The sequence below is a fragment of the Spinacia oleracea genome, chromosome 4 (assembly GCF_020520425.1).
Source record: "Spinacia oleracea cultivar Varoflay chromosome 4, BTI_SOV_V1, whole genome shotgun sequence".
Taxonomy (NCBI): Eukaryota; Viridiplantae; Streptophyta; class Magnoliopsida; order Caryophyllales; family Amaranthaceae; genus Spinacia; species Spinacia oleracea.
The window spans coordinates 63,919,469-63,991,557 of record NC_079490.1 but is presented as its reverse complement, the minus strand read 5'-3'; the positions used below and the strand labels follow the sequence as shown (position 1 = coordinate 63,991,557).

The 72,089-nt window shown below is 38.1% G+C and overlaps 2 protein-coding genes and 1 long non-coding RNA gene across 3 annotated transcripts; 1 reads left to right on the top strand and 2 right to left on the bottom strand.

The window, feature by feature from the left end:
- The first annotated feature begins 19,444 nt into the window (after positions 1 to 19,444).
- Positions 19,445 to 26,696, top strand: LOC130471584 (uncharacterized). The gene is made up of 9 exons (XM_056841796.1): positions 19,445 to 19,474; positions 23,043 to 23,429; positions 23,549 to 23,815; positions 23,913 to 24,265; positions 24,352 to 24,522; positions 24,611 to 24,724; positions 26,153 to 26,222; positions 26,320 to 26,427; positions 26,535 to 26,696. Exons 1-9 carry the CDS (start codon positions 19,445 to 19,447, stop codon positions 26,562 to 26,564), a joined length of 1,530 nt encoding a protein of 509 aa, XP_056697774.1. The 3' UTR covers positions 26,565 to 26,696.
- A 15,959-nt stretch (positions 26,697 to 42,655) lies between these two features.
- On the bottom strand, positions 42,656 to 44,170 carry LOC130459567 (uncharacterized). Its single transcript, XR_008919063.1, has 2 exons — positions 43,572 to 44,170; positions 42,656 to 42,853 (listed from the first exon to the last, which is right to left on the bottom strand). It is a non-coding gene; the product is annotated as an uncharacterized lncRNA (long non-coding RNA).
- Positions 44,171 to 45,500: 1,330 nt separating this feature from the next.
- On the bottom strand, positions 45,501 to 71,226 carry LOC110797186 (tetraspanin-19). Its single transcript, XM_056843674.1, is given in 6 exon segments — positions 45,501 to 45,873; positions 48,131 to 48,369; positions 67,651 to 67,755; positions 67,847 to 67,927; positions 70,265 to 70,364; positions 70,842 to 71,226. Coding segments are annotated over 5 exon segments (669 nt in total). The 5' UTR covers positions 71,057 to 71,226; the 3' UTR covers positions 45,501 to 45,873; positions 48,131 to 48,201.
- Between the last annotated feature and the right edge of the window lie 863 nt (positions 71,227 to 72,089).

Genomic DNA, 72,089 nt, shown 5'->3' with positions numbered 1-72,089 from the left:
TACATTTTATATATACCTCAACACCTAGATCTAAAAGTTTTTTAAGGTAATTACCAACAATATAGATGGGCATTACTCCCTCCGTCCCAGATTAGTTGTTACACTTTCCTTATTCGTCTGTCCCAGATTAGTTGTTACACTTCTAAATATAGAATGACTCCACAATTATTATATTGTCTCTCTCTTCCCACTAACTATTTTTTTGTCCCCACCCCCTCTCTCATTCAATTAAAAAAATACCCCACTAACTCCTATCATATCCACTTTTTCAATAAAATAACAATTGATAACCAAACAACCACTTATCACCTAAAACTTTGTGCAAAGATAAGTGTAACGACTATTCTGGGATGGAGGGAGTACATCACAAAACCCAATAACAATATCCATTTATTTTGTATTTTTGTAATATCCATCTACATTGTGGGTAGTTACCTCAAGCAATATATATATAGACATAAGCATTCTTATTCCTTTTATTTTACATATATAGTTTGAGTTGACATTCAAATATGTGATTTGGATTCCTAACACGTACTTTACAAAAAGGTAAACCCAGTGAGAGAATCGAGAAAATTGAAAGCAAAATAATAAAACTCGAGTTAATCATAGGAAGTTAAATCAAGAAAAATAAAACAATTCAACTATGAGGATATAATAAAGGTCAATATTCAAAACAAAATTTTCTAGCACGTATTTTACGAAAGATAAATGTTGTGGGATCTTTTACGGTGATGATGTGTCACGCGTTCCTTGGAGGTATCAAGTATGACCTGGCACGAACTTCTGGCAACCTGCAAAACGAGAATATTCCCGTAGGAATATTCCCTCCGATGCTTAAGTAAGTATAAGCTAGAGAGAGAAGTAATTTTTAGAGAGAAGGCAGAGCAAAGATAGTTTTTTGGTTGGTGGGAATGAATTGATTGTCCCGTTTACCTAGGGATCTGCACTATTTATAGTGCTATGGTTTCTTGGGAACTGGTCCTGCATTGATTGGATGTTTTCTTAAGCTTAAATATTGGGGGATTGATTTAAGCATGGTGGGCTATTTAAGCGTTTGGGCTTCTTTAAAGCAACAGAAATGGGTTCCTTCTAAGTAGGAGGGTCTCAAGACCTTCTGGTGGGCCTTTTAGGCCTTCTTTTTCGGCCTTTTTTGGTTCAGCTTAGGTGGCGTTTATTTTAGGCCACATCATTTGCCCCTCAAGGAGAATGCCCTTCGCCCATGTGGGGTAGGCTGCTTGACCTGAGAACGTGCCACGTGTGATGGCTTTTTAGAACTTAGTTTCTCCTTTAAAACCTTCAGAAATTCTCTCATTTTCCTTTTGTTACCTCAGAGCAATTTTCCTAGAGAGAGAAAGCGAATTCGGTTTGCCAAAGATCTGCTTGTGCTTGCGTTTGAGTGTTCTTGGATTCTTGTTCAGTGTTCTTGAATTCTTGTTCAGTGTTCTTGAGGCTTTAGACGATTTTCCTAGACTTCTCATCAGTTTGATCATTTTTTGGTAAGTTCTCTATCAAAACTCTTGTTTTCTGCGTGCTTATGGGTCTTCTTCTTTTATCGTTATAGTGTCTTGGGGAGGCGTCCTGTTGGTTACGACGCCCTTTTCTTTCTTTTTGCTAAAGTCAGACGTCTTGTTCCTTATGCAGGACGGCATGGCTCGAATTAGGCAAACAGCCAATGTGGGTGCATGGGCAGCACCGCGAGAGAGGGACGACAGGGTTCCTTTTTTGAACCCGTCTCAAGGAGATAGGAGTGGAGTCAGCTCCTCTCGTTATTCAGGAGACGGGGCCGTAAGAGCGGCACATTCTTCTAGGAGAAGGAAAAGCGTGTCTTGACGTCCTCGCGTTCCGCGCGAGGATTTTGAAGATGACTCCTCTAGTTCTTCTGACGAGGAGTTTGCAAAAAACCTTCCTCCTATGGTCCGGGGGAGAGAAGATGTCGATTTGTTTCCTTCTGACATCTTTCCCAGCATGAAATGGCTGAGGTATCTGAGGGAGCAGGGACGTGACTTTGAGCGTTTTCTGCTTCTGCCCCCAGGCTTTAGTCTTAAGAGCCCTCGACCCCATAATTCTGTGGACCAACTCTCTCAGGGTGAGGTTGATGTCTATACTGCTGCTTTTAGATTGGGTCTTAGGTTTCCTTTGCATCCCTTTGTGATGGACGTCCTGGAGGGGTATGATATTGGCCTTGCTCAGCTGACACCTAACTCTTGGGCAAACATTTTTGGATTTATTGCCAAGTGTGCTTTGAGCGGCATCACTCCTTCTTTTCCTGCTTTCCTCCGACTTGTAGTTATTGCCCCTTCCTCTCGCTCTCCCCAGGGATGGTTCACCTTTACAGCCATCGGGGATATAAGACGGTAGTGGGTAAGACCTCTAGCTGGGTTTGGTGGAGGAAGAAGTGGTATGTTGTTCGAATGGAGGACATCTCCCTTTCAAGGCGTCTTTCTAGGTGGAACCATCGGCCCCGTTATTTGTCTAGGGATGACGCCTTCCCCCGCCTTTCGTCAAGGGATTGGGGGCTCATAAAGCCCTTGTTTCAGGCCGAGATGTATCGGTTGTCTTCAAAGAGCCATGCATGGGTGCCTAATGCTTGGCTTCCCCATGTAGGCCAGTTTACCAACATAGTTTTCCTTTCGGCCGTCGGTCTTTGTCCCTATTTAAGTAGAGGTAGTTTTCCATAGACTTTCATTCAACACCTTTGTTCTTTTTCTTCTACTAACTTCCTTGGTTCTGTAGATTCTTCCATGGATCGTTTATCCTCCGAGGACAAAGGCGTGGTGGACGTACCCAGTTGGCTGTCCGAGGTGTATACTGGGGACATTCTCAAGGCCGTGGAGGCGAAGAAGAAGGACTCCTCCAAGAAGTCCGGCGAGGGTGCCTCTGGCGATATTGCCAAGGTATGTTTTTTACCTTTAATATGCCTCTGTATTCCTTTCAGATTTTGACTTGGTCGTTTACTTGTTATATTTTTCAGGAGCCCACTTGGTCAGCTACGAAGAAGCGTCCTGCGTCTTCGACGGTGGCTCTTAAGCCAAAGAGGCCCTTCTTTAAGAAGATGAGTACTGCCGACGCTGCAACAAAGTCGTCGCTGGCAAAACCATCTGCTCCTCTGGCTGGGGGAGAGGTTCCCCCTTCCCAGGCGTCTATCCCTCCGCCTGAGCACAAGGAAGTCTCTCCCCAGGTGGGCACCGAAGGAGATTCCGCTGCCAGGGCGGCTGCTGACGAGGTAGCGGTCGACCAGGCTGATGCTGCTGGGGCCACCACCTCGTCCAAGGAGGACAATGGTAAGGGCAAGGCGGCTGACGCTCCTTCTGCCGATGACGCCTCCATGCCTCCTCCGGCTCCGTCGATTGGTTAGTGTTTCTACACTTTTAATCTGTCACGACAACTCGGTATTTGCATGGTGTTCGATATCTTGACATTGATTTAGTTGATATGTTCAAACGGATGCGGCGTGCTGAGGTGGCGAACATCCCCCCATCTGACGGTTTTAGCTCAGAGGCGAAGGATAAGATCCTTTCGGACGTTTATGCGGCAATTCCTGAGGAGTATGTGAGGTCGCTTCCCGGGATTGACTTGGGGTTCTTTGGGTCCATTCAGTCCCTCGTACTTGATGTGAGACACTTATTCATGGTCTTCTTTTTTCTCTCTTTTTTTTTATTTTTTAACTCTATTTTGGTTTCGGCAGCTCTTCATCCACTGTGCCGAGAGTAGGCACTACCGCTTCGATATGCATGGAGAGATGCTCAAGCATAAGGACCAGATTGAGAATCATGTGAAGTATGCTGAGAGGACAGCCAGATTGATCAACGAGGACGCGGATAAGAAGATTAAGTCCGAGACGGACGCTCTGAAGAAGGCTGAGGAGGACGCCCAGAATTATGAAAAGAAATTGCTGGAGCATGAGGAGAGGCTGGCCGTGCTGAGAAAGGAGTATTCTTCCGTCTCGGAGCGGGTGACCAATTTCTCGTCCAAAGTGAACGCCTTGGAGGGTCAGCTTAAGGCTATGCAGGGTGAGATTGAAGCTGTGCGCAGAGAGGCAGCGAGTTCTTTTAAATTAGGCGAAGAGTCCATTTTGGAGAATGCTCGAAGGGCGTGGGATCAGTCTATGGATGGGAAGGACTTTTCCTGGTTTAAACGTCGTATCTCCTACCGGATGGCCGTCTCGATGGCTAGACGCCTAGGCCTAGATCCCCCTGAGTTCGTTAGCGACCAGGAAGATGAGGACATGGAGGAGGAAGAAGTGAACTCCCCTAAAGGCCAAGATTTCCAGGACGGGAGTTCCACCGCCCCCCATCCTTAAGCAGCCTTTTGTGTAATTGGTTCGAATGGCGCCGTGGGCGTTTGTAATAACTTTGATGCCTTTTGGCATTTATTTGTGTTGGTTTGTTTGCGCCATGAGCGCATGTATAAACTTTTTGTGCCTTCGTGCACTTGTTTTATTTTAATTCCATTTCAGTTTGTTACTGATTTCTTAGGAATTCTTTATGGGTCCATTTGATGGACGGGAACCTCAGTGTTTTAGGTGATCAGCCTAATTTGAGGCGCTAATCTAGGCCACTTCTCAGGCTGTCAATCGATTAGTCTTTTTTCAGACGCCTTCCAAGGAGGAGGCGTCATGTTGAATATCTGCTCTTGTTGAGTCTTTTTTCGGACGCCTTCCAAGGAGGAGGCGTCATGTTGAATGTCTGCTCTTGTTGAGTCTTTACTTTGTGTTTTTGTTAGTACAGGGTATTTTTAGGGTCATCGTTTATTTAGTAAATATTGACGCCAGAGTTTGTTTTCTTGTGGGGTTCTCCACCCCTTAGTGTTTTTAAAGGGTTTTACTGAGACTTGTATTTGTCAGATAAGAAAACATTTATTTTACTAAGTTGCAAACTAAATTCACCGCGTCATATAAGGGCATTTACAGGCAGTTTTGTAGGCTCTAGCACAATAGTTAGGCCGTTTTGTAGGCTCTTGGTACAATAGTTAACCTAATGACATTCTATTTTCAGCCACTTTCCTCAATCTTGGTCGTTTCTGTTTTGGCTGGTTTATTCTCCTTGGCGGCTAGCAGTTCATCTTCATGCTTTATTTTGCCTCTGGCTTTGGCAGAATCTTGCTTCCATGCTGACGGGTTGAGGGTCGTAAGGTAACAGTCCCTAGCCTGTTGTTGGTCTCCATGTATGGTGCCTATCGCCCCATCATTGCACACAAACTTCAAAAGCATCAGATGGGTGACGATTACAGCTTTAATCTTGTTCAAGGTGGGTCGTCCCAAGATGACATTATATGCTGTTAAGTCCTTAACAATCAGGAAGTCCACCTCCATCTTCCGTCCATTTTTCCTATCCCCAATTCGAACCGGCTGAGTGATGACGCCCACAGGGTGTATAATGCTCCCTCCGAAACCAATGATGGGATAGTGAATACTTTCCATGGTTTTGGAATCATGTGCTAGGCGATTGCGGCATTCCAGGCTCATTATGTCGGACGAGCTTCCCGTGTCTATTAGAATGCGTTTTACCCTCATGTTGGATATCTTGAATTCGACCACAAGAGGATCATCATGCGGAGTGGCTATTCGTCCACCATCCAACTCACATATCTCTATCCGTGGGAATGGATCCAAAGGTGACTTTGCTGACAGCATTACTTGCCCCAGGCGGCGAGCATAATCTTTTTGTCCCCTCATGGTGGGTCCTCCGGCGGCTGGTCCTCCAGATATGACGGCTACAAACCCCCCCTTCGATGTGATGTCCCTCCGCAGGTGAGGCAGGTGACTTGTTCTTTTTGTATTGGTTTTTTCCAAAGCCATTCTTCTGTAAGTAGTTCTTGAGGTGTCCTTTGGAGGCTAGGCCGTCTAGAGCCCTTGTCAAGCTTCTACAGTTCTTAGTTTCATGTCCTATCTCTTCATGGAACTGACAATATAACTTGGGATCTCGACTCTCAGCAGGAGATTTCATGGGGAAAGGTCGTTCAAGGTCAAACCTGGTTCCGACGTCTTTCAGCATTGTGAGGAGGTCTGTTTTATACTCAAAATATTCCCTTTCCTGTGGACGTTCTCTCTTGTGCCCAGGAGAGTTCGTATCATGCTCTTTTGAGAGGGCCCATGTGCCATTTACTCGTGGGGCTTTTAGGTCCATTTTATCTTTCTTTCCTGAGGAGTCTGTTGTTTCTCCAATCCTTCCCTCCTTTGACGCGCAGCATATTTCTGTTGCATGGATAAAGGCTTCGGCCTCGTCCAAGACTTCGGCCATAGTCCTCGCGCTTTTCTTGACCAGGTCAAACTTAAAGGATCCCTTCTTCAATCCTCTGATAAAATTATCAAAAGAGATGCCATCGGGCAAGTCTGGGATCTGTCCAGCCTCTAGGTTGAAACGCTTCACATAGCTTCTTAGTGGCCCAGCCCATAAGGGCCATGTGGACTTGACGTCATCCCCACCTTCCTCCAGTATATCACTGGCAGTCCCTCGTCCGGCGACATGATTTAGATTCGCACTCGGAGACATAGTCTTCTAAGTTTCAATTTCTCTTAGGTCCACTCCAAAAGCTTCGGTCAATTAAGGAGAAAATGTTGGAACCTTTCATCTTTTCCCTGTTGAATCCGTCCCAAATGCATGCTTGTTTTCCTTTCTTCCTTGTGTGCCATGAACCTTGTGGAGAACAGAGTTTGTAGTTCGTTGAAAGAGGCGATTGACGCTGGGGGCAGTCGTTCAAACCACTTAGACGCCACTCCTTTGAGAGTGGCCGGGAAATATTTGAACCAAGTTGCTTCGTTGGTTCCTTGAACATACATGTGATGACGGTATGCGACTAAGTGCATATCAGGATCGGTGGTCCCGTCATAGGCTTCAATGGTAGGAGTTTTTACCTTGGGTTCTTTCGGGGCGTTCATGATCTCCTCGGAGAAGGGGGGTACTCATGTGCCTAAGCGTCAGATTATTAAACCCTTGCTGAATGTGGTAAGTTGGTTCACTGCGGTTGGATAACAGGCGGGGGCGCAAGCTTACCCTGTCGGGCGTCATCTGAGTATGTCCTCGAGTAGAGGTGTAAAATGGAGGATCTTCCATCACAGGGGTGGACCCAGTGTCCGATAGTTCAGATTCAGCTTCATAATGTTCTTGACGCCTTGAGGCGGGCCGGAAGACGGCTGGTGGGCTTCCCCTAGACGGTGGTCGTATGACCTGGTCCCTTCGAGGTAAGGAAGTTGGGGGGTCGCGGCCGATCCCCGAGCGCTCAGGCACAGGGCTGACTCCCCGGCTAGCTTGTAGACGAGAGCCCTCGCCAGCCCTCCATACATTGGATCTAAGTGGCATTCTGTTTATCTGATTGACGCCTAGGCTGAGGGGTCTTTGTGGAGTCGTCCTCTCGGTGCTGTAGATTAGCATATTTTTCCGAATTTCATCTTGCATTGTGGTGCTTATCTACTGTCGAAAGGTTTGATTCATTTGCTGTTGGAATCCTGCTAAGATCTCGCGTAACGAACCCACCGAGACCGGCAAGTCCAAATTCTCATCTAGCACGGCATCTCGGATGCTGGGGCTTAGATGGCCGCCTGGCGGAGACGCTTCTACCATTGGCTCTTCTTCTACGACCACCTCCGCTTCCTGCACCCGACGTGGTGTGCTTCCTGCATTTGCGATTCGATTGGCTTCTTCCATATGCCGTTGGCTCCTTTCGAGAGGCCGTCTCTCTTCTCCCTCACCAACATACTCTCTGTCAGAGTGCGGTTCGGCCATGATACTATACCTCCCCACAGACGGCGCCAAATGTTGTGGGATCTTTTACGGTGATGATGTGTCACGCGTTCCTCGGAGGTATCAAGTATGACCTGGCACGAACTTCTGGCAACCTGCAAAACGAGAATATTCCCGTAGGAATATTCCCTCCGATGCTTAAGTAAGTATAAGCTAGAGAGAGATGTAATTTTTAGAGAGAAGTCAGAGCAAAGATAGTTTTTTGGTTGGTGGGAATGAATTGATTGTCCCGTTTACCTAGGGATTTGCACTATTTATAGTGCTAGGGTTTCTTGGGAACTGGTCCTGCATTGATTGGATGTTTTCTTAAGATCAGGACACGTGTCCTGCTTAAATATTGGGGGATTGATTTGAGCATGGTGGGCTATTTAAGCGTTTGGGCTTCTTGAAAGCAACAGAAATTGGTTCCTTCTGAGTATGAGGGTCTCAAGACCTTCTGGTGGGCCTTTTAAGCCTTCTTTTTGGGCCTTTTTGGTTCAGCTTAGATGGCGTTTATTTTAGGCCACATCAATAAACACAATGAGAGAATCGAGAAAATGGAAACAAAATAATAAAACACGAGTTAGTCAAAGGAAATTTAATTAAGATAAATAAAACAATTCAACTGTGAGGATATAATAAAGGTTCAAAAAAAACTATTTTATTAGGGCTCAAACCTTGTACCTCAATGTCAAAGAGAAGAATTATGACATGTTGGTTAACCACCAGGACATAATGTATTTCATGTACTTTGTTGCAGTTTTATATTAAATACTTCCTCCATTTCTTTTTACTTGCAGCACTTCTCTAAAACGGAAATATCAAAATACTTGCAACACTCTATAAATGATAAACTATTTATATGCAATGGCATCTATACCCTCACTTTATTCTCTTTACTAACTCCCAATTTTTCACCCAGCAAATAAAATAATGGAACTTTCCATTTATTCCCTCATAATTAAGAAGTTTGATTCCTTTTTCTTAAAATATGTGAAAAAGTGTATGTTGCAACTATATAGAAACGGAAGAAGTACTTTTTTATAAATAAGACTTAAAAAAATCTCTTTGGGCCAAGAATTGCCCGACCCGTTGCGAACGACCAGAACGCCGACGAATAAACACCGACACGTTCCTGCAACGACCACCAAGCTCCGGCGAACGACCAGCACCGACGAACAAGCACCACGAATCGCTGCTTTGACCAAGCTTCCACCGCCGCGGGACGGCAAAATCTTCCATTGTCGCGGGACGACCAATCTTCCACCGCTGCAGGACTTACTTACTCGAATAACCTTTTCAGGTTATGATGAAACCGCATTCATCTTTTGTTGTACATATTGATTGGAATGAACAATTTTCCTCTGAATCATCTAATTCAACCCCTGAGTACTTGTTGAGAATAGTGGCCTAAATGAGCCACAAATGAAGCCCAACCCAGCCTAGAGTAGTAGTTGTTAGCCATTCTGCTGCTTTCTCTTTATGCTGTCACATGTGGTGGTGTATCCACTATTTTGTCTTTTTTCTTAGTCACATGTCTAGGGATTAGTGAGGTGTTTTAGGGCACCAACTCCCATGCTGATACGCCGCCTATATAAGGCATGTAATGCTCCTTGTTTTGAGCAGTTTTATCACAAAATGAATGAATGAACAAGCTGGGTTAAATGGCTAAATATCTTTGTGCATTGCTGGAATTTCAGAACTTTGATTGTTCTCATGGTATCAGAGCTGCAGGTTCGTTTATTGCACAAATTATGTCATTCAAACACTTCATTCAATGCTGTTAGGCAAATTTTCTTCCTAAAGGTTGAAGCTTTATATTTAGTCTTTCATTCAAATCTGTAGTCAGTTAATGTTAGGGTCTGCTGTATGCTTGCTTTCCTTATATACCTAGAAGAAAATCTAGAAATAACAACAACACTATGACTACAATAGAAACAACAAGCCCCCTTTACCTTCACCCTTCAGATGGCAGTAGTTCCATAAACATAGAAAAACTTCAGGGATCCTCAAATTACAGGTCATGGAGGAGATCCTTAGAGATTTCTCTTGGTGCAAAGAGAAAACTTGGTTTTGTGACTAGTGCTGTCAAGCGAGATCCCAATGATTCAGTCAAGCAAGATCATTGGGATACTTGCAACAACATGGTCATCTCATGGATCATGAAAAGTCCATTATGTTTGTGACTGATAGTGCAACCATATGGAAACAGCTGGAACAAAGGTATACTGTGTCAAATGGGTCAAGGAAATACAAAATATGTAAAGATATTTATGAGACTAAGCAACAAGGCAAGCTTATCTCAAAATATTACACAGAAATGAGAGCTTTGTGGGAAGAACTTGAGGCCTTGAACATATATCCACCTATAACCACCATGACACCTGAAATCAATGCTTTCATTGGAGCTTTGAATCAGCAACAGGAAGAACAAAAGTTGTTCCAATTTCTGAATGGATTGGATGATGGCTATAGTGCTCAGAGAAGTCAGTTGCTGATGATGACACCACTTCCCACTGTGGACAGTGCCTGCAGCTGCTTGCAGCAAGAAGAATCCCAAAGAGATATACATAGGCCAATCAAAGAAGAATCTGATGTTGTGGCTATGTATAGTAAAAACAGTGACACAGTATGCACTCAATGTGCTAAACCTGGACATACAAAAGAAACATGTTGGTTTGTTGTTGGATACCCAAGTTGGCACCCCCTGGGAAAGAAAGAATCAAAGGGAAAAGGAAGAGACAATAGCAAGCACCAAGGAAGAGAGTACTCTAAATCTCCCTACAACAACTTTAAAGGTGCACAAAAGTGGAACAAAGGCAAGGGTGGAAATAAGAATAGAATGGCTGCAAATGCTCACACACACAATGATGCTGCATCCAGCTCCACTGGATCAACCTTCACCACCCAACAGCTTGAACAACTTCTGAAAATGCTTCCTGTCCCTTCTAAAACAACTCCTGGTTCAGATACTGAAGATGAAATGGATACAGGGTTTGCTGGTATAGTCAGCTGCTATTATGCAGATGCAATAGGTCAAGAGTGGATCATTGACACTGGAGCTTCTCACCATATGACTGGAAATCTGAATATGCTGCTTGACTCTGTCAAATGTGATGATTTCCCACAGATAAACTTGCCTACATGGCAAACTTTAGACATCTCTCACACTGGGATTGTGAAATTACACAATCACCTTCAACTCAACAATGTGCTATGTGTTCCAGCTTTCAAGCACAATCTCCTGTCAGTAAAGAAACTTGCTCAAGATGGAAAATGCAAGGTGGTGTTCCACTCTGAGTATTGTCTGATACAAGACAATCTGACATTCAAAGTTATTGCTCTTGGTAAGGTCATCAATGGGCTGTACTACTTGGTAAATGAACCTGTAAATCAGGCAATGAGACATATTACCAAGAATCTGAATCACAACACAGCTGCAGGATGCAAGAAAACAGCCATGACAGTCACAGGAGATCTTGTTGTTCCCACAACAGTGAAAGACACCAGTCCAATGAATGCAACTACACTGTGGCATCACAGACTTGGACATGCCCCAGTGGCAAAGCTCAACAACATTCAGGGTTTAAAAGGATTCAAAACTAAATGCACTGATGTGTGTATTACATGCCCACTAGCAAAGTTCACCAAACTTCCCTATCAACAAAGCAAGTCCAGAGCTGCAGAACCATTCAAACTAATCCATATTGATACATGGGGGCCCTATAAGGTGAGCACTAGAGGTGGTTACAGATACTTTCTGACTGTTGTGGATGATCACTCAAGGGAAACCTGGATTCATCTGTTGAAAGTAAAGTCAGATGCATATGAAGCACTCAGAGGTTTTGTCAAAATGGTTAAAACTCAGTTCCAAAAAGTTATGAAGAAAGTAAGATCTGATAATGCTCTTGAGTTTGATGACAAACTCTGCAGGCCATTCTTTTCTGAATTGGGCATCACTCATCAAACATCATGTGTAGGGAGACCTCAACAGAATGGGAGAGTGGAGAGAAAACACAGAAACATTCTTGAAATGGGAAGAGCTCTTAGGTTTCAAGCAGGCTTACCACTTCAATTCTGGGGAGATTGTGTACAAACTGCTGTTCATATCACCAACAAGCTTCCTATTCCTCTTTTGCACAACAAATCACCCCATGAGGTATTATACCAAACTACTCCCTCTTATGATCATTTGAAAGTATTTGGTTGTTTAGCTATGGCCTCTAATCCTAGTATTGTCAGTGATAAGTTTGCATTTAGAGGTGTTCCCTGTGTATTTCTAGGGTACCCTTTCTCTCAGAAAGGTTACAGACTTCTGAACTTGATTACAAACACAACCTTTGTTTCTAGGGATGTGACATTCCATGAGCACATCCTTCCCTATCAACTTTTCCATAACTCAAAATCCAAATCTTCAAATAACTCAGAACCTATCCATGTAAACCCCTGGATTGACACTGGCACCTTGCCTAACATACCTCTCCCCCATGAAACCACAAACAGCCAACCAAACAACACAGACAACCACACAGAACAGCCCACTGATGACAGTCCTACTCCTGTAAGCCCCCCTCAAATCAGAAGATCCACCAGATCTCTCAAAAAACCAGCTTGGATGGGAGATTACTCTCTTAACCTTGCTACCAACAGTCCTGCTATTCAAGCAAAATCTATTACCTACACAACACCCACACCTAAATTCTCCTGTTTCATGACTCATCTAACCAAAATGGCATCTAAAGCAAAAGCTGGTGAACCTGTTCAGTTCAAAAAATCTGTTCAAGATCCCAAATGGGTGAAAGCAATGAATGATGAACTTGATGCTTTAGAAGCAAACCATACCTGGGATATCACTGACTTGCCACCAGGAAAGAAAGCCATAGGAAACAAGTGGTTGTATAAGACTAAATTTGACAGGGATGGAAATCTTGATAGACATAAATCAAGACTTGTTGTGTTGGGTAACAGACAGAAATATGGAATAGATTATGACCAAACCTTTGCCCCTGTGGCAAAACTTGCCACAGTTAGATCAATTTTGGCTGTAGCTGCTATAGAAAACTGGTTTTTACATCAAATGGATGTTAAAAATGCATTTTTGCATGGTGATTTACAGGAGAATGTCTACATGAACATGCCATCAGGATACACTGGAATAGGGTCTAGACTGCATGTTTGCAAAGATGGTGAAACTCATCCTAAAGATCAGTCTGGCAAAGTTTGCAAACTAAGAAAATCTCTCTATGGCCTCAAACAAGCTCCTAGACAATGGTTTGCCAAGCTCAGCACTGCCTTGAAGACACACAACTTCAAACAATCCAAAGATGATTACTCTCTATTCACAAAACAAGAGGGTGACTCCTTTACTGCCATTCTGGTGTATGTTGATGACTTGGTGATCACTGGAAATAACATGGACTCCATCTGTGCAGCTAAAACATTTCTGTCATCCCAATTTCACATGAAAGACTTGGGTGAACTCAGGTACTTCTTGGGGTTAGAGGTTGATAGACCACAGGAGGGGATATTTTTGTCTCAAAAGAAGTACATCATGGACTTGCTCACTGAATATGGTCCCCTAAATTGCAAACCTCTAAAACTCCCTATGGACAGTCACCTAAAACTCACTCCAGATTCTGGTGATGTTCTTGAACACCCTGAGCAGTATCAGAAGTTGGTGGGAAAACTAATCTACCTAACCATCACTAGGACTGATATCTCCTTTACTGTCCATATTCTCAGCAAATCATGCACAAACCCACAACAGTTCATTTTCAAGCAGCAAAGAGGGTATTAAGGTACCTTGCTGGCTCTCCTGACCAAGGCATTTTGCTAGATAACACTTCTGCAGCTAAACTCACTGCCTACTGTGACAGTGATTGGGCTGGATGCCCTTCTACCAGAAGATCCACCTCTGGATTCTGCATCCTTCTTGGCCATTCCCCCATCTCTTGGAAATCAAAGAGACAATCTGTTGTTGCAAGATCATCTGCTGAAGCTGAATACAGGTCAATGGCCTTAACTGTGTGTGAGGTTATGTGGTTGAAACAGTTACTCAAAGACCTTAGGTTAAAACATCTCACCAACACTCCTATCATGTGTGATAATCAAGCTGCCCGGCTATTGCTGCAAATCCAGTGCACCATGAGAAAACCAAGCATGTGGAAATTGACTGCCATTTCATCAGAGACAAAGCTACTGATGGGGTCATCAAACCAACCTATGTGCACACCACTAACCAACTTGCTGATGTGTTCACTAAGCTGCTGTCAACAAAGCAACACAATCACCTTCTTTCCAAGCTGGGAGTGTGTTCTTCCTCCTCACTCTCAGCTTGAGGGGGAGTGTTGAGAATAGTGGCCTAAATGAGCCACAAATGAAGCCCAACCCAGCCTAGAGTAGTAGTTGTTAGCCATTCTGCTGCTTTCTCTTTATGCTGTCACATGTGGTGGTGTATCCACTATTTTGTCTTTTTCCTTAGTCACATGTCTAGGGATTAGTGAGGTGTTTTAGGGCACCAACTCCCATGCTGATACGCCGCCTATATAAGGCATGTAATGCTCCTTGTTTTGAGCAGTTTTTATCACAAAATGAATGAATGAACAAGCTGGGTTGAATGGCTAAATATCTTTGTGCATTGCTGGAATTTTAGAACTTTGATTGTTCTCATTACTTGGAAGCGAATTCCTAACACGTTTTCGGCGGCGTGCGCTTGGGAAGAAGAGAAAGGAATGAGGTTGGCGTAGACCTGATCAAATGACGGGCCGGGCCGGGTTCGGGCTGGGCTTGAGTGTAAAAAATCAGCCCGCTATGTCGGGTCGGGCCGGGGCGGGTCAAGATTCGGGCCAAATTTTTGTGCCCAAACCCGTTATTTTCGGGTCGGGCCTACCGGGCTTTTCGGGCCATTTTCGGGCCGGGCCAAATTTATAAAAGTGTATTTTTGTGTTTCCCAAACCCGCCCAAAAAAATAAAAATTTCCGGCCGGGCCCGAAAACCGTGCCGAAAAATTCTGCCCAAACCCGCAAAAAATTCGGGCGGGCCGGGCTCATCTTGATCAGGTCTAGGTTGGCGTAGTGGTCCGTTGAGTTGTTGAGAGGAGAGAGAAAATTAACAAAACCCAAATTTTAAATTAGCCCAATAATGTATTACTCCTCTGTATTTTATTAGGAGTCACATGTTGACTAGCACGCGTATTAAGAAAGGAATGTTGAATCTAATAAAAATAATAAAGCAAGTGGAGGGTGGAGTTATAAACAAATAGAAAAAAATTATGAAAAATTATTTTAATCAAAGTAGATATATAGAAGGTTTATTGTAGTGGTGGTCACTAGAGAAAATTAGATATATAAAATTTAGAAGGCGGGGTAAAAAAGTTACTTGAAAGTGTGATTCCTAATAAAACAAGGCCAAAAATGGTAAGTGTGACTGCAAAGAAACACAGAAGGAGTAACATATTTTTGGAAATTAGTTTTTTATTTCCAGAAAAAAAAAATTGAAAAAAAAACATATTCTCTAAAAGATTTTAATTTTAGGATAAAAAAATTAAGAAAAAACATAAAAGAAATTAAATTATGTGGCTAGAATTAATTGCACTATGGTGGTCATCTTTAAGATGACTATCTTAGAATTTTTATGTAGGAAAATTTGTAAATTACTACCTATGTTTTTAGTGACGTTGCAAATTACTACCTACCTTGTTAAAAGTTGTAAATTACTATCTAGGTGTTTAGCTATTGTTGTCAATTACTACCTTAGCTCATATTTCGGCCTGTTACACTAATTATATCATAATCAACTGTTAATCATACTTTAATTATTTTAGTTAAGTAATAAAAATAAATTAAAAAGTAAAATTTTTAATTTTTAAATTTTTTTATTAATTACTTTTATTAAAAAAAATTCATAAATATTTCATAATCAAGCGTTAATCTTACTTTAATACTTTAATTTTTTAAAAATTTCAAAATTTATTAATTAGTTAAAATAATTAAAGTATGACTAACAATTGATTATAATATGATTGGTGACTAGTTGACCGGAATACGAGCTAGGTAATTGACAACGATAACTTAACACCCGGGTAGTAATTGACAACTCTTAACAAGTTAGGAAGTAATTTGCAAAATTTTATTTCCAGGTATAGTCAAACCACGTAGGTAGAAGAATCGAGCTGACAAGGCACTATAGTTGACACATGTCAAGCTGAGATTGGTTCATATTGTACAACTATTTTATCCCACATCACATTAACCTTTTAAGAAAGTTTCACAAATATTCACTATTTTCATTTTAGGTAATAAAGTAGAAAAGTTCACACCACAAATACCCAATATTCTCTTTCATCTTAATTATCACATTTGCAAATTTGTATTGTTGTCTTTCTTTTTCTTCCTTTTATCCACTACCAAAATTCTTATGCTAAACGAAAGAAGTATATTTTCGGTGTACTAAACAACAATTAACTAGTTGTTGTAAAACGAACAACCACCACTAATTGACATCCAATTGAAGGAATTAACACGGAAAACTTAAGGATCAGTAAAATGTAATCTCTGGACATCAGTCACACACAGTTACTAGATGTGTCAAATCGAGTCACCAGATTGATTATGGGTTGATTTATGACAATTCAGATTCGGTTCGGGTCAACTTCAGGTAAAAAGCTTTCGGGACCAAATCGGGTTTAGGTCGGGTTACTTTCAGGTCAATTGATGTCGGATTCGAGTCAATTTCGGATCGGGTCAAGTTCGGTTAGAGTCATAAATGGACCAAGTGAACCGTGTCGGGTTCTAAACGGGTTTTGCTAGGTCTGACTCAGGTCGGATAGACTTTAAATCGGGTCATTTCAGTTCATAAATATTCAAGTCGGATGAATTATGTACCAGGTTAATTTCAGTTAGGTCTCGGATTGGTTCGATTTCAGCTTTCTAATCATTATCGATTTATTTTATCATTCTATTTCTACTTAATAAGCTATTGATCTATGTCTTTACGAGTATTTTTTATTTACTGTACTACAACAATGTTATACGAAGTACGAAGTATTAATTAGATTTTGCTATAATTTATAAGATGATTAATAATCATATAATGAGAAACATATGTAAACCCTATAGTACAAAATATATATAAATTTATAAGAATATAATTATTTAAGTTGATATGAAATAAAACTTGACTAAATAATCAACGGTTATAGTACATAAGAACATACATCAAAATATACTCCAACTATAGCTAAGCAACTACTCCATATAAATTATCACATCAATTCTTCAATTTACTAGTAGTCCTAACAAGTTTAAAGAGCACAATATTCATTTATATTATCATGACTTTTATCATAGCGTTAGACATTTAATAATTATCACTCGTATACAAGTACTTAACATTATGTAGCTAGTTGGAACTAATAACGTTATATTGAGACAACATAGACATTAAAGTATGAAACAATAAATCTATGAGATTGTATCTCTTTCATACGACGGAAAACCAAACACGACCAATAATCCAATATGTCAAGTGTTAACAATCGTATTATGGTGTATAAGAACATAAATCCGCAAGATAATAGTGTACTCTACAAGTATAACAATTGAAAGTATAACAACTAGCCAAAAAATAAATAACTGATCTTAAATTGGATTATATCATGGATATATTGATTATTACTATTTACTAGTACTTCGTTACAAGTACTTAGCATGAGTAGATGATTGGAACTGATAACATTATATTGAGACAACATGGAGATTAAGATATGAACGATAAAACTACGATACTGCATTTTTTTAGTCGACATGTAACCAAACATGACCGGCCAATATCTCTAGTGTTAGTTAACAATCAAAATGTTCTATTGGTGTATCTTTATTCTATAAATATACACAAGGACAATATGGGACTCCACAAGTATCAGGTGTATAAGTATAAAGCCGACAATAACTTATCACACCAATTTATCAATACTTCATTAGCTCAAAAAAGCGATTAAGAATTTAAAGCCTATTAGAATATAATGTATTGAAGAGACTAGGTAGATCATTAGTGTTAGTTTCACAGTGTTCCTCAAGAGGGGGGGTGAATTGATATTTTACGGTTTTATAAAAATTAAACTACTAGGAACATAAACAGTAAAATATGCAAGCAACATTTAGCGTGGAAAACTCTCTAGGCCCAATAGAGAGGAAAAAACCACGGCCCCTTTGGGGACTTAAACACATTCACTAATTAGGCAAAACAACTCAGTTTTTACAAACCTAATCTACTCGGGCCACAATCTTTTAATCGCCTCTGATTACAGATGACTAGGAACAACCCTCGTTGTTCCTTCCCTTATGGAAACAGTCCCTCAACTGCTTCACCTCACAGATCTCTTGTGAGATCTTCTCTCTTGCTCAAGTAGGCCTGACTCAGGCTTATCATACAATAACTCAACACTTTAATTGAAACGAATAGATATTAAACTAATACTAACACAAGATACAAAATCATGTAACAAATACTGCTCTATATGGGAACAGGAACAGACTCTCTAAAGATCAAGACTTTAAGGATGATAATTGAAAGCTTCCGGTTAATGTTAATAAGTCTGATAAAACTTTCGTGAAGAACTTGAGGTCTATTTATAAGAATCTAAGTGTTTACCCTAGATTCTAATTCAACACTATTTAGGACTCTTTTCAAAAGATAGATTTTCGCAAATAACACTTTAAAATGCGTTTTGATAAAATCAATCTTTACGGATTTGAGAGTTGCACTTTAACTCAAATTCTCAAGAGTATAACCTCAAGTAGGATAGTAAATTCAGTTTTAAACTTCGACACTATCTTTTGTAAAATAAAACTGATTTACTTTGTTTCAAGATATTACTTGGACTCTACGAAATACTCTGTTCCCATACTAAGCTATATTTGAATTACACTGGTCTTATACCTTTCGACACTTATAAGACTTGCTTAGGCTTCACCCTTCTTGGTCCTTGATTTAATCTTTCCATACGCTTTGGACTTGTTTTCTTCATAGCTTCTCAGCTGGCATCTTTATATGCAATTCTTGCTACGAGCACTTGTGGCTTTATATTAACCTGTTCCTGACATTCCTTAGACAAACAGTCGTGAGTATAATTTAAACTTGTCACCATCAAAACTCAGGAATCAACAATTTCCCCCTTTTTGATGATGACAACCTTACAACTTGATAATAATAAAATATACTTAAATTGACCAAGGAATGAAACATGGAGCAACTGATATCCATACTCCAAACCTCAACCAGGAACAGAGGAGTCAAAACCGAGGTTTCGAACCCACACATGGATGCAAATATTTTGAAAACAAGTTGCCCCCCCACTATCTTCCCCCTTTGGAATTATCAAAAAGGGACCAGTTGAAAAACGATTGCACAAAACAGAAGGAAGTATATAGATGTGAATTATGTTACCCTATCAATCAGAGAAGCATCTTGCAGCTCAAGTCGATCAACGAGTTTGACCGCACCCCTGCAAGCAAAACAAGGTAAAAGCAGCATGGAGCACAACACAGGCAATAATCCTACAAGTCAGTGTGGGACAACTATCAGAACGTAGGAAAAGCGCACTAATGAGCATTAGTCATAAACTTGGCGCATCCAAAACATCCAAAAACTAATTGTTCAGAGAGCAAGAAGAGATAAAATTGTTCAATGAGATAGCAAAATATTTAAGGGGGAATAATCAGATAATGTATCAGGGTCAGGCTGGGGGGGTCCAGGTGCATCTTCCTCATCATTTGTCACCTCCTCGATGACCATGTCAGCAAGGCGCTCCGTCATGTCGTTGAAGAACTCAGCCTGATCTTGCACTACTACAAAAACACCTTATGGAGTCGGACTTTTCGAGTCGCCTCAAACAAATAGGCGACACATAAGCTTTCAGAGTCCCTTATTATAGAGCAGGCGACTCATAAGGCTCCATAAATCAAAATAAAAAATCAAATAAAAGGCTTACGTGTCGCATGTAACGTATTAGGCGACACATAAGCTTTTCGAGTCGCCTTTTATTTAGTAAGCGACTCTAAAAGTAAACGTTTATGAGTCCCCTCCCCCATAAAGGTGGATGCGTATACTTTACGTGTCGCCTTATATGTTGCATGGGACGCATATAGTTTACGTTTCGCCTTTGATATTATAGGCGACACTATAGAGTTAATCTTATGTGTCCCCTTCGAATTATAGGCGACTTGTTAGATATAAATTAAGTTTTTTTTATCATGTTCCCGCCTCAAAGAGACTATTAAGCGCCTATTTAAAAAAAAAATTAAAAATACTTAAAACAAAAAAATTTCCCTCAAAAAAAAGTCCTACACCTAAACTAATTCTGAGTTAGAAGTTCCCTCATAAAAACCCTCCATCAACCTAAATCTTTCTATCAGCGAAAACCTCCAGTCCTCCACCCACGAAATACTCCAAACCCCACCTCCATCAGCGAAAACCTCCACCCACGATACTCCAGAAATTGAAGCCCGACCTCCATCAACAAATTGAGGACGAAATTGCTACGAATCTTTCAGACACAATCGGCACCGCACGACCGTCTTCGGTTCGTCCTCTTCCTCTTCTTTATTTGTAATTTGATTTGGTGATTTGGTTTAGTTTTCTAGGATTGTCTTTGTGTTAGTTTGTTAATTATTGCTTCTTATAGAATAGGAGCAATTTTATGATTTGTTGCTGAAAACTTTGAATTTTGAATTTGAATGGATTAATGAGAATTGAGGGAATTAATGAGAGTTGATGGTAAACGGCAGTATACTCTAGTACGGACTCAGATTTCTGCTGTCAAACTCAAAACTGATTGCTTTAACATCTTGAATAGTTGAATGTCTATATCCAGGCATGATCAGTAAAACAAATGGATTCATCTCAATTTGTTTGATTTGTTTCTTTTGCTTGTTATTTTCCACAGAACTGGTTGCATTTATCCCCAACTAAAATAGGCTTAGTCAACTAATAATTAGAGGTTTAGTTTATAATTAAAAGGTTGAAGATAATTCTCCATAATAACAACGAAACAGGAAGAAACATCTGTTGTATCATTCGTCCTGTGCAGTACTGTGATTGGTACATTATCTCAGTTTGTCAGAAAATTGATTATTGGTCGTATTGGATTTTATCAAGTTTGTGGCCGGGTTTGAACCTGATGAAATATTTATCACATTGGATCCTTGGATGGTATGAACCAGTGCATAGTTTTTTTTTTTGATGAACCAGTGCATAGTTGTCGTGTTGGATTATAGTCTGAGCTTCCTGGCCAGTGATGAACCGATGCATACAATCTGTTACAACTTCTGCAAACTGATATTTGCCTGGGCTAAGTACACTCTTAGGCAGTAGTATCTATTCGGTTGTTCAAAATGAAATTCCAGTACTTGACTGAGTCATTAACTAGGTGTCATACTCACAGTTTGATTTGTCATGTGCTGCAACAAACTGTTGCTTGAGTTTATTACTATGGTGTCATGTACTCACCATATCCCATTGGGCCTATAGGTAAATAACAAAGTTCATTACTTGTATCTTGCAACTGTATTATACTCTGGTGCGGAATCAGATTTCTGCTGCCAAAACTGAGTATTTGAAATCTTGAATAGTTGTCAGAGGCGAAATCTCTATCCAGGCATGTTCAGGAAAACAAATGGATTCATCTCAATTTGTTTCTTTTGCATGTTATTTCAAAACTGAGTGCATTTATCCCCAAATAAAATAGGCTTAGTTAACTTATAATTAGAGAAGGTTGAAGATAATTCAACATAATAACAAAGAAAAGAGAAGAAACATCTGTTATATCAACCACCACTGCTAGAACAACCTTATAACTTATTGCTTGTATTCACATATCCAAATGAAATCATAGATCCTGAATAATTCAAAATTGCAAAAGACTATTCCTACTTCAAATAGTAGAATGTAAACCCCATAGAGTCATCCATAAACCAGTAAACCACATACCCATTTCCATTTGTCACTTTAGTTAATCTTCAATTTTAATAGTCGTTGCAATAAAACATTTACAAAGGAAAAATAAAATCATTCATCAAAATTTAAAAAACTTTCACAAAATCATATTTACCCTCCAAGATAAGTTATATAACCAATACCAAGTAAAACTCATTAGACTAAAAAAAACTATAATTGTGAAGTTATAAACTTGTAACACATAACGTTGACACCTTCACATAAATAGAGATATCATTAACAGTAACCAAAATCCACCAAATAACAAATTTTGGGAAGGTACATTTCTGTTGTCAACCGAGTCATGATCCATGCCATGCCACATTCACTATAAGTGCTATCTATTGGTTCTGTCTCCTGATCAAGTTAAGGCCTACCAAAGTCGACTTCACAAAAGTTCATGCGAAAATTATTTGCTAAGTATTGCGTACTTATACAAGCTTATGATATGACCTTGATGTTCTTGTGAAAATTTGATCTATAAACACGAATCATCCCTATTAGGTAAAAATTGTAAACTAAAACAAAAGGTCCTCAGTTCTATTTCTGTCTGATGTGATCTGACGAATGACGACTAACATTCAGCATGTAGCTACTTCATACTTGAGAAATTGAAGTACATGCACCAACAATAATTAGTGCCATTTTTCCTATATGGGGTGAAACGACCAATATGTATTAAACAAATCTAGCATGATCCATTAACCAAAATTTGGTCCACATAGGTCCTTTTTCCCTTATGGAAGAAGCAAAAGATTAAGCCGTTAGGCGGGAAGAAGCGAGGAATATATTGAATAAATAGAGATATCTTGACTGATTTGCACTGATCTGCACTGATCTGCACTGGCAGCACTGATCTGCACTGGCAGCACTGATCTTCTATCTGATCTGCACTGTTCTGCACTTATCTATTATCTGATCTGCACTATTTTGCACTGATATGCTACCTGATCTGGACTATTTTGCACTGATCTGCACTAATCTCTTGACTGATTTGCACTGATCTGCACTGGCAGCACTGATCTGCACTGACTGACCTGAATGATCTGTAGCTGTTGTTGACTCGTTTGTTTGATATGCACTGATCTTATATCTGATCTGCCTGACTGATCTGTTGCCCTATAATATTCAAATAAAATTTCACAAACATTAGCTAATCTAAGTTAAGACTCCTTGAATATTTAAACTTTCCCCAAACCCAATTCATTTGCAGGATTCCTTTATTCAAATCAACTAAAGTTATTAAGTGTTTAGTTAGTGAATTCATAGATTACATAATTCACTTTATTAAAATCTTTTGTCTGATTATATTGTTCCGTTTGCAAACAGAATGAGCTAAGGGAAAAGGAAAAATCAGGGGAGTTTGTTTCTCATGGAAGCCATGACATTTTAACTGAAGCGCTTGGAAATCCTGAGCATGGAGGCTATGTAAGGGGAGTGGGCGGAAAAGCAATGCTTACATCAGTTTTTAAAAGAAAGAGGCGTTGTAATCAAACAGAGGGTATGCTTACAATTAAACAAGTGGAAGAAATTACAAATTTCCTCACTGAACAAGTAAGGGAGCAGACAAGGGCTGAAATGAGAGTTGTTACCCTTGATGTCTTGAAATCTTGTGGTATACAAGTACCTAAAGATTTGGAGGTTAATACGATTGATGTTCCCACTCGTAGTAGTTGTCAGTCTGTTGATCCCGATCCTTTCGCGAATGGCTCTAAGGTTCTTATCTCCCTACCATCATTTGCTTTTCGTACTGTTTTTGCAAGAAAGTAAGAGTATTGCAAGCAACTAGGTTATTTGTGTCAACCTTGTTCATGTATTTTTTTTTTACTTTACAGGAGCCAATTCCTTGTGATATATTAGTACTTGAAGAAAGCTCTGGAAATCGAGTTGTGGCAACAGGTACATTGTTGAAAAGCGTACCAGGGGAGCTTGTTCATGGCGTTCCATTACTTGAAGATCATGTCAAGGTGAAAATCCTACATGTTGTTGAAGGTGAAGAGAATACACCTCTACCCTTGCCTTTTTTTGGGCACGAGTCCCTTGGTGAGATAAAAGGAATTTGGGCTCAGTGGCCTCGTTCACAAGTCAGATTATCCATTGAGGTGACATTAATTATACTTATTGATTTCAGCTAATCAATTAACACTTATTGATTTTGATTGACACTAATCTTGTTTTTTTTCATAAAAATATGTATAGAACTTGATCGATCAACCACCACCACCAAAGAAGATTAGAAATAATCTAATGGAGGGTAAGAAACTAGTTGACACCGGTTCAGCTGTTGAATCTCGTTTTAATGATAATGAAGAAGAACTCGCCCCCTTCCTTATTGGCAAGGACATGTTTTTGGCATTGCCAAATAGCTGCAAGCAATTATACAACTTGTATAAGAATCGAGATGTTGATTTCAGCGTTGATGTTGATTTCGAAGAGGATATCTTATACTATCCTGATAAAGTTTCTTTTACTGCTTACGTGTTTGGTGATGATCTTAAGAAATTACTGAACATGGAATACATACGTACATCTTGTGTGGATATCTGGATAAGGTAAAAAAATGTGATCTCTAAAGTTTGTTGAACTTTAGCTAGATATGATTAATACAGGTTAACTAATACTTGTTGATTTGGTTAAGGTTTTTGCAAAACGAGATCACGAAAAACAAGCTCCAAGAAGAAGTTGGATTTTTTTGTCCGCATAAGCTAGGGCTGGTTAAACTTCGTCCCAGTATCCACACAAAATATGTGAATCATTCAATTACCAAGCAAAGTACGAAGAAATATATACTTGCCCCGATCCGTCAAGAGTAAGTACATTTATACTACTTATTGATTATAATGCTTTAAATCAGTCCATTTTTTCCTTTAAAACTAATATCTTCCTTGTTTATGCAGTAAATATCATTGGATGTTGGTTGTGATTTGCCTTGAAAGAGGGGAAGCCTTTTTCTTTGATTCCATGGCTGATGGGTCGTTAGAGAATTTGCATACCAAAGGCTCCTTGTCTGTGTAAGTACTCTAGCTTCCTTACCTCACACACTTCTCTCTTTCTCTCTCCTCTTTCTTACTCTTCACTACCGACATATCTTCGAGATTCAATCTGCAACTATAAGCCATTCATCGAACCAATAATTTCTGCTTTACTGGCTGCATTGTGGCATTTGTATAAATGTATAATTGTAGATGGCCTTGACTATGTTGGATATCTGATCATTTATCTAAAGTTTTACATTTGCGGCTGGAACTAATCAACTACTTATTAACTGCAATTATACTAGTATGTGCCTGAAGAAATAGAACTCTGTCTTCCAGTGTTCTCCAGAAGCCAATGGCTATTTTAGGCTTTTGCTTTCCGTTTTACCTTGACATCCAAACTCCTCTAATTTGAATCCTTGCATCTTGGATTTTGTTACCTGTAGACCAAATAGGATTTAGGTTTATTTGAGACAAAGGATACTAATTTGATTTCTGCTGTCTCGTGGTAGTCCAAGCTTATTGATGCCTTCTAGTCTATATTGATTTGTTCCCTTGCTGTAACATCTTGGATTTTGTTACCTGTAAACCACTTATTGCTATATTGATTTGTTCCCTTGCTGTAACATAATCTTATAAAACAAACCAGTTAACCCATCATTAGTAAATCAAACATATTTGTACACCAATTGGGAAGCAAAAAATGAGATACAACCTTGGATACTTTGGCACCACAAGAGGCAGCCAACATAGAGGCGCATGTAAAGATATTTACAGTGTTTGCGCCATCACCACCGGTACCGACAATGTCATTTATATAGAATGTGGCAAAAACATAAGCTAAAATGAGTATAGAATTATCAGCTCGATCTACTGCAAGAGTAGCCTGTAGCAGAAACAAGCCAACAGAAACACAAGCTAAAATGAGTATATAATAACCATAGCAAACACCAGAATCAAAGAAGTCTCAGCACAAGGAGAAAGGACCAAATATCCAGATGACAGAAACGGCACAGGAACAGTTTCTTTTTTCTTTCTGCTCCACTAATCAAGTATAACATGATTAACATCTATGATAGACTTAATCTCACAGTTACTGTGGTTCTTAGCTTTTTTTGCACCCTGTAGCTTCATTCTGTTTGTTAATGTCTGCAAGTTAAATAAGGGATTGGCTGATTTTGCAGTTGCAAAATAGTTTGGGCTGTGTTGTAGTTGCTATGGGAGCTGAAAATGTTCTAAGGCTTGTGCCATTTCATCCAACCTCTTCTCAGCTTGAACACATAAGCTGGATTTAGCTAAAGAAACCATAATTTCATTGTGAATCAAGTTTCACAAACTGAATATTTGCATGTTCCCTTGGCAATCTTTGTGCTAGCTTGTTCCCTAGATATTATGGCTTTCCCCTTTAACAATATGAACAAAAGCAACATTAAATTATGTGGATTTTTTTCCTTTGATGTTCAGCGCATATAGGACTTTAATGAACATGGACAAAGGATCTCGGAAAACGAAGCTAACGTGGAAGGTGGTTAAGGTAAATTTTTATTATATTATATTTTTTGTTGTGAGAATAAAGACCTTATTTATTTATGTGTTGACATCATTTTTATCTTATATTATACGTGGTGAAGTGTCCTCGTTCTCAACAAGTTGGGCTAGTTGAGTCCGGCTATTATGTCATGAAGTATATGGATCAAATAGTATCTCTTGTATCGAAAAAGGAACGTGATTTTCAAAAGGTAATTAACGTATCAAATTTTTTAACTTTAAATTTGCACTTGCTTAATTGTTTGAGTGTACTTGCGTCGATTCTAATATATCTATGCATTTGGTTTTGTTTATGTAGCATTTCACTCTGGAGGCATATACTCAATAAATTATCGATGATGTTCGTGAAAGATGGTGTAGATTTTTCATTGATAATTGTTTATAGTTAATTAATTTCAGTTTGACACTTAGTTGACATAAACTTCTCAAATTCGTGTCCAGGATTTTCTAATATGTAAAAATACAATCAAAAGTATTATGTATGACTTTTATCAATTTTTGAGATTATATTGCAGTGGTTTGAATTTTTATTTATGCCATTTAATTTCGATCGGTCTGAATGTGGCCATTTAGAAAAAAAATGTGGCGCATCTACAACATCGTCGACGTCCATTTTCGTCGTCGCTTCTCATGTATACAGGAAATACCGTAAATTACTATATACATCGCCTCTTAAAAAACAGGCGACACCATAACGTACCATATACATCACCTCAAATGAAGTAGGCGACACTATAGAGTATCATATACATCGCCTCCAATAAAGGAGGCGACACCATAGAGTATCATATACATCCCCTCGCACTATGGAGGCGACACCATAGAGTACATTTGAATCGCCTCAACTTAAGCAGGCGACACCTTAGAGTCCCTTTGAATCGCCTCAAACGAAGTAGGCGACACGATAGGGCACCATATGCGTCGCCTAAAACGAATTAGGAGACTCAGAAAAGTACATACAAATCCATAAATTTCCTATTCAGAGTCGCCTCTAACATAAGAGGCGACACATAAACTGACCTACAGTGTCGGTTCATAGGCGACACATAAAGGGGGTACCTATAGAATCGCCCCCTGTGGAGTCGCCCGTGAAGCGACTCTATAGGTGGTTAAGAGGCGACTCCAAAAGGTGTTTTTGTAGTAGTGTTGGTGCATCTTGTGTATCAACTCCTGCAAAGATGTAACAGCAGACAACAGAACAACATTGTCCAGCTGCAGTTGATCCACTTTGGCCATTAAGAGCTGAACTAAACCATCTGGTGAGGGAGCAGCAGATTGAGTTTCACCTTCCTTGTCGGAGTCAGAGTCTTCTACCCTTTAGACCGGAGGTGCACCTTTCGAAGAACTGGCTAGACGGCTGCTGCGACGAATGGGTTAATGAGACACAGGAGAGGCTGGATTTGGCTTGTGAGATGAGGTGGCTTTGGCAGGGCTTTTCTCTTTTGGGCACAGGTCAATAGGAACACCCTCTGTCTGGCCTTCTGTCTCCTCACAGGGAAAGGGCACCGCCTCCTCTTCATCCGAGATCTCTTCTCCCTCATCTATCTCCTCCTCCATATCCTATATTTCATCCTCCATTTCCTCATCCTGTGGGACCGTGTCTCCAACCATCAGCTTCCCAACACAGACAACCCCATCAACAACACTAAGACTGACACCATGTAAACATGCTTTGTTAAGTATGGGAGCAGGAGTGAGGGGTTCAGCTGTGTAGTGAGTGAGATCGACCCCCACCTTTCTCATGATAAAAGTCAGAAGAGAGCCATACCCAACCATGTTATTCTGAGAGATGCAGTGGGTGAGGTGAGCAATAAAGACCATGGGAAAGTTAATTTGGCGTTGAGATTCAAGGAGAAAGATGTATATGAGGTCCAATCTACTGTCTAGGGCTCGTTTGTCATGACGCGGAACTAGACCTCGACGCACCACATTAAACAGGACTTTTTGAAAGGGAGTTAGGAGTGATTGATTTAGGGCTTTTGGGTGTTTTCCCTGACCCCCAAAGTAAGAGTAGACATCCGCCATAGTAGTACCTCCCAATTCAATTGGGCCTTTCCCCTTATGATAAACTTCCTCCCCCAGCACAGGAACTTTGAACCAGCTTACCAATTTTTCAGCATCAAAACTAAATGACTTTCCATTTACCTCCGACTGACAAACCCCCCCCCCCCCTTTGTTTATGAAATTCGAGCAAAATTCCCCCATAGCCTCAGGATACATGCAAGCCTTAGAACACACTTCAAACAAATATGTCCAACCCTGTGACTCAATTGATTCTAGCAATTCGACAAAACCGACCTCTCGACACCAACCAAAATCAATACTCAACCCAGGGAGCATGCGATCGGGGGGAAAATAGTGAAATTTTGTGGATTCGAGTTTTACCTTTTTCTCCGCTTGAAGGTGTGGTTCCCCCTGAGTTGGTGCAACGACTTCCTTCTTTAGAACTAGTTTCCTCTTTGTGGCGAGCTTGGCGGTGGACTTGGCTGCTGGTGGTTTGGGTGTTGGTTGTTTCGGAGCCATGGATTCTGGGTAGATTATTTGGAGAGGAACGACGGTGATAATTGGTTTCGAGGGAGAGGAAGGGTCACTAGGGTTTGGGAATTGAAGCTTGTAAAGGGTCATGATTATATATAGGAAAGGTAGTTGGCGAGTGGATATGAGAGAGAGTAATTTTAAATTTTAAATTCTGGGATATGAAGGATAATCCGCGATTTTTATAGGGGGAATGATTGGAATATGAAGGGGTTTTGTTGGGAAATGGATTGTGGGAAGCGTGTTTGAGTGAAGAAAAAATTGAACAGTAATGCATGCACTGGGTTCGTAAGATTCACTGAATCAAATTAAATGCTTTCCATTCATTTTTAGTTTTCCCACTTAGACTTAGAATTAATGCAAGTTTTGGGAACAAGTGCAATTCCCTTAGAAGTGTGCAGACGTGGATGTGGTAATGCACAACTGGGTTTTGCAATCTGAGTTCGATTGTTTGTCCATTAAAAAAAACACGAGAAAAATATATACAAAAAAATAACTTCTTTTTTTTTCTTTTTTTTTTTTTTTTTTTGAAAAATTCAATGAGGTTAGAGAATGAGTAGGGGCAACAAGTATCATTTTATTCGTATCATACCAAGTTCTAACCTTAGTTTGTCGTGCCTGTCCCTGTTTAGTGGTATGGTTAAGATGTCAGCAACTTGATCTTCTGTGGGACAGAATTCAAGCTTGACTAGTTCCTTTTCCACATAATCTTTTAGAAAATGATGACGAATGTGAATGTGTTTGACTCTTGAATGATGAACTGGATCCTTTGATATGCAGATAGCACTCGTGTTGTCACACAGTATAGGAACACATTTTAATTTCATACCAAAGTCTCTAAGTTGTTGTTTTATCCATAGCATTTGGGAACAGCATGAGGCAGCAGCTACATATTCAGCTTCCGTTGTGGATAATGCCACAGTGTTTTGTTTCTTTGATGCTCAAGAAACGGCACATGCTCCTAGGAATTGAACCATTCCCGATGTGCTTTTTCTGTTTACTAAATCACCTGCATAGTCAGAATCTGTATATCCTTTGAGGTCAAAGTGATCATAGTTAGGGTACCATAAGCATAAATCATCTGTTCCTTTTAGGTATCTTAGAATTCTTTTGACTGCTGTAAGATGAGATTCTTTTGGGTTAGATTGAAAGCGAGCACAGACCCCTACACTGAATGCAATGTCTGGTCTGCTTGCTGTGAGATAGAGTAAGGAGCAATCATACCTCTGTACCTTGTTTGGTCTACACTTTTACCTTCTTGATCCTCATCCAGTCTCGTGGTTGTACCCATTGGAGTGTGATTGTTTTTAGCTGACTCCATTCCATATTTCTTGATGAGATCCTTGATGTATTTCTGTTGGTGGATCATGATGCCTTGTTCCGTTTTCTTAATTTGGAGACCTAGAAAGAAGTTTAGTTCTCCCATCATGCTCATTTGAAATTCACGCTGCATTAAGTCAGAGAATTCCTTGCAAAGATCTTCATTAGTAGCACCAAATATGATATCATCAACATAGATTTGAACAATTAGTATGTCTGTATTTCTTGACTTAAGGAACAGGGTTCTGTCAACCTTACCTCAATTGTATTTATTGTCTAGTAAGAAATGAGAGAGTCGTTCATACCAGGCTCTTGGAGCTTATTTCAGTCCATATAGTGCCTTGTCCAATTTATAAACATGTGCAGGATATTCTAGATCTTCAAATCCTGGTGGTTGTTCCACATAAACCTCCTCTTTAAGAATTCCGTTTAGGAAGGCACATTTTACATCCATTTGATAGAGCTTGAACCCCATGTATGACGCAAATGCTATAAGTATGCGTATTGCTTCCATTCTGGGAACCGGAGCAAAAGTCTCTTCAAAATCTATTCCTTCTTGTTGATTGTATCCCTTGACAACCAATCTAGCTTTGTTCCTGGTAATCGTTGCATGTTCGTCTTGTTTGTTTCGGAAGACCCACTTGAGAACTATGACTCGATTGTTCAATGGTGTAGGCTCAAGGTGCCATACTTTATTTCTTTCGAACTCATTAAGCTCCTCCTGCATGGCAATGATCCAATCAGAGTCAGTTAGTGCCTCTTTATAATTTTTAGGTTCAATCATGGATAAATAAGCATAGAAAGCACAAAAATTTTTGAGTTGGGATCTCGTTGTTGTTCCACGTCCAAGATCACTAATTATTTGGTCGAGTGGGTGTGAGCTTTGATGTTTCCAAGGTCTAGGTTGGAATGATGTTGTTGTTTCTTCAGTAGGTTTTTCCACTTGTTCATTTGTCTCTGTATGATCTTCGGCCTGTACCGGTTCCTCTTCAGCTGTGCCATCTTCATGTGTTTCTTCATTTTGAGCTTGTTCTTCTATTTGAGAATTTTTCCTTATCTCTTCGTCTTCTGTTTCCCTAGTAAGTCCTAGTTCGAAGTTTCCATCAGTGGTTGTACCTGTAGCAAAGTTTTGGGAGTCAGTTTCATCAAATATAATATGTATGCTTTCTTCCATGCACATGGTCCTTTTGTTAAACACTCGATATGCCTTGCTGTTTGAGGCATATCCTAAGAATATGGCTTCATCACTTCGTGCATCAAATTTTCCCAGTTGATCCTTCCTATTGTTGTGGACGAAGCATTTGCAACCAAATATTCTGAGATGTGTTATTGAGGGCTTTCTTCCTTTATATAGTTCATATGGAGTTTTGTTTTTGATAGCTCTGATTAGTACTCGATTGAGTATATAACATGCAGTATTCAGAGCTTCGGCCCATAAACTTTTGGGGAGTCCACTAGCAATCAGCATTGTCCTTGTCATGTCTTCAAGAGTTCAGTTCTTTCTTTCTACTACTCCATTTTGTTGGGGTGTTCTTGGAGCTGAGAAGTTATGATTTATTCCTGAATTATTACATAAGTCATCGAATTTCTTGTTTTGAAATTCTGTACCATGATCTGACCTGATGTGGACCAGTTTGTGATTGCTTTGACGTTGAACCCTAGAGGCGAATGCTAAGAACTCTTCAAAAGTTTCTTCCTTGCTAGCTAGGAAAATTACCCATGTGTATCTTGAGAAGTCATCCACAATTACAAGTACATACTTCTTTCCACTCCTGCTCTGATTTCTCATTGGTCCATATAAATCCATGTGGATCAGTTCCAATGGTCTTGTTGTACTGATTACTCCCTTAGACTTAAAAGATGTTCTTACTTGCTTACGTTTGATGCAGGCATCACAGACTGATAATTTTGCGAACTTTGTATTCGGAAGACCTGTGACTAAATTTTTTGAATTCAACTTGTTCATCAGTGAAAAACTAGCATGACCAAATCTTTTGTGCCATAATAATGGATCATCTTCAATCACACTGAGACAGGTCAGATTGGAGTGAGGAACAGAGTTAAGGTTGACCACATATGTGTTCCCTTTCCTCTGTCCCTCTAAGATCATTGTTTCAGTGTTACTGTTGATGATTAGACATTTATTCGAGAAGAATTTTGCATAATTTCCTTTGTCACGGAATTGAGAAATGCTTAATAAACTATGTCCTAGACCTTCAACTAAAAATACATTATCGATGGAGTGAGACTTTGACCTACCAACCTTACCAATGCCAATGATGTTACCTTTCTTATTGTCGCCAAAAGTCACAGTTCCACCTTCATAGGTCATGAGTGAGAGAAATTTGTTTCTGTCTCCTGTCATGTGCTTGGAACAACCACTGTCTAGGTACCATGTGTTGTTCCCCCTCACTTCGACCTGCATGATGATTTTAGTTAGAGTTTTTAGGAACCCAGCATAGCTTGGGTTCCTTGCTTGGAAACAAATCACTCTTCTTTACCCATTTAGTCCTGGTGAGATTAATGTTCTTTTCCAAGCCTCTTTGGTTTTTAGGACAAGACACTCTATAATGACCAATTTGCCCACAGAAGGAGCATACTATGTCACTGTAGATATCTACCCTTGTCTTTCTAGGGTGATGTTTTTTGTGATTGAAACCTAAACCTTCTGTGCGTTTGTTTCTAGCTTCTTCTATCCATTTAGGTGTTCCTTCTATTCTGTGTCTAGTCTTTCTAGCCAATTCTCCTTCTAGGTTAGTCTTTTCTTGGTGAATCTTGACTAGTTCAAGTTGAGTCCTTTCTAGTTCACTTTTATAAAGAGTTTTGGTCTTGGCTAATTCTAGGTCAATCAGTTCATGCTTTAGCCAGGAGTTCTCATTACGTAAGGCTTCACAGATTTCTTTTATGTGGAGGTTCTGATTAAAGAGACTAAAGAAACGATTGTTGATATCTATGTTTGTATTTTTAGTCCATTCTAACTCCTCAGTGAGTTCCTTGACAGTAGTTTGGTGTTTCTTATCAGAATCTAATTTTTCTTTTAGGAGTTCCTCATAATCACTAGTGAGACAGGAAAGTAGGTCAAACAGTTCTAATTTAGACAGAGATTCAAGTCTACTTTTAATTTGAACAAGACTTGCCTGGAATTTTTCAGATTCTGAGTCTGATCCATCTTCTTCGTGTTCAGCTACAAGGCATAGGTGAGCAGTTTCCTCGTTAGGTTGATCCTGTTCCTCATCTGAAGAAGAGTCTCCCCATGCAGCAATCATGGCTTTCCTTACCTCAGTTTTAGAGAAGGAGTTCTTGTTGTCTTTGAATCTGTCTTTAGCTGTTTCCTTTCCTTTTCCTCGTTCTTGTTCCCAGAGGGGACATTCCCTAATTCGATGTCCCAGGTTTCCACACTTATGGCATCCAGTGTCAGTTTTGGAGAATTTTTGATTTGGCTTGTTTCTGTGATCTCCTTCTTTGTAGTTTCTAAACATTCTTCTGAATCTTCTAGCAAATAGGGTTGTCTCCTCATCTTCTTCAGAGTTTTCATCATTTTCAGTTTTTAGAGCAAGAGCTCTATTTTTGGTATTCTCTGAGGGTCGTGCGTTCAATTGTAACTCATGAGTTAAGAGAGATCCAGCCAGTTGTTCCAGGTTAAACTTGGTGAAGTCTTTAGTTTCTTGAAGTGCAGTGACCTTGGCCATCCAAGGATCCTGTGGAAGACTCCTTAGAACTTTTCTCACTTGTTATTCGGGAGTTATGATTTTCCCAAGAGATTTCAATTCATTGATTATGTTTGTAAAGCGAGTAATCATGTCTTGAATTATTTCAGAGGATTTCATGGTGAACAACTCGTACTGGTGCATTAAGAGATCGATCTTTGATCTCTTAACTTCGTTTGTTCCTTCATGAGTGACTTGGAGCAGATCCCAAATCTGTTTTGCATTCTTGCAGCCCATTACTCTATTATGCTCATTTGGACCTAGTCCACAGTGTAGAATTTTGACAGCCATGGCATTGAGTTCAAGCTTTTCATAGTCAGCTTTGTCAAATTCTGCAATTGGCTTGGGAACAGTTTCCTCAGAGGTATTCAGCTTAGTGACTTGGAAGTCTCCTACTTCAATAACTCTCCATACTTGATAGTTTTCAGCCTTGATGAAGATCTCCATCTGGTTTCTCCAATAAGAGTAGTACTTGCCGCTAAACATTGGAGGTCGCTGTGTTGAGTATCCCTCTTCCAGTTTCTCTGTAGTGTTCATTGCTTCAGAATCGTTTTTCCCGTCAGAGTTACCTGCAGTTTAAAGGGTTCTGGCTCTGATACCAATTGTTAGTTTCACAGAGTTCCTCAAGAGGGGGGGTGAATTGATATTTTACGGTTTTATAAAAATTAAACTACTAGGAACAGAAACAGTAAAATATACAAGCAAGATTTTGGAAAACTCTCTAGGCCCAATAGAGAGGAAAAAACCACGGCCCCTTTGGGGACTTAAACACATTCACTAATTAGGCAAAACAACTCAGTTTTTACAAACCTAATGTACTCGGGCCACAATCTGTTAATCGCCTCTGATTACAGATGACTAGGAACAACCCTCGTTGTTCCTTCCCTTATGGAAACAGTCCCTCAACTGCTTCACCTCACAGATCTCTTGTGAGATCTTCTCTCTTGCTCAAGTAAGCCTGACTCAGTCTTATCATACAATAACTCAACACTTTAATTGAAACGAATAGATATTAAACTAATACTAACACAAGATATAAAACCATGTAACAAATACTGCTCTATATGGGAACAGGAACAGACTCTCTAAAGATCGAGACTTTAAGGATGATACCTGAAAGCTTCCGGTTAATGTTAATAAGTCTGATAAAACTTTCGTGAAGAACTTGAGGTCTATTTATAAGAATCTAAGTGTTTACCCTAGATTCTAATTCAACACTGTTTAGGACTCTTTTCAAAAGATAGATTTTCGCAAATAACACTTTAAAACGCGTTTTGATAAAATCAATCTTTACGGATTTGAGAGTTGCACTTTAACTCAAATTCTCAAGAGTATAACCTCAAGTAGGATAGTAAATTCAGTTTTAAACTTCGACGCTATCTTTTGTAAAATAAAACTGATTTACTTTGTTTCAAGATATTACTTGGACTCTACGAAATACTATGTTCCCATACTAAGCTATATTTGAATTACACTGGTCTTATACCTTTCGACACTTATAAGACTTGCTTAGGCTTCACCCTTCTTGGTCCTTGATTTAACCTTTCCATACGCTTTGGACTTGTTTTCTTCATAGCTTCTCAGCTGGCATCTTTATATGCTATTCTTGCTACGAGCACTTGTGGCTTTATATTAACCTGTTCCTGACATTCCTTAGACAAACAGTCGTGAGTATAATTTAAGCTTTGTCACCATCAAAACTCAGGAATCAACAATTAGTTTAAACAAAGTAATGTCATACACTGGTTCGAAGAGTTGCCACTTAAGAATCAAATACACCATAAACCCTTATGACAAAGTGTATCATTAACCAAAATGTCTATAACAAAAATAAAATAGGTGAATGGTACAATTAGGTATGATTACATACGTTAATAATCGGCACGATGCCATACTAAAGCAATTGAATTCAAACTCGACAAACATAAAAAAAATGAGCGTAACAATTTTGGGAGAGAAACTAATTATGATCCATACATAAAATTTCAGTCAATCATAGCCATCGATTAACAAGATCAACGTCTTAAATCATCACATACACACCACAGACGGATCACCATCTCAACCATCCAATAATACTACAATCAACCACCCACAAAGTTTCAGTAGTCCCTTCCTCCCTATAAAGTTTGGCTCGGGTGGGCTCGACTCGAGCTCGGGTTCGGCTCGAGATCTTAACGAGCCAAGACTGAGCTATCCTAGACTCGTTCGAAAGCTCGTGAACAAACTCGAATTCTTTAAGAATAATAATTTTTACTACGTGAGACTATCCCACATTGGTTGATTGCAACAGACTAAAAGAGTTAGTGCTTATAAATTGAACTCATACTGCAATAATCATTCTATTTTTGGGCCATTTGAATTATTCTTTGCAATGGGCTTATATGATTTACCAACTTTTAAGAATATGTAAAACCAAAAAACTAAAAGTACATCATATATTCATATCATTGTTCTCCTCATCCAATTTGAACTCTCTGCGTCTGTCTCATAGTGCTGACAAGTTCCAAAGCCTTGCTACAAACCCTTTAATTATTGTATTGTAGGTACATTCATCTGAAGGAGTAAGGACATCCATTGTCTTCCATTCTCAGCAACAGTTCCTTGGCATCATTCAACAAATCATTTTTACAGTGCTTGTTTATATTGGAGAATACCATGTTTCACTCGATCATCCGCAACCGGAATCAAAAAGGAAATAATGATTCGCAAATTTGTTGTTGCACTTGCGTATATTGTAGGAGATATAACTAATAGTATATGAAATTAGAATGGCTTATCTGAAATTATGTCGTGGCGTGACACCAATCACTGCCCTAAAGTTGAATTTGTCCCGTTACACACACACGGGCTCATGGCAATTAACCCCCAAGGTTACACGACTCTTCATATCCGGTGTGAACAGATACGAAGATTGAGAACACCCTTAAACAATGCCCAAAACAATGGTAGATTTTGTGTTTTCATTTTGGAGAGATGAAGAGGTTAATTTTCTGTGTTCCCAGAGGAAGAATCAATAGCCTTTAAATAGGCCGAAACAATCAACAAGAATAGAAGGTTATTAATAGGTCATCAATTAGGCCATAAATGGAGGAAGCAATTAAAGTAATAATGGTCAACAAATCAATTATAATATAGTCTCCCACATCGCAAAGACAAGAAGAGGCCAAATATAATCACTTATAAACATAAATGACTACTCCCTCCCTCCCGGAATACTCGACCCGGTTTGACCGGCACAGAGTTTAAGGGACTTGAATTGACTTATTTAATTTAATAGGTAGTAGTTGATAATGGGATATTATTTTAATGTAGTTGGTGGGAGGTGGGTTAAGAGGTGGGGTTGGGGGAGAGTAGGGGCTGAATTTTTAATTATTTTTTGTATGGAGTAGGGGGTAGATGGGTTAATAGGGTGGAGTGAGAAATAATATAATACTAGTATAGTACCCGTGCGATGCACGATTTGTGATATGAATATTAAATTTGCATATCTAAACTTTTACTAAACTATAGCTATATATAGACAATTATCATCAAAATAGAGCTTATAGATAATCTTATTATTGAAACTAATGATGGATAGATTTGTTACTGCCTCATTTCTTATCTTATTTATTTAACAAATTCAAAATAAAATAAAATAATGGTACATAGATAAATTTACGTTTTTCCCCTTTCATAACCAATGTCAAACATAAATTTATTCTCATCCGTTCTTTACTTTGATAGTCATACCCACTTAATACTCCCCTGCCATCTACATCATTATCCGATCGTTTAACATTCACCCCACCATATACCTTATTCATCTAGAGATAACTTCAAAACGGGGTGGGCTAGTCCCTCAACACCTGTGTCTGCCTAAAATTCTCATCCCCATGCTCGTCACCACGATAGGTATGATACTCATCCCCGTCTAAGCCCCGTCTCGCGGACGGAAAATAAATTAACCCCCCTTCATCACCCGTATGTGTATCCACCCCGCAAGCCAAGCCCTAGACAACTGAATTCGGCATTATTTTTTGACAAGAGAGTTTTGACCTTTAAAACTTTAAAGTATTTCACAATTTATTTCTCTGATTACATTATACTTTGGACACATATAACGTATTAAATATTTTCCTAATTAAAACTAATGATGGATAAACTTTTTATTGCCTCATTCGGTGTCTTTTTTTATTAAAAACAGAAAACAAATAAAGGTACATAAACGAAGTTATTTTCATTCTCACTCATCACATGTGTTAAATCTAGCCCTAGAAAGCTGAACTCGACATTATTTTCTGGTAAGAAATATTTTAATTTTAAAACTCTATTCTAGAGTATTTGACAATTTGGTTGTCTGATTAGATTATACTTTGGACACATATAGCTTAAAGATATTCTCCTAATTAAAACTAATGATGGATAAAATTTATTATTACCCAATTTGGTGTTTTGTTTATTAAAAATAGAAAACAAATAAGGGTACATAAACAAAATTATTTTCATCCTCATGCATCACATGTGTCAAACCTTGCCCTAGACGGTTGGACCCGACATTATTTTTTGGTAAGAGAGTTTTTAATTTTAAAACTCTTTTCATAATTTGATAATCACTTACTGCACTATACTTTGGACACATGTACCTTATGGATATCCCCCCAATTAAAATTAATGATGGATAAATTATTTATTACCCCATACGATGTCTTATTTATTAAAAAAGGAAAAACAAATAAAGGTAATAAATAAAATTATTTTCATCTATTCAACACATGTGTCAATCATAGTGTTATTCTCATCAACCTTTCACTTCGATAGTCACACCTATTTAATCATTTTATATTTACACCATTACCCGATCACTTAGCACATACTCTACCATTGCCTTTATTCATCTAGTCATGACTTTGAGCCTGGTCGATGCCTCCGCACTAGTACTCGTCTAAAATTCTCATCCATATCCCTGTCACTCACAATGGGAAAGATACTCACCCTTACCAATCTCCTCATTAAAGGGTAAAAAATAAAACTCATCCTCGATCTATCCCCGACATGTGTATCCATTCTCGCCTCACACTCACCCCTGGACTAACATATTTATTTTTGTTTTGGTAAGAGAGTTTTGAATTTTAAAATTCTACTATAAAGTCTTCTACAATGTAAATGTCTTATTATAATAATTGAGTAAATAAACAAAGCATTATATTATGTACTCTCTCCGTCCAAATTTAATCGTTGCAATAGTCTTTTCACAGAGTTTTATGCGATAAGTTATTGTAATCTTATATATTATAATTTAATAGAAAAATAGGCATGTTGAGAGAGAGTAAAATTCCTTTTATAGAATCAAGTATAAGAACGACAAATCAGAGAGCGACATAGCTCCACATCAATTTCGTTATCCAAAATTACGCGCAAATATTTTTCATTAGATTACAATGTAAAATAAAGGCAAACATATTACCCATCAAATAATCAAATAATCAAATACAAATAAACTAATAATATAAAATGAAACTAAAAAACTCTTAAAAATATTTTTCGTTTAAAAAGGAACTACTAAATAAAAGGATACATAGAAATTTAAATTTCGAGAAAGAAAAAATACAAAGTTATTAAACAATTATTTTTTCAATAAGCATATTTTACACAACATTGATAAATGCTACTTCAAATATTGTAAAGGTAAATATTCGTTATACATATCCGCAGTCAACATAAGACACATATTTTAAATAAAAATTGACAATACATGCAATTAATCATTAATAAATTTAAATTCAATATTTTAATACATGCTAAGAGATGTTAAAATATTTTAAATAAAACGATGTTTTGGACAACCTAGTTAAAATATTTTTATTTTTTTTATTTTAAATAGATTATTGTCATATTGTAAATAAGTCTGTTTTTTTAGTTAATAATCTTGATTTATACATATTATATTTCAAGAATTAGCAATTATCGATCAACTTTAGCATTTTTAATATTAGAACTCTGAAATAATGCATTTGCCATTAATTAGCCATTATCGATCAACTGTTAACATTTTTTTCAAAACAATCTCATACTCTATTCCAATACCACTTATTATTAGTTATGAGTAAGAATTCATAGAATATTTTATTAGTATATCCGAACCCAAAACATAAAGATTAAGGTTGGTGAATCATAAGCGTTGTTGAAGATCATAATTTTGAATAAATCATAATATATAATAAGAGTTTGGTGCAGATGTCCAATATCGATACGGCTTAATACTTTAACAAATTATTCTCTCTTATTTGGAAAATGAATTATACTGGTATGTTATTATTTTCATTATTAAATTTTGAATAAGAATTTTGAACAATACTACGATATAAGGTCGTTCTATACTTAGGTGTAAAAAAATAAAAATAAAATATTAGCAATCTTCGCATGTGAAATTTATTGGGATGACCGGATGAGATTAAATACTTAGGCAATAGGGATACATATCATTTTGCAGTTAGTGTTCTAACAAAAAATATGTACTTCGTATAATTTAATATATAAGTTAAAAAATTCTTTATGGGTCATATTTTTGCGATGAGTTTATATTATTTTCTATTTAAAATATACTAACTTAGTATATACTAACTTACTAAATTATATAACTTATAAAATATCATTTTTCCGATGAGATTATTTTTTGCGATGAGATTATTTTTTGTTCTTAGTATATACTAACTTACTAAGTTATATAACTTAGTTTAATTTTCTAACTTACGTAGTATATATATACTAAATTGTATATAGATATACTAATTTTCTTGAAATCCGGTTGTTCCCAAAACCTAACAATCCTCACCTTCAATCTCCATGATTCTTTGAGGGGAGTGATGTCTTTTTAAGTTTTTATCATAGTGAATGCCATAATATTTAGTGTTAGTACTAATAATAGTTGTGTAGAAACTGATAATTTAACCTGGGAATGTGACTCATTTATATAGGGCTTATAATAATGTAGCATATTCTGTATATTATTATTATGGAATGTATTTTTTGCTTGAAGGTGAATTATGAGTAAATATCTATATAATAATAATCATCTAATATTTCATACCTTATATGTTGAAGAAGTTGAAAACATGTCGTATAAATTTCATCTCCCGAATATTCTTTGCTGACAAACTTTTGAAGAGCCGAAGATTTTACTGAAGATTTCACAGCGTTATACCTAGTGTGATATATTTTCAGCCTTATTAATATTTTGTTTTAGGTTGTTTCCATTATTATAGCCTAAAATATAGAATAATATGGCTATAAAATAGAATATTAGCCTTTATTATTTTAATATGCCTATTATCCTCACGTTTGACTAAGATGTGAATTTAATATGTTGCTTAATTTTGTTTCCATTGTTTTAGGGTTGTATATTTTTGCTCATGTGTTTTGTATGGGCTGCATCTGTTAATTACTTATGGGTTCTACATTTTATTAAACAATCTGATATATATCTATATGGGCCCTTTATGAGTTAAGTTTTTGGTAAAAAGATACACGTCGTGGGATATGCCCCATATATTTTTGGCCGACTGTGAAATATTACTTGCTTTTAAAAAAAAATTTAATCTATATAATATATTAAAAGAGAGCCAATCAATGAGTGACAAATGTCATCACCACATTGATTTCCTCTCTTTTAGTATATTATATAGATAGATAGATATATATGTTAAATTGTAAAACATTCTAAAAAGAATACGTAACAAATAAAGAGGAACGGAAGTATTTTTATACGATAGCCGATAGGAAACGTTTAGTGGAACACTCGATTAGATCCCGTGCACGCACGGATTTTGATATTTTCTTCACTAAATATTTAACTGAATATCTCCCAAACTACTGCATAGTTATAACATTTTTAACATACTCGTTTCAATTTATTCATCTAATATGCATATTTGAAATGTTAATATAACAATTTGACAAAATATTGAGTGATATATTTTCCATTATTAATATAGCGATTTGACCAAAATATTACAAATTGAGAATAATTATTATTACGTCGTATCTATTATTTCCATAATTTATAAACTAACATTTGCTTCCATACATAAATAGTTATTAAAAAAGGTGGAAAATAAAAATAAAATAAAACAAATACTCTTTTTTGGAAAAGTTGTTTTTGGCGGGAACAAATCGCACCAGGAATTGACACGTGTCATTCCTGATGTCTCTTTTAGTATATAGTAATAGATTGTTAGAATATTTCCATTTTTAGAAACAGGTCAAGTATTAAGGGACGACCCGATAAGAAAAACAGGTCAAATATTCCGGGACGGAGGGAGTAGTAGGTAGGGTGGATATAGCATCAAATATTACTATATTTGGGCCCAACAAAGTTTAATACTATGGATCTGTTTTGGCGTTGAACACTAGTACAAAAAAGGGCATAGAGTACTGTTGAAATACACTTTACAGGACGCCTTAGAGGCGTTCTCCAACTCAGCGCACTATAAAGTTTATAAAACGGGTAAAAGAAGCGTTTTATATACCTAGACATAAAGTACAGTGATAAGAGATAAGCGTCCTCTATTCCCTTCCTAAAATCAGAAAATGAAGAAGGAATATAGAACGGTTAACGTACATAACCGTCTCTTATACTCTATAATAAAGCGCGCCTTCTGTACATAACCGTCCTCTATTCTTCCTATTAAATATTGACATACAAAACACCTTCCGTACATAGACGTACTATATACAAAAGAAGAATAGACGGGTTGCTTAGATAACCGTTCTCTGTTCTTCTTCTTCTTTTTTTTAAGAAAAGTAGTATTTTTTTAAATAACGAATTACCTAGTAGATGAAAATTTAAGACTAAAATTACGGATCCAGTAAAAGATTAAAGAAAAAAAATTCTCTAATTTCCAAATACAAACTGTTATTATTAACATTGCGTTACATTTCCCAAAAATGAATTAAGTCATTGATATTTTACGAAATATATCTATCTTACATTTACAACTTTCAGTACAAAATACCAAAATTACAAGGAAAAGAAGAAAAAAATAACACTTCTCGCCCATATTTGACTTCTTTCCTGCAACAATGAACAAAGGAAAAATTACATCAGACATCGCAAGGAGAAAAACAAAAATTAGAAACTAATGTTATTGAAATCGAAACCCACTAATTTTTTACCAGATTAACAACATGCAAACTATAATCAATATCAATCATGTCCACATTAGGTGGACTATTCATAATTTCATGAATATCATCACATATTCAGCAGAGTAATAAGAATAGATGAACAAAACAAAACTATCTAAATCATATATACTATTTACAACACTTGCTTATTTAGATCAGCGACTAAACACGGCTTATCATGGAATCGGTCCAATCATGGATCAATAACTGTTAATTCTAATCCTTCGTGCATGCTATACAACAATGCATTGATTCAATTGGATATGGAGTACTGCAATGGCTCATCGACTGTAAATGTTGGATGTGTTTTGCATAGGAGCAGTAAGAAGTAAATTTTTAACACCATCCTTGGTTATCAATTCAGTATACAAAATTCACCAAAATACGAACATAAAATTCATATGTAATAGCAGTGAAAAAAATTAACAATTAAATTCCCAAATTGCAGAACATGAGATACCGCAATTCTTAAAAACTAATAAGGGGTATCATTAAAATACTTAAGAGATACAAATGGAAAATAGAACAAAAATTCGAATTTTAGGGGTAAAAAGTACAAGCAATGATCCCACACATAATTACTCATACATGAAACAAAGAGATACCTGATGTTAATAATACACGCGGACGAGTATGAATGATGTTGATTTTTCCAAAGAAGGTTAAAGGAAGAGTGAGAAGGGATCAGTGCACGCACATTTGCTTCAAGAAGAATGAAAAATTCCATAGAGGGGATCAAACTGGAGGAGGCGGCTAGAGGGAAAGATGAGATGTAATTGTAAAGCTAGGTTTTTAATGTATATATCTTCTACTTTATTTTTTTTGACGGGATGTATCTTCTACTTAATACTCTGTATCTAGATGTAGAATATAATACGGTTATCGTTGTAACCGTTTTACATTTAGCAAAATATATTAAATTGTTTATTCAAATTTTTTATTTTTTTTGGATACAAGTATATAAAACAGTAAGGTAGTGAACCATTTTATATTCTTCCCCTCTCACAACAGTTGGGTAAGAAAGGCGTTCTATATAAATGTGCAAAACGCTTATCTAACTTGACCGTTCTCTATTCCGCGTTACGTATACCTATTTTTGTAGTAGTGGAATCTAGTTTGATTTGGGTCGAGTAGATTTGGGTCTAGTAATAGAATATTTGATTTAAAGTCGAGCCACCAGTTTTAATGTTATGAGCTTATTTTCCCAGGCTCGTTAAATTTTCAGCTCGAGCTGAACCGAGCTTGAGCTCAATATCCAAGGCTCGTTGAGCTTTAAGCTCCTGTCGAGCCTAAGGTTAGAAGTATCGAGCACGAGTCAAGCTGCCTAAGTCCGGTCTTGGCTTGGCTCATTAACACCGCTAGTTACAATCTCCCTAACATTTTTGTATTTATAGACAACTTAATAATAAGTGTGCTTGTTATTATTTGTATCAAAGGTACTCTATTGTACATTGTAATTATAAAATATGCAAATTTACATTTATGAGTAGTGAACATAGAATAATTAAGTAATTATAACCTTTTAAGTAATTAAAAAGTAAAGAAAAGTGAGGTTAATAAAATTGGATTATCAATTCAATATTTCATTTTGGATAAAATTGGAAAAATAAGTTATTAATTTAAGTAAAAATAAACAAATACATAAATTTGAGTAATTAAAAAAGTTCAAGTTAAAATTAAGTGGGGTCGGATATAAGTCGGGATAAAACCAAGTCGGTTAATGCTAGGTCGGTTAGATAATAATTCATGTCAAACCAAATCGGGTCAACTCGGTGTCGGTTAAATAACATTTCGGGTTAAATCAGATACTTACCGGGTCAAATCGGTGTCCGGTGGAGTTCTAGTCGGGTTAAGCCGATATTGGGTGGAGTTTGGGTGGAATCCAACCAGTGACAAGTAGAATTCGGATCAGATCAAACTAGTTACGGGTGGAGTTCAGATCGGGTGAAACAGGTATCGGGTAGAGTCAAGTCGGTTACAAATCAGGTTCGAGTCCTGGATTTTCCGAGTCAAACTGTTAGGTTAGAGTTCGAAACAGGTGGTTTTTTCGAATCAGGTCGGCTTCTGACAATTCTAACAGTTACTAGGATAGATAAAAGTAACAAAACCATTCCAGTTACAAAAATAACCCCCGTCCTTGATTAGAATTTTTAGCGTCCCTCTTGTTTTTGCGAGTCCTTGGCGCATGTTTTAAGACCAACGGCAACTTTTGTGTAAGACTACCTAACCAAAAAGACCACTTTGATTGTTTAACTAATTGGTTGCATTGCTTAACTAATTGATTTCAATGCTTAACTAATTAGTTTCAGTGCATAACTAATTGATTTTATTGTTTAACTAATTAGATTCATTAAACTTATATGACACCAATGTGATCTTTTGTGTAAAGTTTGTAAAAGACCAATGAATCGAAAATAGGCTAAGAAAAACATTCACCGGCCACCTGCGATAAATTCAGTGCACCCCAATGTATATATGATCATATGATTGGAAAAGAAGAGTACTCAGCTACACCGCTGTAGCCGCCAACAACTAGCTCACTGCTAACCAAAATTATACTTGCTTTCACATCTTTTGTGTTACAATCCGTTGCCATAAGGCAATACTGTACAGTGTTAGCTGATCCTCTCTTATACTTTCAGCATATGTATGGAATGTCGAAATCTTAGGATATTTTGACAATCATATTAGAAAGGGAGAACAGCAAAATTTACATGCAACTTTCATAAAACTACAATGATGACCTGGGATGAATAAATATACATTAATTTACATTCACTAGGCACATATTCAAAATGTACTCCATGAACCATTCGTCGTTCTTTATAAACGAGATATGAAACATCCAAAGCAGACAAGCAGACACTCTTACAAAATCTTGATCGTGAAATTCAATCATTCAATATCCTAGGAAAGAAAATTTCGAGATTATCGGACAAAATAAAGAAATATTGTTCAGAAGTAGAGAACTATGTACATAATAGAAAACAAGATAAATTTACTTCTTTCTTTATTAACTGCAACACATGAGTTATGCACTACTTAACCATTTATGTTTTTCCTTTTGTAAAAAACGCAATAGATTATGAAAGGATAGTGTGTGAGAAATAAAAACTCATGTTGCAGTTGATAAAGAAAAGAGGAAACGTAATTCAAGGGATGCAACTCCAAGCCAATAAACAAAACCAAGTATCTCTATCCATGATGTCCTAGGAAAAAAAACTAATACTCCCTCCATTCCGCAAAGAACTAAGTAATCACTAGCAAGAGAACTAAGTAATCACTAGCAAAGAACTAAGTAATCACTAGCAAAGAACTAAGTAATCACTAGCAAGAGAAGAGAGTAAAAAATTGGTCCAGATGATATTTTACTTTACTTTTAGGATATAGGGCATAGTTTACTATATTTCAAAGATGAGAGGGAGCACAGAAGATAGTGTGTGGGCCAAGTATGATTAAACTATTAGATATCCTTCAGGGTTTACTTTATAAAACGGATGAACAAAGAGAGTGAGGAGTTCTTTGTGGAATAACAGAATAATAGTTTGGACTACAAAGTTGGAGAATGGAATTGGAAAGGGAGGAATTGAAAAGGAAAGATTTTCCTCAGCCAAGGTAAAATTTAGCTTGTCACGGAGAGGAGAACGAAACCATTTCCTAAAATAATGCTAATTTTTTTAAAAAAAATCTCTAATATGCATCCCTATTTTATAAGGGAACTCCTGAGGTTATTATTGTAAATGATTTTTTGGTGTCCCCCCTGTGGAATAGTTCCCTTATAAAAAGGCATGAAGGAAAAATTAATAAACCAATACTTAATCGCAATCGGCAAAAAGTCAAAAAAATAAATAAAGTACATTTAAAAATTAATAAAGTACATGTAAAAATTAATAAAGTACATTGGGAAGGCGAAAATAGTAGATGTGGAGATTTTCAATGTATTTTATTTATTTATTTTGTGGTCACAAATGAGGGTAATATGAGAAATATTTTATGTTCAAATAAGGAAATAATACTATAATTATGGGACGCCCGATTTGGGATACAAAACTATAATTTTGGGACAGAGGGAGTATTAAATACTTCTTCCGATCTTTTTTAGATGACACAGTTTGACTTTTGACACTGTTCATATAATAAATTTGACTATCAATTGTGATTTATAATTTACCTTAACTATCAAGTGTGATTTATACTTAACATAAAATATATTCATGTGGGGTCTTGTTATAATCATCTCATTGTATAGATTTATAATATCAACTTTTTATAATTTTTACCCGTTAATAATAAAATATACTTCATTAATGATTGAAATATTGCATTAGTAACGTGATAAAAAAAATCCTGTCATCTAAAAAAGAACCAATAAAGTATTAATCTGTAATCAATTATAAAATTAATATGAACCAAAATTTGGAAGAGTTATTGCAAAATCAATTGAAAATTTCCTACTATATAATTATATTTGTAAAAAAAAATTAATTATTTTCCGTTCACGTAAGTTATTTTTTCCTTACAACTAGAGTACTTTATTATGCCACATTTTGATAGTGTCACGAGTGAATCATAATTTAATTTAGTTTTTAAACAAAATTCAATCAAACAAACATAATAAAAGCACATCCCCAGTTATTTTGATGTCTACTTTTTCTTTAGATAAACTTTGCCAATAATTTTTTCTATATTATATAACTTCGCAAGCATCGTGTGCATATAAACCTAGTAAGAACAAAAAGCAATTTCCTCCACGTCCATCCATGACTCATGTATTGGACCTGTTGGACTGAATGCCACTGAATGCCTGAGGCAGTTCTAAGCGCTTTTAGGCTAAACAAATAAAGGTAGAAGCGGTAACACCCCAGCTCCGAACTTTATTTGGATGGTATTCTTGAAAACACCAACTCTAACACGTATTGAGGATCTTTTAGCCGTTTAGTAGTTGAACAGGAAAAAGATTCAGGAATATAGACCCCCCCTCCCTCATTTCCTCTGTTCCCACCCAACATCTAAAGAAGGGAAAACTGATCTGTTACTATCACTCTCCCCTCCCCCTCTATTCCGAATTCCCTCACCCAAACACAACTTGTTCCTATAAACTGGGCTGAAAGATAAGTAGGTGAAAATGATTGTCATCAAAAGAAAAGAATAAAAAAGGACTCACAAAGTTAAAGAGCATTGTCCATCACGCTTAAAGTGATTTGACTTGCCACATGATTAAACACAAGTTTTGGGTCACTTCTTAGGCACATAGCGAGGGTCAACAACAATATGAGGCGGATCAGCAGAGTTTCTCAAAAGAGGACGCCTAGAAGCGGCATAAGACTCCTCATCACTGTCATAGTATCTATCCGTATGCGGGCCCAGAGTTTTCAGCACCATAGCCAACAGAAATGACAGTCCCTGGAAATAATGTTTATTGTCAGTAATTGACAGGAAGAAAACAACAATACAAATGCCTATAAAGTATGATTCAGTTCTAAAGACAAGAGGGGGGGGGGGGTATGAATAAATGAACAGCAGCGATAACTAGTAGGACAATTTCTACAAACTAAAATCAGTCGAATAAACTGGAAATACATGAAACTAAAGGATTTGTTTTTAATATTTTAGGGGATGTTTGGTTGGGCACTTTGGAATGGGTTGGAATGGAGTTAGAATCCATTCCATCCATTTTATTGTTTGGTTGGATTGTTTTAGTATGGAATCTCATACCTAAGGGGTTCTAATTCCACCCCATCCCCATGGAATCCCATACCCACCTCTCACCCTAAGTTTCATAATCCATTCCACCAAGTTACAAACCCTAACTTACAAAAGAGATGAGAAAGAAGGGGCTGCCAAGTTGAACATCGTCCACCCGCCCCACACCATCCCGTCACCGGAAATTATCCATCTTCTCCGACGTACCTCATCGTACATCAGTAACCACCAATTTCGTATCTTCAAAGTGTAATTGGGAACTTATGAAGCTAGAACAATGAAGGTTTGCTAAAGATCTCCGATTAATTTTGCTATGAACAAATTAACAGCAGCGATAACTAGTAGGACAATTTCTACAAACTAAAATCAGTCGAATAAACTGGAAATACATGAAACTAAAGGATTTGTTTTTAATATCTTAGGGGGTGCTTGGTTGGGCACTTTGGAATGGGTTGGAATGGATTCTAACTCCATTCCATCCATTTTAACAAATGAACAACAGCGATAACTAGTAGGACAATTTCATACCACCAATTTCGAATCTTCAAAGTGTAATTGGGAACTTATGAAGCTAGAACAATGAAGGTTTGCTAAAGATCTCCGATTAATTTTGCTATGAACAAATTAACAGCAGGGATAACTAGTAGGACAATTTCTACAAACTAAAATCAGTCGAATAAACTGGAAATACATGAAACTAAAGGATTTGTTTTTAATATTTTAAGGGGTGTTTGGTTGGGCACTTTGGAATGGGGGGGGGGGGGGGGGGGGGGGGGGGGTTGGCTATGAACAACTGAACAGCAGCAATAACTAGTAGGACAATTTCTACAAACTAAAATCATTCGAATAAACTGGAAATACATGAAACTAAAGGATTTGTTTTTAATATTTTAGGGGGTGTTTGGTTGGGCACTTTGGAATGGGTTGGAATGGAGTTAGAATCCTTTCCATCCATTTTATTGTTTGGTTGGATTATTTTAGTATGGAATCTCATACCCAAGGGGTTCTAATTCCACCCCATCCCCATGGAATCCCATACCCACCTCTCACCCTAAGTTTCATAATCCATTCCACCAAATTACAAACCCTAACTTACAAAAGAGATGAGAAAGAAGGGGCTGCCAAGTTGAACATCTTCCACCCGCCCCACACCGTCCCGTCACCGGAAATTATCCATCTTCTCCGACGTACCTCATCGTACATCAGTAACCACCAATTTTGAATCTTCAAAGTGTAATTGGGAACTTATGAAGCTAAAACAATGAAGGTTTGCTTAAGATCTCCGATTAATTTTGCTAAAGTGGGGCTTGATTTTTCTTTCCAAAAATGACTAGCTATTATGTCAAAGTTGAAGGAAAAGTAACTTATTTGGCAAGAGTATATTTTTATTCTTGAAATAGAATGTAAAAAGTGGAATGCTTGATATTTGGGGATTTCTGGATATCTTTCCCCGCTTAACTAGTTTTATTTGGGAGAAATCAGATGATATTGGTAATGTTATGATCTTTCAAATATATTGATCGAATTGGTGTATTTTGATTTTTTAATTTTTATTTGGGGGGGCTATGAACAACTGAACAGCAGCGATAACTAGTAGGACAATTTCTACAAACTAAAATCAGTCGAATAAACTGGAAATACATGAAACTAAAGGATTTGTTTTTAATATTTTAGGGGGTGTTTGGTTGGGCACTTTGGAATGGGTTGGAATGGAGTTAGAATCCATTCCATCCATTTTATTGTTTGGTTGGATTGTTTTAGTATGGAATCTCATACCCAAGGGGTTCTAATTCCACCCCATCCCCATGGAATCCCATACCCACCTCTCACCCTAAGTTTCATAATCCATTCCACCAAGTTACAAACCCTAACTTACAAAAGAGATGAAAAAGAAGGGGCTGCCAAGTTGAACATCGTCCACCCGCCCCACTCCGTTCCGTCACCGGAAATTATCCATCTTCTCCGACGTACCTCATCCGTACATAAGTAACCACCTATTTTGAATCTTCAAAGTGTAATTGGGAACTTATGAAACTAGAACAATGAAGGTTTGCTTAAGATCTCAGATTAATTTTGCTAAAGTGGGGCTTGATTTTTCTTTCCAAAAATGACTAGCTATTATGTCAAAGTTGAAGGAAGAGTAACTTATTTGGCAAGAGTATATTTTTATTCTTGAAATAGATTGTAAAAGGTGGAATGCTTGATATTTGGGGATTTCTGGATATCTTTCCCCGCTTAACTAGTTTTATTTGGGAGAAATCAGATGATATTGGTAATGTTATGATCTTTCAAATATATTGATCGAATTGGTGTATTTTGATTTTTTAATTTTTATGGGACTTTTGGTTAGTTTTTGTTTCAGTTTGATACTTTGTTTACCTTTATTGCAATTGAAAAACACAAATTAAGTTAAATAAGTTATCTATTCCAATGTAAATTGAACCAAACATCAATACATAATACATAATACATACCAAAGTTGAACCAAACAATTTTAAAATGGTATGGGGTTTTGAATCCATACCTCCTCGGAATGGAGATCCATATATACCAATCCATTCCATCTAAGTGAACCAAACGACCCCTTAGTGTACACAAGGAGTGCAAGGGATTAATATGTTGATACACATATTTAACACTCTTGCATTTTCATTTCACTATCTATGAAAAACAACTAATAAAGATATACATGATGCATATTTTGGTTTCAAGACAAAATTGTAACAATCTCCTCTTCCTTCCCTAATATTGTCACAATAGATTGAGCACAGTATGGCACGGTCCGAGTATTTTGACACCGGATTGTGAGGCGAGCTTTTGCCTATCGCGCGGCAAGGGCACAAGCCTTGTACGGAAAGGAGTACCTAAAGCACGACACACGGGGCACGAACAAGTGTTTGATTGGTTCAGAACGGGCACTCTTGCCTATTGGCGCTTGTGTGTGCAGACACACGCGAAGCCGACGACGATAATGTATCCGTTTAGGGAGACTTTGCCGAGTCTGGGGAGCATTAGAACAAGCGCTAGCACAATATCTATTAAGGCATACAACAACGCAGTTATAAAGCAAGACAACTTTTATGTTGAATAAGCTAAAAATTACTGTTGTTGAACACTGGGTTGACATGACAGTAACATAATAATTATATCCGAAACCTAGAAAACTATAGAAAAGTTCTGGAAAGCCTTAGATAAGCAAATACAAATAAAGCACAATGGCATGGAAGTAATACTTAATTATAACGCCTAAAGAAGCTAGGGCATGTCCTCAGTGATGGATTTGGAGCTAGCGGTGATCGGTTTTTCCCTCTCAATTCGTATTGTACCCCTTTTACGGCCTTACCCAGCTTGTTCCGCTTGTTGCGTGAGCCTCTTAGAAGGCAATGGGGTAATGATAAGGATAATGATAATGATGAATTCGTTTTGTACCCAACCTAAACTAAAATGGTCAAAGGGAATTCCCTTCACCAACACTCATACTCTCCTTTCCAGCCCCAACGTTTGTTAGAAAAAAAGGTAAGGGAAAAAATTTACAAGTGAACGAACTACCTCCCTTTTAAACCACTTGCAGTTTATTCATGAGAGAGAAAAGTTAAGTCCCTACCAATGGGAACGAAAACAGATGGCATGACAAATTTGCCAAGACTAGGATCTACGAAGCCCGGGTATGGCTCCCAGGTACCGTATCCCGTACCCGGTACGGGTACGGGTACGGCGTACCCGAGGCGAATCTGAAATATGGGTACGCGTGTTGGAATTGGGTACGGTTGGATTCGTTTTTGGGGACGGGTGGTTACGTATTTGGGGGTTGAATTCGCGTTTTCAGAGGTTTATGGTGGTTGGGAAGCCCAAATTTATTAATTAGGTTTTTTTTTTCAAAATCACAAATTCTCTCACCTGCGTTGCGTCATTGGTCACTGGTGAGTGGTTGCTGGTCGTCGCCCACTCGCCGCCGGCCATTTCCTTGTCTCACCGGTCGCCAGTTCTTCCTCTGGTTCTTCGATGAAGCTTCGACTCTTCTTGTCTCCCTCGCCGCCGTCGTCTCTGGTCTTCGCCGCCGCCGGTTCTACTCTTCTTTCTCTGGTTTCTCTGGTCTCCTTGTCTCCCTCGCCGCCGTCTCTCCGTGTCTCCCTCGCCGCCGGCGACTCGGTAAGACACCCTTGTTCTCTGTTATTTTTGTCCTGTTTTTTTTTCTCTATTTGTTTTGTGTTTTGATTTTTGAATGACTGATTTATTTTTGTTCTTTATTTGTTCGTTATTTATTGTCCGAATGTTTGTCTAGTTTCTGTTTATTTTTGTTCTTTATGTTTTTTTGAATGTTTTTATTTTTGTAACTTTTATTTTCGTTTTTAAATAATTAAATGTTGTTTGGTTTTGTGATTTAGGTAACTTAATGTTTAAAATCTTAATTAATTAGTTAAAAGTTAACTTGAGTGTTGAAATGTTGAATGGTTGAATGGTTGTTTTGAATGAATTTGTTTATTTTTCATTTGATTAGGACCAATATGGATTCATCCCAATCTCAACAACAAAGTACTAATATTGGTAGTAGCATGGGTAGTGGGTCAAATGGTGCGGAATCATTGCCTAATGAGGGTTCTCCTTTATTGTGGAGGTTTGTAACAAGAATTGAAAAACAAGGGGCGGTTGGTGGAACATGGAAATATCGATGTAAGTTTTGTAATGAAATCCGAACATCTAGTTATTCAAGAGTTAGGGCCCATTTGCTTCAATTTAAGGGTCAAGGCATTGCATGTTGTAAGAAAGTGTCTCGTGTTGATAAACTGGAAATGCAAAAACTTGATGATGAATTTGAGAATATGAAACTTGATTCGGGCCCTAGAGAAGTTCCTTTGCCGGTGAATCTCTATCTCATTTGGACTCCGATGCTATATTCAAGAAAATGAAGTCTGAAAAATCACCAATTACTAGATATTTTGGTATTGAAACTAGGGATCAATTGGATCAAGAAATTGCAAAGTTGTTTTAAACAGGAGGGTTGTGATACGGTTATGGATGAAAGTGATAGTCTTATGCTAGCAATTGGAACCAAAACTGATTTGGGTTCAATGGCTCATTTTGTGTGCATGGTGACTTGGATTGAGTGAGCTCGTTATATGGTCCTTATTATCAAGGTGGTACGTTAATCAAACTGGTCCGTTTAATCACATTGGTCCGCTTGTTTAAACAGATTGTACGCACTTATTATTTTTAATTGCTTTGGTTAAAGTCGGTTTAATAAAGGGATATTTGTTTAAATCCCCAATTTAAATTCAGTCATTACTTAGCTTTGATTATTGTTGTTTGTAAGGAGAGCTTTAAGCCTTTGTAACCTCCAATTTAGTGACTGAATTAGGAGGCTTTAGAGCTTGTAACTACCAGTTTTAAAGGCTCTTAAATGGCTCTTAATTAGCCGTTTAAAGCTCTTGTAGCTGTTGGTTTTTGGCTATTTATAGTCAGCTTCTGGATTGGAATAAACAACCCAACTGGATGATTAAAACACTTGTTTGTTACATTTCGAATTATAGTTTATAATTCAGCCTTTTTCTTTGTTTTGGACGCGTTTCCTATTCAAAGAACTGATTGTGAGTCAATAGGTCTTGTCTTGCATTCACGATCAACGAGTTAAAGGTCTAGCTTGTTAATCAACTATCCTTGTTTATACAACGAGTTTTTAAACTCGTATCATTAGTGGTATTAGAGCTGCTGTTCGTGTGATCCGCCGAAAAAAAAAAAAAAAAAAAAAAAAAAAAAAAAAAAGAGCTGCTGTTCGTAATTCTTACAAACTGAAATATGGATTTTGATGATCCTGACTTTCTACGACATCTCCAAGAAGCCTTGAAGAACGTTAGAGATGGGGGGTATCGTAGGCCTCCTAGGCGTGATCTACGGGCTATGGATGAATTCAAAGTCACCGAACTTCCTGAATTTGTTGGTGGAACAGATCCGGAAGCCTATTTGGAGTGGGAGCGCAAAATAGAGAGAATGTTCGATTTCAAGGACATTGATGATGAGAAGCGTTGCAAATATGCCATATTGAAGCTAGGACGAGGGGCTTCATTGTGGTTCGAGGGACTGAAATCCAAGAGAATACGTGAAGGGAAGGAGAAAATTACCTCTTAGGAGTCTTTGAAACGTAAGCTACGTAAAAGGTATGTGGCAACAACTCATAGAATAACAACTTATCGTAAAATTGCCGAATTGAGGCAAGGAAAAATGAGTGTGGCTGAATATATTGATGAGTTTGAAAAGTTGTCCTTAATGGGAGAAATTGAGGAAATTGAGGAACAAAAACTGTCCAGATTTTTAAGGGGTCTAAATTATAATATTGCCAATACCGTAGACCTTTATCCATATTCTGATTTTGACACTCTTTGTGGACTTTGTTTAAAATTGGAAAATCAAGGGAAGGCAAAATATGGGGGAGGGTCTAGTGTGGATGGTAAAGCCAAGTCTTGGGCTAAATCCGAACCTAGCTTGAAACCAAACACATCACCTAGTACCGTAGGTTCAAGTAATTCTACGGCTGCCCCTAAACTATCTAATCCAACCAAAGAAACAAGTCTGTCCAATGGTGCGTTGTTTTAAGTGTCAAGGGTTTGGGCATTATCAAAATGCGTGTCCAAATAAACGAGTAGTGACCTTGAGAGAAGCTGTTGAATGTCGTGAGGAGTTGTTTGAAGAGGAAAAGAGGTTGGGGGACGTATTTGTGTTTGATGAGAGTGGTGATGAGGAGGAAGAGGAAGGGTATGAGGCTCCAATTTATGACACAAATCTGGTTTTTAGAGCGCTACAAACTCAAATTTCACCTACTGATCTAGACCAACGAGATCAGTTGTTTCATACTAAATGTCTAGTGAAAGATAAGTGGTGTAGTGTAATTGTTGATGGGGGGAGTTGTACCAATGCTGCTTCTAGTGAAATGGTGTCAAAATTAGGCTTAATCACTACTGCCCATCCTAGGCCATACGCACTCCATTGGCTTGATGATGGTAATAGTGTAAAAGTGTCGAAGCAAGTAAGGGTTGGTTTGGCTATGGGTTCGTATGTGGATGAAGTTCTTTGTGATGTTATTCCTATGGATGCTTGTCATATTTTGTTGGGTCGTCCTTGGCAGTTTGATAGGGACGTGATTCATAAAGGGAGAAGCAATGAGTATGAATTGAGAGACAAAGGCAAGAAAATTGTGCTAAAGCCTATGTCATCTCAAGCGGTTCGATCCATGAGTGTGAAACAAAAGAAAAGGCCGAATCTCACCATGTTGGCTAGTGAACGAGAAATTGAGCAAGCTCTTGATCATGGAGAGTTGGTGTATTTGCTCGTGGCTAAGGAGAGTCCAATTGAAGGCCAAAATTGGAAAGAAGGCAGTCCCATTGCCGAATTGCTGTTTGAGTTCAAGGATGTATTTCCGGATGAATTACCACCAGGTTTGCCCCCTATTCGTGGTATTGAACATCAAATTGATCTTATTCCAGGAACTTCTTTGCCTAATAAGGCTGCCTATCGTTGCAATCCGGAGGAAACAAAGGAATGACAAAAGCAAATTGATGAACTTGTGAATCGAGGCTATGTTAGAGAAAGCTTGAGTCCATGTGCTGTTCCGGTGTTGCTTGTGCCTAAGAAAGATGGAACATGGCAAATGTGTGTTGATAGTAGGGCTGTGAATAACATTACCATCAAGTATCGTTTTCCAATTCCGAGACTTGATGATATGTTAGATGAGCTCCATGGTTCGAAGTTGTTCTCAAAAATTGATTTGCGAAGTGGTTATCATCAGCTTCGGATGCGTGAAGGAGATGAGTGGAAAACGGCTTTCAAGACAAAACATGGTTTGTATGAGTGGACCGTCATGCCATTTGGTCTCACTAATGCTCCTAGTACGTTTATGAGGCTAATGAACGAAGTGCTTAAATCATTTTTGGGCAGATTCGTTGTGGTATATCTTGATGACATCTTGGTGTATAGTAGGAACGAAAAGGAGCATCTGATTCATTTGAGGGATGTTTTTGAAACACTTAGAGCTCAAAGACTCTATGGGAAGCTAGAGAAGTGTTCATTCCTTGTTGACAATGTTGTATTCTTGGGCTATGTGGTTTCAAAAGATGGAGTGTCCGTGGATCAGTCCAAGATCGAGGCTATCAAATCGTGGCCTAATCCTAAAACTATAAGTGAGGTGCGTTCATTTCATGGTCTTGCTTCATCTTATAGACGTTTCATTCGTGATTTCAGTACTATTACTAGTCCTATCACTAGTTGCTTGAAGAAAGGTGCTTTTGTATGGGGAGAGGACGCTCAAAAGGCGTTTGATGTGATTAAAGAGCGTTTGTGTGCTGCTCCTATTTTGGCGCTGCCAGATTTCTCTCAACCTTTTGAGGTCGAGTGTGATGCTAGTGGAGTGGGAATTGGTGCTGTTTTGATCCAAGGTAAGCGTCCCATAGCTTATTTTTCGGAAATGTTAGGGGGTGCTCGTTTGAATTATTGCACTTATGATAAAGAGTTCTATGCCATTGTTAGAGCTTTGGATCATTGGAGTCATTATTTGCGTTCTAGCCACTTTGTTTTGCATTCTGATCATGAATCTTTGAAGTATATTAATGGGCAACAAAAATTGAGCCCAAGGCATGCTAAATGGGTTGAGTTCTTGCAATCCTTTCATTTTTCTTCGAAATACAAAGATGGTAAAAGCAATGTGGTGGCTGATGCATTATCACGAAGGTACACTTTGCTTTTTACACTTGATGTTCGTTTGTTGGGGTTTGAGACCTTAAAAGATTATTATCATGATGATGGTGATTTTGGAGTTGCATTCGAGAAATGTGCAGTTGGTGCTTATGGGGAGTACATGTTGCAAGATGGGTTTCTTTTCAAAGGTAATCGCTTTTGTATTCCTAAGCATTCAATTCGTGAGTTACTGGTGCGTGAGGCTCATGGTGGAGGATTGGCTGGTCACTTTGGCATAGCCAAGACCTTGGAAATCTTGAGAGAACATTTCTTTTGGCCTAAAATGTTAGGTGATGTAACGAACATTGTGAATAAATGTGTGACTTGTCATATGGCCAAGAGTTCTTTCAAACCCGGTTTAAACTCACCTTTGCCGGTTCCAGTTCGCCCTTGGGAAGATGTATCCATGGATTTTATAGTGGCTTTGCCTCGTACTCAAAGAGGTAAGGATGCTATTATGGTCGTGGTGGATAGATTTTCAAAAATGGCTCACTTCGTTGCTTGTCACAAAACGGATGATGCTTGTAATGTGGCTGATTTGTATTATAAGGAGATTGTTCGTTTGCATGGAATTCCAAAGACTATTGTTTCTGATCGAGATTCCAAGTTCTTGAGTTACTTTTGGAATACATTGTGGAGAAAGGTGGGAACCAAGTTGTTGTTTAGCACTTCACATCACCCTCAAACTGATGGGCAAACAGAGGTGACAAATCGAACCTTGGGAACGCTGTTGAGAGGGTTGGTAAGTAAAACGCAAAAGGATTGGGATGTCAAGCTTGCTCACGCTGAATTTGCTTATAATCGGTCTCCTACTTATGCTACTGGTCATTCTCCATTTGAGGTAGTATATGGGATTAATCCATACTTGCCCTTGGATTTAATTCCATTACCAAAAGATGAGTTGGTTCACAAGGATGCCGATGCTAAGTTAAAGGCTATGATGAAACTGCATCAACAAGTTCGTGAGCGAATTGAAGCTATTAATGCCTCTTATAAACAGAAATCAAATAAGAATCGCAAACCGAGGTTGTTTGAAGAAGGTGATTTGGTTTGGGTTCATTTAAGGAAAGAGCGTTTTCCAAGCAAACGCAAGAACAAGCTTATGCCTAGGGCTGAAGGTCCTTACAAGGTGGTTGCACGTGTGAATGATAATGCTTACAAGATTGAGCTTCCGGGAGACTATGGTGTCCATGCTACTTTCAATGTAGGTGATCTTTCAACTACCCACTAATGATACGAGTTTAAAAACTCGTTGTATAAACAAGGAAAGTTGATTAACAAGCTAGACCTTTAACTCGTTGATCGTGAATGCAAGACAAGACCTATTGACTCACAATCAGTTCTTTGAATAGGAAACGCGTCCAAAACAAAGAAAAAGGCTGAATTATAAACTATAATTCGAAATGTAACAAACAAGTGTTTTAATCATCCAGTTGGGTTGTTTATTCCAATCCAGAAGCGAACTATAAATAGCCAAAAACCAACAGCTACAAGAGCTTTAAACGGCTAATTAAGAGCCATTTAAGAGCCTTTAAAACTGGCAGTTACAAGCTCTAAAGCCTCCTAATTCAGTCACTAAATTGGAGGTTACAAAGGCTTAAAACTCTCCTTACAAACAGCAATAATCAAAGCTAAGTAATGACTGAATTTAAATTGGGGATTTAAACAAATATCCCTTTATTAAACCGACTTTAACCAAAGCAATTAAAAATAATAAGTGCGTACAATCTGTTTAAACAAGCGGACCAATGTGATTAAACGGACCAGTTTGATTAACGTACCACCTTGATAATAAGGACCATATAACGAGCTCACTCAATCCAAGTCACCATGCACACAAAATGAGCCATTGAACCCAAATCAGTTTTGGTTCCAATTGCTAGCATAAGACTATCACTTTCATCCATAACCGTATCAGGTTGCCATTTAATCTTGCTAGGAATCCACACTATATGAGGTCCTTTACTTTTGCTGCCACTCATAATATAGCAGGTTACAAACCTCCTGGTTACAATAAGCTTAGAACTACATTACTTGTGCAAGAAAAAGCTAATGTAGAGAGGCTAATGATTCCACTAAAGTCAACTTGGAGAGAAAAAGGGGTGACAATTGTGACTGATGAATGGAGTGATCCAACAAGAAAACCTCTCATTAATTTCATGGCTACTTCTGGTAATGGTCCAATCTTTCTTAAAGCTATGAATTGTTTTGGTGAAATAAAAGATAAATATTTCATTGTTAATCTCATGAAAGAAGTCATTCAAGAAGTGGGTCATCAAAATGTAGTGCAAGTCATAACTGATAATGCATCAAATTGCAAACGGGCTGGAGAGCTAATTGAGAGTGAGTTTCCTTAGATTTATTGGACACCATGTGTTGTTCATACCCTTAATCTTGCTTTGAAGAATATTCGTGTTGCAAGGAATGTGAATAACAATTCTGAAACTTATGAAGAATGTAGTTGGATCACTGATATCCATGGGGATGCCATGGTAATTAAAAATTTCATCATGAACCACAACATGAGATTGGCTATCTTCCAAAAGTTTTCTCCTCTTAAATTGTTTTCCGTGGCCGATACTCGCTTTGCCTCCATTATTGTGATGCTTAAGAGATTTAAGCTTATTAAACGAGGTCTTCAAGCCATGGTTATAAGTGATGAGTGGACTTCTTATAGAGAAGAAGACATGGGGAAGGCAAACTTTGTGAAAGAGAAGATTGTGAATGATGATTGGTGGGACAAACTAGCTTACATTGTTGATTTCACAAAGCCTATCTATGACATGATTAGGCTTTGTGACACCGATAAACCATGCCTTCACTTAGTGTATGAGATGTGGGATTCTATGATTGAACAAGTGAAGCTTGAGATTTACAAAAAAAGAAGGTCGTCCTAATTCGGAGTTTAGTTCCTTTTATCATGTGGTTTATGAAATCTTGGTAGCTCGTTGGGCAAAAAGCAACACTCCTCTCCATTGTCTAGCTCACTCCTTGAACCCGAGGTATATATTCTATTATTATTTGACATTTTCTTTATCTTATTATACTTATACACAAATCTATGACTCTTTTTTTTTAAATATTGAAGGTTCTATAGTGATGAATGGCTACTTGGTGATCCATCTAGAGTTGCTCCTCAATAAGATGGTGAAATATCTCGAGAGAGAATGAAGTGCTTTCGTAGATTATTTGCACTTAATGATGATGTTGGTAAAGTGATGGATGAATATGCTCTATTCTCTATGAAGAGTGGACCTTTTGAGGATTTAACTTTATCTCAAGGATGTTGGTGGGCAAACTTTGGAGCTCAAACTCCTCTCCTCCAATCTTTGGCATTTAAAGTGCTTGGGCAACCTACTTCATCATCTTGTAGTGAACGATTGGAGTACATATGCCTTCATTCACTCACTTAGGAGGAACAAGCTAAATCCAAGTCGTGCCCAAGATTTGGTTTACATTCACAACAATCTTCGCCTTTTATCAAGGATTCCGAAGAATATTGGGAGCTTTATACAAAGATGTGGGATGTTGGTGGAGATGCATTTGATTCCTTAGAGGATGTTGGGATTCTAGAGTTTGCGGAACTCTCACTAGATGAGCCGAATTTAGAAAATGAGTTGCTCGTTGAAGATTGATGTGCTTTGTCTAAGCTTTATCTACTATAAGACATTAAATTTAGTTATTGTGTTTTTGGTATTTTGAACTTTGAACTATTTATGTATGGATGTTTAATTTAGCTAAATTCTTGTTTTTAATTTTTTTTCCGAATCCACGCCGTACCCGTTTTCACAATTTTGATTTTGCCGTTTTCCGTCCCCGTACCCATCCCTGTACCCGTACCTGTTTCCATGCAACTTAGACTATGATAGGTAATGGGTTCCATGTGAATGAAGGTGATTCTTGTGTTTACTCTAAGCATGATTCTGATGGTTGTGTGATTATTTGTCTTTATGTGGGTGATATGTTAATTTTTGGGACTAACTTGGATCGAGTAAATGAGACAAAAACTTTTCTAAGTTCTAAGTTTGAAATGAAAGATATGGGTGAGGCAGATGTGATTTTAGGAGTGAAAATCAAGAGAACTCCAAATGGCATTTGTCTTAGCCAAACTCACTATGTTGAAAAATTACTTAAAAAGTTTAACTCATTTGACGTCAATCCAGTTAGGACTCCTTATGATCCAAGCATTCACTTAAAGAAAAATAATGGTGATCCTGTTAGTCAACCTGAATATGCTAAGATTATTGGTAGTGTTATGTTTCTAATGAGCTACACTAGACCTGACATTGCTTACTCTGTGAGTAGATTGAGCAGGTACACTCATAACCCAAGTCATGAACATTGGGATGCTTTAAAGAGATTGCTTAGGTACCTTAAGGGTACCATGGATTGGAGTTTGCACTACTCCAAGTTTCCAGGAGTTTTGGAAGGCTATTGTGATGCCAACTGGGTTTCTGGCAATGATGAAATCAACTCTACCTGTGGTTATGTCTTCACCCTAGGGGGTGGAGCTGTGTCTTGGAAATCTTGTAAACAATCTTGTACTGCTATGTCTACTATGGAATCTGAGTTTATTGCTCTTGAATTGGCAGGTCATGAGGCAGAATGGTTGAGAAACGTGCTTGCAGATATTCCGCTATGGGGGAAGCCAGCTCCTTCAGTGGTACTTCATTGTGATTCGCAAGCGGCTATTGCTGTGGCAAACAACCATGCCTACAATGGGAAGAAAAGGCACATTCGTTTGAGGCAGAAGGCCGTCAAAGAATTGTTGTCAAGTGGGGTGATATCACTAGCCTATGTAAAGTCTGAAATGAACATTACGGATCCGTTAACGGAAGGCATGTGTAGAAAACTAGTTTAGTAAACATCGGAAGAGATGGGCTTGAAACCCATTGAATGAATTGTAAAATAATGAACTCCTACTCACAGAGTTCAAAGGACGACATTATGTTATAATACGGAAGCACAAAATTTTATTTTTGTCCATCCCCTAGATGTTATTATGTGCTTGCTACAATCGGAAAGAGGCTGAGCATACGGCTCTTAATGAACCCATACCATATGTTTGGTGTTGTGAAGGTAGCTCACACTTGATGGGATTCACCTACGTAGGTGTGGAAGTGTGGCTGCTTCCTATGAGAATTGCGATGTGGGCTATTCTCTAGAGCACCTATGAGCATAACCAGGTCGAACGTATGGCCAGTATAAGGCGTCACTTTATTCGCGTAGTCACAATATCATACATATTCAGTTGCGTGCTTTAAGTGACGGGTTTCTAACTCCCAATCAAGTTCAATACGAAAGTCACTTGATAGGAAAGAGATCATAGCTTAAATGTCACTAAGTGTTAATTCAAGTCGAAAGACATTGACACCTATTCAATTGTTTTGTTTTGCCCAAAACTAATATCCTTCTCTTTCTTTTCCACATATTCGAACCTGTGGGTGATTGTTGGAAATTCTCATTAGAAAACACGAAGGAGAAAAAGGAGTGGAAATATAAAGAGTCCCACATTGAAAAAACTCTTCATATTCTCCTTGTTTATTCATTGGGGAATGGGTGTAACTCTGGTTTAAGAAAGTGTGAGATGGTATGCTTGGACACATAACACACACGCGCGCGCGCCAAGCTGGGTCGGGCTCGGGCCTCGGGCCATGGGCTGTGGACCGTGGGCCTTGGGCTCTTGGAACGGTTCGCGGGCGTGGGGTGGGTCAACCCTATTCTTTTTGGTAACCGGACTGTTTTAATTAAGTCATTGTTACGGAAATCTGTATTGATTACGTAACCGTTGGATTAATTACATCCGTTACAGCATTCATCATTTCTGACCGTTTTTGGCTGTTACAAGCTTTATTGCTTCTGACCGTTTTTGGCTGTTGGCTTCCCTTAATTCTGATTACTTAATCAGAATTTCGGATTCATACCAAAACACAGAAATCACTCAAACACTCTTCCAGAAAACTAAAACACATTCTTTTCTCTCACTCAAATTGCTCTCGGTTTTGGGCATATGTTCTGACTCCATCAAGTTTTGTGAGTGCACACAAAGTCGGATTTGCGCTAATCCTGGAGGGCGACCGCATTCTGTTCTACTGCACCGGCAGGTAGCACGGAATCGTCTTTTAGGACAGTGGGTGTCCACGACGTAACAATTATTCTTCATTCAGTTCATCAAATTAGATAAGTTTGTTCTAATTTTGGTTTAATCGCAACCCATTTAAGTACCCCATTGTCCACAAAGAATCACCTAGGTGCAGACTGACCTTGATTTAAGGCTGTTTTCAGTTGTTGTAGCCATGAGTCTTGCGCAGTTGCTGAATGTGCTCTTTGAGGGCACAAAAGGTGGTCGTAGCTGGAAATTCAATGGAAAACGCATCAACAACTTTGTTGGTTTCCCCAGGCTTATACTGTATGTCAAAGGAATAGCCTAGGAGCTTGCTCAACCATCGTTGGTACTCCTGTCCCACCTCCTTTTGTTCAAGGAGGAACTTTAAACTTTTTTGGTCCGTGCGTACCACAAAGTGTCTCCCCAACGGGAAATGGCTCCATTTTTGTATGGCAAGAATAATAGCCATTAACTCCTCATAAGACAACCCCCAAACCATGGTCTGATGCATCAGTTTCTAGAATAAAAACCTTCGTGAAATTGGGCTTCGCTAAGATAGGAGTTTGGGTCATTGCTTGCTTTAGTGATTCAAAAGCCATGGTTGCTTCCTCTCCCCATCCAAAATTGTCTTTTTTCAGTTGCTCAGTCAATGGTGTTGCTATGCATGCATACCTCATAATGAACTTTGGGTAGTAACCGGTAAGCCCAAGAATCCCCTCAACTCTTTAAGGTTTGTTCGAAAGGGCCATCCCAACTTGGCTTGAACCTTGCTACTGTCTACTGCCACCCCAAGTTCAGATATGACATGACCGAGTTATGCCTTCTCGCTTTTGCCAAATTCACATTTTTTAAGGTTGGCATACAGTTGTTTTTCCTGTAAAATCTGCAACACTACACTCAGCAAGAGTCGACAAATCAGGGATGTAAATCAATATGTCATCGAAAAATACCAAAACAAACTTGCGGAGGTGGGGTTTAAAAATATCATTCATGAGAGATTGAAATGTTGCAGGGGCGTTTGTGAGGCCAAAAGGCATTACGAGGAATTCATAATCCCTTCATGGGTTTGGAAAGCAGTTTTGGGTATGTCTTGTACTCTTGTGTTTAATTCGAATTTGATGATAGCCAGATTTAAGGTCCAGTTTACTAAACACCTTAGACCCGTGTAATTCATCTAATAATTCGTTGTTAATGGGAATGGGGTATTTATCAGGAATTGTTACCTTGTTTAGGGATCTATAGTCCACGTAAAAACACCACGAACCGTCCTTGACCAATAAATTGGACTAGAGAACGGACTAGAGAACGGACTGGTGGACGGTTGTATGATGCCAGATTTGAGCATGTCTTGGACCAGCCCCTCAATCTCATCTTTGAAATTGGGGATATTTGCAAGGACGGACACTAACGGGATTTTCCCCCTCCTAACACAATTGAATGCTCAATAGCCCGGTGCACTAGTAACTCGGCCAGCATATCAAACAAACTGAAAACCAGCTAATGTTTCGCGCAGATACGTGGGAATTACAGCTTCCCCACCACCTTCCTTGGTGCCTCTTCCCACCCCTCTAAATGGTTCGACTCCAACAGATAACCTCCCCCCTCCTTTTGCAATGTCTTCGACATTGCCTTCAAAGAGATACAAGTTCTGCCGGTGAGGGGTCTCCCTTCAATGTCAAAGGGTCACCATTCAACTAAAATTTAAGGGTACGCGTCATCCAATTCGTGGTCATCGTCCCTAATTTCTCTAGCCACTGGATTCTGAGGATGATGTCGGAGTTACCCAAAGGCAATAGAAGAAAATCCTCTAAAATTTGAACCCTATAACACCCCAACAATACTCCCTGACATTCCCCATCACCTTGTACCGCTTCTCCAGTACCCAACGACACCCCGTACTTCTTGGTCGATGTGACGCACGGGTGGAAATGAAATTGTGTGTCGCTCCGGGGTCGATCATGACCACTACTTCGCCCCTATTTACTGTACCTTTCAACTTCGTGATTTTAGGGCTAGTAATACCTATCACCGAATTCAGAGAAATCAATGGTTGCGGCCATAAATTGGCTCCTCTTCCGTCGTCTCCACCGTGTTCAGCTCCTCATCACCTCCAAACTCCGCCTCATCAACATCGCCGTCGACCGTGAGCAACACACTAAGCTCTCTCCTCTTACAACGGTGGTTAGGTGCCCACTTGTCGTCGCATCTGAAACACATGTTTTTCTCCCTCTTTTCGCTCAATCACCTTATTTCTCCAATGGCTTTTGCGGTGGTTAGGGTGGAGTTGGTTCGAGTTTTGGCTCGGTTTGTGGGATTTGGGTTGTATGGGTTATTTGGGTAATTGTTTGTTTTTATGGTTGAGTAAGAAGAGGAAACACATGTTGTTTTCCATGGGTTAGGGATGGATGGGTATTTGGGCTCATTTCTTTTACCATGCCCAAATTGGAGCTTCTATTCCACCTTAATGGACAGATCCGTAGCTGAATCCAAAGTGTGAGGCCCAAGTAGCCTTAGTTCAGCTTTGATATCTTCCTTAAGGCCATGACTCTTTGCGATTGTTTCCGGGATACCTTCCAACGGCGCCATCAATTCAATAAATCGACGGTGGTAGTCCAACACCCCCTCCGTCTGGCGGTGGGCGAGCCACTGCTCTTTCAACGATCCCGAGCCACTGGGGAAAAATTGTCGAAGGAGGAGACTCATCAACTCATCCCACCGTGTTAGTGGTCGCCGGCGGTGCTCCCACTGATACAATAGCAGCGCATCACCGTACAGAGCCACCACCGCCGCCTCCGACTTGTCTTCCTCTCCAAGCCGATAAAGATGGAAGAAACGCTCGGCTCGAAGAATCTACACATCCAGGTTTACGCCGTCAAACACCGGTAAATCGAGCTTCTTCATTCTCCGGTTCGAAAGTCCACCATCGGAGTAACAGGAATTTGGTGACGTTACCTCCGTTTCTCCATCATGACGCCTCGCGATCTCAGCCTGTAATTCCTCGGTGGTTTGTTCTTACCTAAGAAACTGGCAGCGAGTCGATGCCATAGCCTGGGCAATCTTCTGAACACTCCAACCTCTGGGAATTTTTACTTGCCTGTGCCATTTCCCAACAACTCTGATACCAACTTGCTAGGAATTGGGAAAAGCAGCTTTGACATGGAGTATTATTAATCAGGATAATCAGCAAAATAACTCACCTTCTTTCAAGAGGAAGGAAGCTCTCCAAGAGAATAAACTTCTCACTACAATTTTCCTGAATTCCTCGGTGGTTTGTTCTTACCTAAGAAACTGGCAGCGAGTCGATGCCATAGCCTGGGCAATCTTCTGAACACTCCAACCTCTGGGAATTTTTACTTGCCTGTGCCATTTCCCAACAACTCTGATACCAACTTGCTAGGAATTGGGAAAAGCAGCTTTGACATGGAGTATTATTAATCAGGATAATCAGCAAAATAACTCACCTTCTTTCAAGAGGAAGGAAGCTCTCCAAGAGAATAAACTTCTCACTACAATTTTCCTGAATGCCAGAATATGTTATTCACCACCCCCCCCCCCCTATAAAGACATTTTGCCTAAAAAGCTATAACAGAATTGTATTGGGATCATAACCCTTAACGGCTTAACAAACTCAACAGAATAATAAAAGAAATACTAAAGTACCCTTCCTTCTATAGTTACTTGTTCTTCTTTCTTCCTCTCTTGCGTGCGTAGGTAAACTTGATGGGAGGCCTATTTGGGTTCCTTGCAAAATGGTGTCCCAAATTGATAGGGCTTGGTTTGCATCCTTAGGATAAATTGTAAAATTGGTAGTTGTGATGTGTGGTAAGGCTTTGGCCTAGTTTTTTCGGTTGGCAGGTCCATGAAAAGAGGAGCCCTTCCTCGAAGTTTTTTCCCCACACTTGGGACCTAGGTTATATGATTAATTTGGAAATAATACTTAATTACCGAAAAATAAGTTTGTCAAGTTCAGGCACAAATCAATTGAAATTGATTACAATTCACAGCTGCTTGTCAGTTTCACTATTGTCTTCAACCATCTTCAATTGGATCGGAGGAGTCTAGATTCATAGATAGGTGGCCAACAATAACACAGGAGTATATTTGTAATAGAAATATCGATGCAGAAAGAAAATTGGGCAGGGACAGAGAGAGACCTGTGCTACAAGAATTGACAGGCCAATCTATTTGCAGAAATCAAAATTTTGGCCTATAAAAACTTTCAACTCGTGCAAATTTCCGGTTGCATCTTTTGGGAAGTCCTGTTACAGAGATATTATAGGTACTGTTAATATCCACTAAATCAATTCATGTATATCAATTTAAATCAAATGAAATGCTTGCAATAAACACCTGCTCCCAGTTACGATTCAGGAACACATCTGTTGTTATAACACCTTCCAGCACAAGTAGTAAGAACATACACATTATGTACTTTGGCATTTTAAGGCGAACAATGAACCATAACATATAAGACCACTACATAACAAAAAATTATCATAAGAAATCTTCAGCATCTACCGACAAGAAAGTAAAAAGATAATGCTTCAATTGTTATATATAGTGCGATGCAATCTGCAACAGAATAGTTGTCCATTTCATTAAAGCTCATAGAAGTCATGCATGAAATTCCACTCCATTGCACTTCACCAAACAAAGCATTTAGTAAAGTCCTCGTAGAGAAGAAACCAGAAATACATGTTAAATTCTTTTGGAAATGGAGTTCACGCTATCTGCATAAATCACCCTATAGGCAATCTGGTCATCAAAAAGGGTCATCAAAAAGGGTCAGGTCAAATTCACTGTTAAAAAGGGTAAGGAAGAAATTTAGCTTATAAGGTGCAAAAGATCTTGTAAACCCCTCCCGCCTCATCTTTTTATATAAATGTGTGCACTGGCGGACCTATGAAGGGACCAGGGGGGCACATGCTACCCCTCAAAAAAAAAGCTGCTTCTTTTTTACAAATAAATAAAAGAAAAATCATCAGTTATGTTATTTTATATACTCCGTATAAAATACCGTGCATTTTGAGATCACAAACAAGCTAGTCGCCCTAGTGGTTTTGGTGTTTGCATAACATTCACAATTTGGTTATCAAGCTAATCAGGAGTTCGAGCCTTCTTAGATGAGTTTTTGGTTTATTTTTATCTTTTCTTTATTCTTTTTTTGGTATTCATTTTATGAAAACTATATTTTTTAAAATCAAGGATAATATTAATACATCGCTGCAAATTGAACTACAATATATTTATTCTTTTGTTTTTTTTATTTTACTTATATTAATCCTTATCAAAATTAGGTTGAGTCGTGTTCCTCTTATTTAGTTGCCGGTTATAGATGACCTAAAATTCAAGTCAACAACACTAATCTTTTCTTCATAATATTGTATTTTTTTTACAAACCTTTGATAATGTAATATGAAGTAACATTATACAATTAGAGTATGTATATTTCTATAAGGCTCTCCAATACTCAAAAGGTCTTGCACGCACAAGGTGTACAATAAATTTATTGTACACCAAGATAACTTTTACCCATTTTTTTGTAACTTTAACCTAATTTTGATTAACTTTTATATTAGTAAAAAAAGGTTGATAGATAAACATTTTAAAGGTTTAAATGATTAATTTTACACATTATTAGTGATTTTGAAGAAATAAGTTTCATTAAAATGAAAAAATTTATCACTAACAAAATAGATAACTTTTACATATATAAGCTTAACTTTTAAGCGTTTTAAGTTAACTTTTACTTCGGTGTACAATATTTATTGTACACCACTTGTAAATAAGAATTTGTGTTCCCATACTCTCTCACTCTACAGAATAATCTCAAAGAGCTCCTCCAAACACCAAACACAAGTGAGTTTTCCAAAAGAGCTACTCAATCTCCTTTTCTTTATTTGATGGTCACCTAAAATGGAACCATCTCCACGTGCCACAGATATTGATGTCCATTCTATTGGGGGTGTCTTGGTAAAGAGTCATGCTCAAGTGATGCCCAAAGAGAGTTACTCAAGAGCCTCGACTCGAGTGCCCCAATGTTAGGGTAGAGTTGGCTCTTGATTTTCTCTCTCCTTGGGGAGTCACTCCAAGAACTTATATGTATGTACTCATAACGTTTTTTTTTAATAAATATGAGTAATAATGTTACTAAATTATTTGTTTTCAAGAAACTTTTTTTTTTGACTTCGACATTGTTTAATGTTGAATTTGTTAGTAGATTGGTGCCCCCCGATTAGAAATCCTGGTCCGCCACTGAATGTGTGCCGAAGACCTAACTATAGAGAACCTATGGGTGATAATGAAATTTGATGCAAAGAGACCTTCAGCTTTGGGAAAAGCAATAACACTAACAATACTCTTCAGGTAAACCATTAGAGACCTACAATAAGTAGATTCAAGCGATTGTAACCCAAAGAAGATGCCGTGGAAAATGTAGATGATATGGGGATCATAACATTAACATCTAATGTCACCTAAAATGCAGGTCATTCTAAACTCAATTCATAACACTTCTAAAATACGGACCAGTTAGAAAGCAGCATAACTTTTCAACAACAATATATTTGCTAAACAACAATCTATCTAGATCACATATTCAATCTGTTCTTCATAGTCCAATTACTGTTAGGGGTCAGACATCAAGTATTACCATTCAAGCAGACCAGTAAACTACAGAGCTGGAAAGAATAGCAGACATAGAGTAGCTGGAAGCCTGGAAAACAACTGCTCTAATCTCAAATCTAAACCAATTAAGATAAAGGATACTAGATATAAACAGCACCCATTCATAGTCTCTGCAGCAATATAACCCGAGCATGTAATCACACAAAAGGTAAGACCGAGCCCTAGAAAGGTATAGATGAACCTGCATGAAGTACCGAAGTAAAAAGGCGTTAGAAACCCTTACAATAGTGAATTACAAACACAATGCTAAAATGAATATGAAATTAGCAGGATTAGCTCAGCCTTCCAGTCATATATAACACATTCTTTCAACCAGCTAAGAAAATCCATATAGTACATTTTTTAGTCTTTTCCAAAGCATTGTCCCTCTTCGGTCCAATGACTAACAATTGAAGAAAGTTCATATTTCTTCAATATAGAAACCATAATTTAGAAGCAACAAATTCTACAGCCATGTTCTCCAAAAACCAACACTATGTCACAATTGTTTTTTCCGAGGTTAGCATGCAAGCTTTAATATCAGAAGAAGCTAGTGTCATCAAATCATCAAAATATCCTGGAATTCTGAAAATTTATAGATGTAGTTCAAAATATAAAAAGGGAGAGTCTATTATGTTCCCGAGTACGCCTAGTGCTACCCTTTACATCACAACTTTACCATGACAATGTAATGGTATGAGCACATGTGTTATAAATTGCGAAAAATTCAGAAAAATATATCCGGTAGAGATTGCGAGAGTGATCAAACCAAGGAACTGGATAGTCCGAATCGTCGAATGGATATCGACTCGTATGCTTATTCCAAACTCGAATCATCCATAAACTATAGATCACCATAGCAATTCCAGCCATTCCGATGAATGCATTGAACATTTTCGTCAAAGATTGGAAGAAACTTCTGATTAAACTCCCCAATTTGGAAAATAATTTCTCCGAAATCTATATGAAATCTGAAACCCTAATTTAATTTTGGGGGGAGGGGGTTTTGGAAAGGTCAGTTGAAGTTGTCAATTCACACAAATCTTTGTTAATAATCATTGTGGACGCCCTGGCTGCAAAGGATTATTCTTGCGTGGACCTGATCCACAATAACATTTAGTGTGGATCCAAAATCAATAGTTTTATGTAGCGTCTTTTTTACACTCATAGTGACCTTTATTGTTCATATAGTAACTATAATAAATTAAACATCAAAATTCTTAGACATAATAACCATTTTTTGAAGTAAAATGTCAAAATAAAGGATTATTCTTGTGTGGACCTGATCCACAATAATATTAGTGTGGACCCAAAATCAACAGTTTGATCTAGCACTCTTTTAACACTCATAGTGACCTTTATTGTTCATATAGTAACTATAATAAATTAAACACCAGAATTATTAGACAAAGTAACAATTTTTTGAAGCATAGTAACCCTATGTTTTTAAAAGCGAATTGTGACTTAAGATCACATTATTCAAACACAACATGTATCAACAACACTAATTTGATTTTTTTTTCATAATAATCCTAATAAAATGCCAAAATAAATTAGGAACAAGTTGTTGACTTTAGTTTAAGGCATGGTCCACAGTAAATTTAGTGTGGACCAAGTCCATTTAAGAATTGGTAGGCTGCAAAAGCCTACAACAGCTAATTACGGAGTTCTTAATTAGGAGTTTTTGACATGAGAGCCATGAGGCTGGCATGTGGTGTGGACGTGTAGTTCACCGTAGAGCCGGCAAAAACCAATCCCCCTCGAGAATCCGACCGGAATCGAATTGTATCTGCAATCGATTAGTATCCGGAAATTTGGTGAACCATGTGACCCGTAACTCGACTCATACTCAACCCTCTAGTAAAAAAAAAAAAAATTATTTTAAAGGTAAGGATAATATACTTAAGTGCCCCTCAGTACGAGATCA

Excerpts from the sequence above, each read along its gene's own strand:
- LOC130471584 (XM_056841796.1), top strand. The coding sequence starts at position 19,445 with ATGTATCAGGGTCAGGCTGGGGGGGTCCAG. Across the intron at positions 23,816-23,912 it reads AAGTCAGATTATCCATTGAG|AACTTGATCGATCAACCACC; the intron begins GTGACATTAATT and ends AAATATGTATAG. Across the intron at positions 26,223-26,319 it reads TAACGTGGAAGGTGGTTAAG|TGTCCTCGTTCTCAACAAGT; the intron begins GTAAATTTTTAT and ends TACGTGGTGAAG.